Source organism: Myodes glareolus, chromosome 10, assembly GCF_982192425.1.
Source record: "Myodes glareolus chromosome 10, mMyoGla1.1, whole genome shotgun sequence".
Taxonomy (NCBI): Eukaryota; Metazoa; Chordata; class Mammalia; order Rodentia; family Cricetidae; genus Myodes; species Myodes glareolus.
Window position 1 is genome coordinate 28336580 of NC_142035.1, and position 71114 is coordinate 28407693.

The 71114-nt window shown below is 46.3% G+C and overlaps 2 protein-coding genes, 1 long non-coding RNA gene, 1 other non-coding gene and 1 pseudogene across 5 annotated transcripts in view; 2 read left to right on the plus strand and 3 right to left on the minus strand.

Moving 5' to 3' along the window:
* The window catches only part of LOC148120596 (uncharacterized), a 15641-nt gene extending 434 nt beyond the window's left edge, over positions 1-15207 (plus strand). The window contains exons 1-2 of the long non-coding RNA XR_015739049.1: positions 1-11694; positions 13817-15207. The exon at positions 1-11694 is cut by the window's left edge and continues 434 nt beyond it. This is a non-coding gene — a long non-coding RNA (uncharacterized LOC148120596). The remainder of the gene's footprint in view (positions 11695-13816) is intronic.
* Positions 6972-7077, minus strand: LOC148120597 (U6 spliceosomal RNA). The gene has a single exon (XR_015739161.1). It is a non-coding gene; the product is annotated as a U6 spliceosomal RNA (small nuclear RNA).
* A 14576-nt stretch (positions 15208-29783) lies between the features above and the next one.
* On the minus strand, positions 29784-36767 carry LOC148120598 (sperm motility kinase X-like). 2 transcript variants are annotated; one of them, XM_087911133.1, is made up of 7 exons: positions 36559-36767; positions 32714-34629; positions 32110-32200; positions 31065-31734; positions 30552-30751; positions 30236-30460; positions 29784-29948 (listed from the first exon to the last, which is right to left on the minus strand). In XM_087911133.1, exons 2-3 carry the CDS (start codon positions 34600-34602, stop codon positions 32167-32169), a joined length of 1923 nt encoding a protein of 640 aa, XP_087767259.1. In that variant the 5' UTR covers positions 34603-34629; positions 36559-36767; the 3' UTR covers positions 29784-29948; positions 30236-30460; positions 30552-30751; positions 31065-31734; positions 32110-32166. The 2 variants fall into 2 exon arrangements, with proteins under 2 accessions (XP_087767259.1, XP_087767260.1); XM_087911134.1 differs by lacking the exon at positions 30236-30460.
* Positions 36768-39947: 3180 nt separating this feature from the next.
* On the plus strand, positions 39948-40138 carry LOC148120599 (Nuclear RNase P; annotated as a pseudogene).
* An 11100-nt stretch (positions 40139-51238) lies between these two features.
* On the minus strand, positions 51239-56540 carry LOC125401916 (sperm motility kinase-like). The gene is made up of 2 exons (XM_087911425.1): positions 52494-56540; positions 51239-52172 (listed from the first exon to the last, which is right to left on the minus strand). The coding sequence occupies exon 1, from the start codon at positions 55599-55601 to the stop codon at positions 53964-53966; it is 1638 nt and encodes a 545-aa protein (XP_087767551.1). The 5' UTR covers positions 55602-56540; the 3' UTR covers positions 51239-52172; positions 52494-53963.
* Between the last annotated feature and the right edge of the window lie 14574 nt (positions 56541-71114).

Consider the following 71114-nt stretch of genomic DNA (forward strand, 5'->3'; position numbering starts at 1 on the left):
CAATTATTATTTTTCTACTATCTGGGCCATTTCCATTTGGGTTGTAAAGATATCTACCCAGCCCAAGACAGCGTTGACAAAGACAAGCACGTACTTATGTCATGTGGTCTTTGTTTGACTTCGGTAAAGTCCAGTTCCCGGAGTTCACCAGGTCCTATACTTTCGCTCTGCTGTCCATATAGGAGTAAGTTCTTTGTGTCATTTACCCGAGTGCGGGTCAGACAGGAATCTGAAATGTCTCTGTGTAGCTCCCAATGTCCAGGCAACCAAACATGATGGGAGATAATTTCTGAGACTTTCTGGATGGGAAGGGGGTGTGGAGAGCAATCGGCTAATTTCTTCTAATAGCATAGGAATGCAGATTTTTCCATCTGGTAGAATCCACCATCCATGGCAATATTGACAGCCCCTATGTTGGGGACAAAGGTCCCCAAGAACTGCCTCTCTTGCTGCTTTACTGTAAAATTGTTTCCCTGGGTCTGAAGGCTACTGTCCATCTGATGTCCTGGCCAGTGTATAAGCAGCCAGCTCAGGGGGCAATGAAATGGCCTCCAACAGTTAGATGATTTCCTGTTTGTTTTTAATGTTTTTTCTTTCTGAGTTTAGCAGTCCTCTTTGTTTATTTGTCCATGAACATGAGCCATGGAAAATGGTATTGGCTATCTGTGTGTTTAAATTCTATCTCTTGGCCCATTTCAGTGCCTAAGTTAGGGCTATTATTTCTGTGTTTTGGGACGATGTGTCTCTGGGTAGGGTTTGTGCCCAAATTGTTTCCTTTTAACTTGTAAATATCACTGCTCCTGTGTACCTTATTTCTTCACAGATGAAGCTGCTATCTGTGAAGAGGTCAGGGTCTCTGATGGAGAAGGGAGTTTCCGTCAGGTCTGGTCAGGTCTCTTGGACGACATCCAGCATCTTCAGGCATCTCCAGTTATGGATGTGTTCCTTGGGGTAGTTGTCCAGGAACAGGGTGGTGGGATTGATGGTCATGCATTTGTCAAAAGTCAATCTGTCTTTATCCAAGTGAAGGGCCTGGTATTGGGTTAGGCGGGCATTAGACATCCGACAGTTAGTGGCATCTCTTAATAGGGTCTTTGTAGGATGTGGGTCCATTGTGGTTAGAGTCTATTCCAGGATAAGTTTGTCTGCCTCTTTCACAAGGATCACAGTAGCTGCTATGGTTTGTAAACAAGGAGGCCATCCTGAGGCCACAGGATCTGTCTTTTTGAGATAGATGCTATGGGTCCTTTTCAGGGACCCAAGGTTTGGGTCAGGACTCTCTTAGCAATGCTTTTTCTTCCATGTACGTAAAGATGGAAGGGCTTTGTGATGTCAGGAGGTTAAGGCAGAGGTTCTGTACAAGAGCCTCTTTCAAGTTCTTAAAAGGCCTGTTTGTGTCCCTCAGTCCATTTCAAGTGTGTGTTGCCTTTGTACTCAGGTGTAGGCCTGGCGATTTCAGCAAACTTGGGAATCTGGAAGTGGCAATATCCAGCAGCCCCCAGGAGTTTCTTCCTTAGTGGTTGGAATTGAAATTTTCATTATGGCTTCTAGGCATGTTTTAGACCAAAACCTTTTTCCTTCTCTAAAATTATAACCCAAAGAGGTAATCTGGAGTGAACAAATCTGAGCTTTCTTTGTGGACACTCTGTAACTGAGCCAGAGTTTCTAAGAGACCCTGAGTAGCTCTTAAATAGTCCTCCTTGCCCTTGGCTACTAACAGGAAATCATCCCCACATTGAAGTAGGGTAACTTCTGGGAACCTAGGTACTTACTGTGAAAATGGCTGAATTCCTTGTTGAGAGCTTCATCAAAGATGGTAGGGGAATTCTTGAACCTCTGAGATAATCAGATCCAGGTTAGTTGCCTCGATCTCCCCATTTCAGGATCAACCCATTCACATACAAAGATGGGCCGACTTAATTCTGATAAAAAGGATGGGGGAAAACGTGCCCTTCAGGTCCAGTACTATGTAAACCTTACATCCTGGTGGCAACAGACTGAGTATGATAGAGGGAGTTGGGAAATTGGGGGGATGTTTTCTACCCATTTCTTCACCTCCCTTAAAGCGTGTACCACTCTATGATCTCGAGTCCCAGGTTTCTGGACTGGTAATAAGGGAGTTCTCCAGGCAGAGAGACTTTCCACAGGGATTGTTTGACATGAGAAGGTGGGGCTAGGACTCTCTAGAACATCAGGAGATCAAGATCACTTAACCTCAGACCCCACTGTGTCCTTGAAGGAAGGTGTGATGGTTGTTCTTAGTTGTCAACTCGACAGCATCTGGAATTAACTAAAAACTCAAATCACTGGGCATATCTGTGAGGAATCACCTCTTGATCTAAATTTAAGGTGAGTCTTCATACCTCAAATGATCAAATTAACTAAAAATGAAGAAGAAAGTTTGTGCTCCCTGCCTACTTGCCCTCACTCTCATTTCACTGATGTTTAGAACCTACTTCTTTGGGATTTGGATGTACAGAAGACCAGCTGAGCCATCCAGCCTCATGGACTGAACAACTGCTTGGATTCTTGAACGTTCAGTTGGTAGACAGCCTTTGTTGGACCAGTTGACCTACAGTCAGTAACTCACTCTAATAGATTCAGTCTATGTATTCAGTCTATTCATTCTGCTCCCCGACAGATAGAGCCCCAACTAATACAGAAGGGCTGCTTTAACAGGATTTGCATGACCACCCAGGCCTCCTCTGCTAGAGGGAGACCTGCAAACCAGGTGAAAGCAAGATTATATTTCAGGGACAGTGCCTTGGGGACATAACCTAGGCCCTTGTGAGAATCTTCAAAAGATCAGCACAGAAGCAGTTGAAGACAATGAGTCTGGAGAACAATAGAGGACTGCCAGCCACAGAAATGCTCTCACCAAATCAAAGCCTACTCAAGCAGGATTCGAATCTTTAGAATTCTCGCCTATGGCATCCACATGTCTAGCAAATAGGGTCATTATTGGGACATAAATGGAGGGGAAGTCCCCCTGTAAGCTCAGCCCGCTGGAGGCAGAGGCAGAAGAGCTCTCATTCTCGGCCAGCCTGGGCCACACTGCAACAACTTGTGTTAGAAAACCCAAGGGAGGGTTCTGTCATTTATCACAAAATCGGTAAACCTTGAACACATTTGCTAAGGAAAATAAGCGCATAAGAAAAATATTGCAAACCTGCTTAATATTAGATACACATGTAAAAATGAACATAAGATGGGGAGATATAGATAAGCAAGAAGGAGAAAGAAGTCTGAGATTAAATATTCATAATGAAGACTAGTAAATTATAGTGAGTTACCAATGCTTTTGTCCCCTAGGGCAAATGGCACATTGAGATTATGGGCATATTCTGGTATCAAACATTTTGCCATGTATTTTATTACACATATCAGCACATCATCATGTGAGTGTGTAGTTAAATACATAAAAGAAAATTAAAGAAGAAAATAATATTTTTAAAATTTATTTTTAAAACAATCTTTTTCATTTTACATACCAATCCCAGTTCCCTTCCCCTCCCCTCCTCCTGCTCCCCACCTTCCACCCACCCCACCTCCTGCTCCCCACCTTCCACCCACTCCACCTCCCCAACCATTCCTCAGAGAAGATAAGGCTTCCTGTGGGGGGTCAACAAAATCTGGCACATCACTTTGAGGCAGGACCAGGGCCCTCCCTGCTATATCTAGGCTGAGCAAGGGATCCCTCCAAAGAGAATGGCTCCACAAAGTCAGTTCAAGCACTAGGATAAATCCTGGCCCCACAGACTGCCCCAGCCATACAACTGTCACCCACATTCAGCGGGCCTAGTTTGGGCCTTTGCAGGTTCCCTCGCTGTCAGTTCGGAATCAGTGAGCTCCCATGAGCTCAGGTCAGCTTTCTGTAGGTGTCCCCATCGTGGTCTTGACCACTTTGCTCATATTATTGCTCCTCCCTCTCTTCTACTGGATGCTGGAATCTCAGTCCAGTGCTAGCTGTGGATCTTTGCATCTTCTTCCTTCAGTTGTTGAATGACGTTTCTATGATGACAATTAAGGTAGTCATCAATCTGATTAGAGACAGGGGGGAAGGACAGTTCAGGCACCCTCTCTGTTATTGCTTAGGGTCTTAGCTGGGGTCATTCCTGTGGATTCCTGGGAATTTCCCTTGCAGAAAAAATGGTTTCTGTGTCACAGAGGCATGTATAGCTTGGAATGTTCTCTTCGGACCACTGTGTGTGATTCCATGATGGTAACATGGACCGTGTTGTTGTACATGAAGTGCCAATGCAAGGTGATGAGGGTTCTCGGGATCGATGGCCATTTTTCTTCCATCTCCCTGCCTGTCCACCTTCTCTCTCCCTAGTCCTGATCCTCTTCCTCCCTTAGTAAAGTGACGCTTTACTGCTCATGGGAATCTGAAGATGGAGATTTGCACAAAGAGATGAAATCTGTGCAATTGTCTATCACTCTGTGACCAACAATTACAAGCTCCGTGGCCTGAGCCAGCCTGCATTGCCTGTAGCCTCTCTTGTCCATGGTGGGATAGTCTGACTGGGAAGGATAATTTCATGCAGAAACTATCTCCCTTTACCCAGAAACATACAGAATGGACAGAGGAGCATCGGTGGACATGTCTCAGCACCTCTGTTCAGGGATTCACAGGGGCCCTTTGGACCTGATGTCTGTGGACATCCTTTTGACTTAACCTCTACTCTCAAGAGGACACATTTGAGGTCCAGTACTGAGGCAATGATTTTGTGAGTGGGATTCTGTGCGGACAAGCATATGGTAATTTGTATTCCTTTCATGCTAGACAGGATCTTCTCGACCAGGGTTCAGCTGCCTGGACATAGGCTGGGTTCTCTGCTGTGGCTATCGGTATCCATATCAGATGTCAGCCACCAGGGGGCCCAGCCAATCCATCAACACTTAAAAGCAGAGAGATACCGGAAAAGGACTTTGGGTGACATTGAAATACATGGCCTTTCTCTTTGACTGTACAGGCCCTGCAGTAGGACGGTTTCCTTGGCTGACTCTTCCTGGGTGACCTTTTCTTTTCTCTCACCAGCCCTTCTCTACCGTTCTTGTTTAGCCTCCAGTCACCATTTTCTGTTGTCTAGTCTACTTCACGGTCCTCAGAAGGGAGATGCTGTGGGAACTGCCTTCTTGGGTGACAGGTATGTTAAGTGAACCATTCCCTAAATATGCATATTTGAAAAGGATATTAAAAGTGTCCAGAGAAAATGCAGACATACATGTGGCCACTCTACCTATCTGTTCCCACCCCTGCCTCCACTGTTTTTCTGATTCACTGACAGGTGTCTCTTCCTGGTCAGTGCTGCCTCTTTGGCGTCAGAGGGCAGGGACATAATCTGTGCAAGCAATTTGCAGTTTGATTCTTTAGACCTTCTGCCTTTTTAGAGAGACTCTCTCACCCCTTGGGGCTGGCCATGGAGCTGTGCCTGAGGTGATATCTGCAGAGGGTTGTGAGGAGAACTGCTGTCTGTGTCTTGTGTGCTCATGTTCTATTCTGGGCTTCCTTCCTGGAGATGGGAGGTGTTGTATCCTAGGAATTTGTGTTACTCTTTGGGTGTTAAGCCCCAGCTCTGGTCACATTCTGGGGTGACTTGGTGAAGGAGGTTTCTGATAACGAACTCTCTGAAGATGGACAGGTCCTTAAGCATGGTGGTGCTGTCCATCTTCCTCCAGCTGCTGCTCACACCGCGAGGCCTCCTGACTAGCCTCAGGAATGCTCTGTTAGAGTATGATGCCGGATGGCTCCTCTCTGGCAGCACAGAGTTGCAGATATGCTGTGCACTATTTCATCCTTCCCGTCATGATGGAAGCTTGCCTTTAGTGGGCAAGGTGCGAGTGGGGTGGGCAGGGAAACTGGGTCCCCTCAGGCAGAGAAGGAAGGTGGGAGAATTTGCAGAGGCGATGGTGCTACCCTGCTTCCAAGTCTTAAAATGCTTGTCAATTTGTCCTCTCCACAGAGACAACTGCTGCACAGTTAAGTGCTATCTCCTCCTGCTTTTCTGTCTTAAAGAGGTTGGGTTTTTGAAGGCTGCACCACAAAACTATTTGTAAATTCATGTAGGGTTGTAGTTGGTTGGGAATTTGTTTGTTAAAGAACCCAGGTAAAGTTGATCATGTGGTTCATACACAGGTGTCTTATTATGTGGCCTAGTTGGGACTGTGTCCAGGGTCAATGGCCAGCCACTGACTGATCATGTCATAAAGTTCTAGAGAAAGTTAAGAAGGGATAATACAATATTTTATAATATTTTCTACCTACACATGCATTTCCTTTTTTTTAAGTTAGGGAGACAAGACATAGGAACCATAAAGTAAACCACTACTCCCAGACCCCAGATGTCCACAACAAGCCTACTGAAAGACCCTAATTCAGGAAGGATTCCCCCAAACTCAATAAGCCACGCCAATGGATGCAAACAGCAAGAGGATTCTTTATTGTCGAGGGCGCCAACAGGTGACTCAGTACTCCAGTGAGATTGAGCCCCCCGTGTATTTTTCCAGCAAGCATTTATAGGGTCTCAGGGTTACATAACGGGGAAGCATAGCAACAGCAATATCATTGGTCAACTCAAATTAACATATGGGGTGGGTCAACATCAGGCCAAAACCAAGTCTATATTAAGTCAGTTTCAGCCAGTTTCTGCCCCCTTGGATTTTGATACACAAAGGACTGGGTGTTTTTCTCAAGGCTGCTTCTGCTGCCCACAGATATCCTGTTTTTACCCCCTTGGCAGTTGTAGCTGGTCTCAAGACTGCTTCTGCTGCCCACAGATATCCTGTTTTTACCTGGCCTAGTTGATCACAAAAACATCTTAAGATGGAGACTAGGGTTGGGGTCTTTCACCTATCATACACTGTTCCGAAAGAATTCAGGTGCACAGCATGCAATGGTACCACAGAAGGCCATCAGCTTCTCCCCAGTGCTGAGTTTGTTACTCAGGTCAAAATCACTTATTTTTTTTAAAAATATGGAACCCTTTGCTAATTTGAGTGTCATCCTTCCAAGAGGCCATGCTAAGCTTCTCTGTATCGTTCCAGTTTCAGTGTGTGTGCTGCTGGAGCGAGCACCAAAATTACTTATTTCATGCCCCCTGGTTGTCCACCATGATGTTTTGTGTTGTTAATTACCTGTGTCTATTTCCTTTTCTGTGACAGTACTGGAGAACGCACACTACCTGCTTAAATAGTTTATGAGTCTATAGGCCTCATCCTTCTGCAGAATCCAAACGATGGCATAGTTCATCCGCTGTGGCACTCTGCACTGACACCATGACTCTCTGTAACCTGGATCACCTACGAGGCACGCGCCAGGACGATCCAGGTGTTGTGTAGGATCAGTGGTGTGGTAGAGTGTGACAACATTGGGATGGTCTAAAGCTCTCACTATCTCAACCTCACACACGGCAAAGCAGGCTTTCTTCTTTCCCATGTCAGGATTTTACTGCTGTCAGCTTATGCTGGCCTGTGCAGATCTTGTCTGCTGAACCTGGGGCCTGAGAACCTGAAAGAACGGGACAGACCTTACTTTATTTCCAGTGTACTTTTATACACAAATATAGCAAAGAATGCAACGATTCAGGGAAGGTTGTTTGATTTAAAAGACATGCAAAGATGTCAGGAAGAACATGCTAACTATTAATAGAGCAGCCCTTTCCCAGAACTTTCCCAGGACAGACCGATTTAAACACAGTTGCCTGGCGTGTACTATAGATTATATCTGGGACAGAATAAAAGAAAGACTGAAGGCCATATCCGGATTGAGGGTATACTGAGGACGACACTCAACATATCCTTTCGCCAGATTTGGTTCCATAGCTGTGTTCCGACATCCAACAAGAATAAACTTGTCTTGTAAATTGGATGTAAATGTTTAACACAGGAGAAACAAAATCACGTCTAAGGACAAAATGTATCTGAGGTGATAATGCCCTCTGCCTTTTTCCTGAAGCCTCTCTAACAGTTCCCAAAGTCATTGTTCACCATGGCTCATTCCTTTGACCATGTTTCAACAAACTGCTACCTACGTCTCTATGAGGAGGACCAGGCCAACTTCACCCCCGCAAAGGCATGTGGGCCAAGCAAGTTTTGTGACAACAGTGTTGGGTTTTTTTGTTTTGTTTTGTTTTGTTTTTTCAAGACAGGTTTTTTTCTGTGTAATTTTGGAGCCTGTTCTGGAACTCTCTTTGTAGACAAGTTGGCCTCAAACTCATAGAGGTCTGTCTGCCTCTTCTTCCCGAGTGCTGGGATTAAAGGTGTGCACCTCTACTGCCCAGCAAGTAATCTGCACACATCAAATCAGCCAGGACTCAAACCTGGAATCTTCTGATCCATAGTCATATGAGTTATCCTTTGCTCCCTGGCCCAGTGCTGATAATAGTTTTCAAGGGTGTGGTCATTTGAGATGCTGGCCTTAAGGTCCTCCTCCATCACCACCCCTCCCCTTGAGAGAAATATTTAGTAGCAGCAACAGCTAAAGAAGGCAGATGAAGAAAATTAAACTCAGATCTAGGAGAGTCTTTATCTGTAAATCCTTACATTAAAAATCAGAGATATCTCAAATAAACAACATAATGATGTACTTGATGCTCATCTAAAAACAAGGACAAATCAAACCCAGAGACTGTAGAGAGAAGTAATAAGGATCAGAATTGAAAGTAATGAAATGCCATCCACAAGAACACAATGATCAATAGAAAAAGGAGTTTGCTAACAGAAGGATAAGAAGTACTGACATATTTGTGGCAAAAAATAATTTTAAAAACAAGAGAAGACATAAGTTTACTAGCCTTAGACACAGGTGATGGCGATAGGACAGGGTGTCAGTGAAGTCCAGAGATCAGTAGGGAATATTTTGAAAATTTATACCCCACTATCTGGAAGGTTTTAAACAGATGGGTAACTTTCTAGACACAAGTGACAGTCCAGAATTAACCCTTAGGACATGGAATACCGAAGCAGATAAGTGACAACAAACAAGATTGAAATAATAGAATAAAGAACAGAAACCACACAAAAAAGAAAAGCCTCATTCAGACAGGGTCACTGATGGCTTTGCCACTGCCTGAAAGAGTTCACATGAGTGCATCTGCAACATAGAAAGGGCAGGGACTTCCAGACTCATCATGTGAGGCCGGGGTTGCCCCAGAGTAGATATTAATAAAGACACAAAAATGGTAACAACAACAAAAGCTGGTCTTCTCGAGGAACATACGTGGGAAAGTCTTAACAAGAGTACTTAGTATTGGACTGGGGAGATGGCCCAGTCAATGAAGAGCCAACTCAGCAAGCCTAAAGACCTGAGTTCAAATCCCCAGTATTCAGGTCAACAGCTAGGTGTAGCTGCTTGTGTCTGTAAGACTAGTACCTGAGGGTCAATTTTTGTCTACTGTTCTTATTACCCATGCTCCCAGTGATACCAATAACCTCGCTGATTCACCATTTTGCTGGAATCCTTAGTTTGATCTGTTGCCTGTCTGTGGTGGACAGACATTTCTTTATACCTGGCCAGGCTTCCCAGAAAAAAGTCATGCAACATACTTGACACTCAGGCAGAGACCTGACAGAGTATAGATGAAATTGAGATGTTATTTAATCGTCCTGGGTAGTCAGGCATGAAGCTAAGGCTGAACGGTCTGAGGGCAGAGCACTCTCAGAAGGGATGCTGGTGTGTTTTCGCTTCTCTGTGTAGCGTGCGATAGTGCCTTCCTGTCAGAAGTTGTGCACGCCTTGAGCTGAGTAGTGAGACATGTGACTGAGAGTCTCCAGAAGATGGGCGGTCCCTAGGGGGGACCCAAGGATGGAAGATTGCTTTGTGGTGCTGAGTGCATGGCCGCTTGATGGGTGGAGCACACCGTGTGAGCACAGACACGGTGAAGGTTTAGAGGAAATGTCGTCGTTCCTGAAAGAACCACACACTGGACAAGACTATTGGCCGTCTGGGACTTGTGATTGGGCTGAGTAGGCCAAAGTTGATCATGAAACCTGGAAATCCTTAGTTCCTTCCCGAGAATACACATAAAGGTGAAAGAAGAGAGCCAACGCCATAAAGTTGTTCTGATTTTTACATATGCTATATGACCCTGCCACACCTCACATACCCATCACGTGCACCACATGACACTGGCACCGCACATACCCATCACGTGTGCTACATGACGCTGGCACCTCACATACCCATCACATACACAGATGACCTAAGTTCATCCTGGGACTGTTTTACAGCTTTAAAAGAGTAGCTAAACGGCTGTGCCTAGAGAAACAACAGAGAGATCACCCCACACAAGACATAATATAATTATATAATTACATATACAATTTTATATAGCTGTAAAATTCTTGGGAGCATCATGCCCCATCAGTGCATACATTATCCAACAAAGTTATTAGAAACATTGTATGCAAACCTGTGTCAGTAAATGCAAGAGAACTGGAGGGATAGTGGAGGATTTTCACATGCTGCCTTACCCAAGCTGCCCATCCTCTGAATAATTTCATAAATAGGATTCCATGTGATAGTGTTTTTAACTAAATCTCAGATGTTCACTTTTACCAATAAAGACTCGGGAGCCAGATGCTGGGGTGAAACCCTGCTGCTCAGAGAGGCAGAGCAAGCACCTGACTGACCTTCCTCCTCTGCTGTCATCTCAGATAAAATGCTTTCCTCCTGCGCCATCTCAAACAAAATTCTTCCAACTTAATGTTTCTTCTACTTCCTGTGAGTCTATCTGTCTTTCTGAATTCCTCTTACCCTCCATGGTTTTTTCCTGTCAAATGGTTGATTGTTCCACCTCTTGACCTATGGTTGACTTTGTTTAATCCTGTTTACAATAAGCAGAAAGCTCTTGGATTGAAGGTGTGCGCTAGGAATGAGCTGCACCACAACTAGAAGCAGGTTTTTCCAGTAAATAATGCAATCTCCAGGTTCATAGTGTGATCAAATGTCCTGCAACGATGTGGGACTGGGATTAAAGAGACTTAAACGAGCTAATATCTTTGTAAAATAGGCTAACCAGCTGTGGGATCCATCGCTGCAGGATCTCTTCCTATAGAAGTCACTAGGACTCCAGGAGGCTGTGACTGGGTGCTATGGAACAAATGAGCTGAACAAATGATTTCAATGGGGTTTTGTTCTCGCCATGGGAAGGGGCAGAGGCTCAGTTTTGTGCTGTATGGCAATTGCCAGCAGCATATAAGGCATTACAACAGATGGAATCCATCAGTGGCTCCATCTCAGCAACTGTATAAGCTTGTCCAATTAAAAATTGTAGTGAAGGCCTTATGACAAAGCCTCTCTCCATGGTGGCACAGAATCAAACCCTACAATGGTAGTTTGCTTGTTTACAATAATGTGGTGTCTGGAAGCCCTGTCACCCTGTAGGTTGCCCTCTCAGACTTTTCTCAGAAGGTGAGAATGTGACCGGAGACTGTGGACAACCCAAATGAACAACCTCGCTTTCAGAAAGTGGGGTCTCCATTGTTTTCCCACCAACAGATTCTCATCCATGACCATTCCTGGAACCAACTCCTTCTGAGTTCAACCGTCACACATTCCAGTCTTCACCTTGCTTCCACTCAACACACAGCTGCTGGGCCTCACCTTGCACACGACCGGATGCCCTGGGGCAACGTGCACACCATGGCATATGCTGGCTGCACATGGCTCCTGTGAAGCAGCAGAACAGGGTGGTAAGTCTTTGGGGTTGGGATGGAGACAGGCACATGGTGAGTTAGAGGAATTTTGAGGCGCTTCCAGGAGGGGAAATCATATGAAGTATGAAAACTACCTTGTTTGGAATGGAAGTCATCTCTAGTTCAAGCAAACTTCACTAGTGTCAACTGTGCACGAGTTACATTGGGAGGTGTGTGTGTGTGTGTGTGTGTGTGTGTGTGTGTGTGTGTGTTCCTATCTGTCCAGATACATAGTACAGAAGAATGCATCCAAGGACATGACTCAGGTTGCAAAGCAACAAGCACCAATAATAGTGTCAGGGTGAGTTATGAATGTTTCTGGATCTTGGTGGGTGTAGGAAGCAAGCTGTCTAATGAGCCAGGGTGGTGCTGAGAGCTGCACCCTAACCAATGGACTCACCTGTTCCCGTACACTCTACCTTCCCTATGGGCACAAGATGGACACTTCCTGTAATCTCATTCTTCTGTTTCTGGCTCCAAGCTGGTCAGCAATATTCATCTTGATGTTGCAAAAGGAACAGCAGGCTGCGTTCCCACCTACCACCGGCTAGCTTTACCCGAAATACTTACACAGAAACTGTATTCTTTTAAACATTGCCTGGCCCATTACCTCCAGCCTCTAATTGGCTAACTCTCACATCTTGACTAACCCATATCTAATAATATGTATACCACCCCGAGGTTGTGGTTACCGGGAGGATTCTAACCCACGTCCATCTTGACCAGGAGAAGCATGGCGTCTCCTTCATTACCTTCTTCCCAACATCCTGTTCTGTCTACTCCACCTATCTAAGCTGCTGTTCTATCAAAAGTCAAGGCAGTTTCTTTATTAATCAATGAAAGTAACAAATAGACAGATGACCCTCCTACATCATCTTGAACACATACAAACTGGTCATGCTCCCTGGGGGTCCTCTGCTTCTGTGGCGCTCCCTCTTCTAATGACTGACAGGTACCCCTGGGGACAGGAAACTGGGCTGACCATCTCTGCATGGAAGGTCTTCTGAGGCTTGTTTTCCTGATGGTCACCAGCACTCCGTGGATCCCTGTTTACAGGATATCTGAGTTCCACGGAGCACTTCACTTTGTTGGCACAACTGTGGCACCACCTGTCGTTACGAATCTACCTAGAGGGGACAGTCAGGATGGTCATGAGCTCAGACCTGCCTCCCAGAACCCTTTCTCTGTCCTCAGCGTCCCAGGTGATCTGAGAAGGGCATGGCATGCCCTGTCCTCTCCAGTCTTCATCTGCAGACACAGGAATGCTTTGCCTTTAGTTTCAGCTGCTATGGACCCAACTTCCCACTGGCACACAGCCATTTGAACTTCTTACCTGGCTCTCTCTTGTGCCTGCAAGCATCCTCAGCACGCTGCTCTCCACTCCCCGGCATCAGCTTCCAGGAAGCACAGTGCCTCCAACAGCACTTGAAACAGACACAAGAAAGTGGCCTCTTAGGAGAAACATGCAGGACTTCCCTTTGACTGTGCTGGCTCTGGGCTGTGCTGGGCCCTCAGTCTGATTCCTCCTGAGAGCCTGTCTGCATCATTCCCTCCACCAACCCTTCTCCCACATCCTTGCCCAGCCCTGAGCCACTGTCCTCTGCTGTCTGCCTACATCTAGGGCAAGTCTTTTAGGAAGGATACTGTGGGATTTATGCGATAATATATTATTGAGAAACCCCTCAAATGGGTGTGTTTATAATCTGTTTATTTAAAAGCATATTTAGTCCAGGAAACAGCTTAGTGAGTAAAGGCACTTGACATCAAGCCTGGGTACCTTAATTCATTCCCTAGGACCCACATGGTATAAAGCCAGAACTGACTCCTGCAAGTTAACTTCCATGTATATACAGTAAATATTTTTCTTTAAAGAAAAAGACATCATTAAAAATGGGGGCCTAGATGCAGAAATGCATTGTATCCTGTCCACCTACTGTTACCATGGCTGCCTCCACAGCATGTATAGCTCACAGGCAGGATTTTATTGTTGCCTAGGTGCTCCCTCTTTTCTTCGGTCGGCAGACAACAATAAAAACTTCTCAGTCCTTTAATAATCCTACTCTGTATGTTCTTCCAAACCTGCCTTTTAAAGGGGTTTATTTCATGCATTTTTATGCAGCAAGCAACAGGTGAAGCCACCATCAGTGTCTCCCCCGATTCAGCATGGCGTGCACACCCACAGAGAATTGACAGTGACAGATACATGGAACCGGGATGAGGACGACCAGGTTACAATGATGCCCCCACCAACTTTATGATTCTACTGGGGTTGGGGTAACTGAAGGAAAGAATGGGTTATTAAAACAGCAGCTAAATGGTTTAAGTACCTTTCATGGGTCAAAAATGGCACTCCCAGATGTTATAGAATTTTGAATGAATTTTAGTGCTAGGAGCAGACTACATCTTTATGGGTTGTTGACCAGGGAAGTTCCTGTGGCACAGATTACAAAGGGTTCTGGCACTGTTACTGAGTACATGCCAGGACTAGTTGATAAGTCCCTGTTCTTGAAGACGCCATATGCTTTGATTACAGGTCATAGAGAAAGAAAGCTGAGGAACCTGGAAGTTCCCACCTCACTGGCTGGCCTTCATAGTGTTGAAAGGTGCTTGGGGAAGAAGTGTCTGTTCATTTATGGACGCTGTATGCTACAACACCAGTATCTGCCTTCTGGCACAATTTGGCACAACTATTATGGATACAACCACAGCTTTCTGATTAAATTTAAGACTTGCTTGACCAGAAGGAATGCGTGTCTGGTACTGTAAGCCAAAGCAGAATCCCGTGGCTGCACAGTCACAGCCCCAATAGGGAAGCAACTGTTATTGTTAGGTTAAGTGGACGATCATGATAAGTCTGTCTCCTAAACTGCTTTCTAAATACTTGTGCTTCCTTACCCCATAGACCACTGTTGCTGCCAGCTGTAATCGATCACAGAAGGAAACTTCCTTTTTGGAAATGATGGTGTGTGACGGAGCCTCATAACCACTGGTGAAGAACCTGAGAATGAGTGTTCTCATTCTATACTGTGTCATAGGGACTGAATAGTTAATCAAAGTCACACATGTGCATCACCCTCTCCAAGGCTCAGGGAACATTGCGGAAGAGGGGATGGGAAGATTGTAAGAGCCAGAGGAGGGGGTAGAATATTGTGTACCATTTGTTTGTTTTTCCCAGAATGGAAGTGTTACCTCTATGAGGGAGCCAGGAGGCTCAACATCTAAAGAAATAAACAATCACAAATCTGAGGAAGTCCCTAAAGCTAAAAGGATCCACAAGACCCCTCCCCAAGGTTACAAATATAAGACACAACTGCTGGGGGAGAGATCCTCCTACCTGTAGAACTGTTTGCAAACCCCGTAGAAAGCTCGAGTTTGTGGCTCTTGTGAGTTATCACTTATGAAGTGTGGGCATTTCAGTGTTGTAGTTGCTTATGAGTCACTAATGCGCTTGCAATTAGCCCCAGATTCTTGTAAATAACCCTAATAAACACGTTGCTTTATTATGATGGACTTTGGTAGAATTGTTACTTTGGTCTGTCATTGGTTCCCTATCTAAGGTGAGTAGACATTTGCTTGTGATTCCCCAGGAAAAGTCATGTAACACCACTTATGCCCTCATTGACCCTGTTTGTATATCTGGACCACACCTCCTGAGGGTCCCACAACTCCTGAAAAGAGCAACTCCTGGTGGGAACCTAGTAGCCAAACTCATGAGCTTGTCCTTGACGTTCCACATCCAAGCCATAGCAAGGACTTAAGACAATAATGATAATAATGAGCATAATGATTATACTTCATGGTGTTATTACTAGTTAGGTAGTAGACATGCGTGATGCTGTAGTGGACTTTTCAAACTGTTTCTACTATTCTCTAGTAATTATTTTGGGTTTTACAATTCTTATCATATCACTAAGTTGTGCAGTTACCTTTTCTAAACTTTTATTTATTGATAGTTAAGAAAAAGTATGGTATCTGAGTGTTTTATTAACATTAATGGGACTGAGATGGACAAAGCTTCACCATAGATTCCAAAGAAGAGGCTCTGTAACTTTCTTTTAATTTATTTATGTGTGTGTGTGTGTGTGTGTCTATGAATGAGAATGTGTAAATATATGTAGGTGCCCAGGAAGGACAGATGAGAACGTTAGATCCCTTGGAGCTAGAGTTAGAGGCTATTGGGACCACTAGACATAGGTGCTGTGGAATCAAACTCTGGTTCTCTCCTAGACCAGACAAGTGCTCTTCACTGCTGAGCCACCTCTCTAGCTTTCTCCATTATGTTTCCCACCAGAACTCCAGGGTCCCAGTGGGCTGCCACATTTTAAATGATGAAGAAAGAACTGAGTCCAGAATCCCACAGGGAGAAAAGTATCCTTCTCGTGGATGTGGGTGATGGGCCCATGTTTTAGTTATGGTTTCTAGTGCTGCAATAAAACACCATGACTAGAAAGCAAGTGAGGTAGAAAAGGATTTGTTTGGCTCACACTTCTTTCTATATCACTATTACTGTTCTTCATCGAAGGAAGTCAGGAAAGAAACTCAACCAAGGGCAAGAATCTGGAGGCAAGATCTGATGAAGAGGCCATTTAGGGAGGCTGTTTACTTACTTGCTCTCCATGGTTTGCTCAGCCTGCTTTCTTATAGAACCTAGAACCAATAGGCCAGAGATAGCAGCACCCATAGCACCAACCACAATGGCCTGGACCCTCCCCCTAATTCGCTAATTTAGGAAATGCCATGTGGCCAGACTTTTTTCTCTTTTTGTCACTCCAAAGTAATTTGGTTTTGAGGCCCAGGGAGTCTTCAGATACTTTGTTTACAGCTCAAGACCATCTGCCTAGGGGAGACATTGCCCAGAGTAAGCTGGTCCTTCCCACTGCACACACCAATCAAGACTGTGTCCCACAGATGTTCCCACGGGACCACACTGATGGATGCAACTCTCTATTACTAGGTAATGCAGTCTGTGTCAACTGACAAAAACTAACCCACACACTCAGTATATGAGGAGGCCACCACTCCCTGACTTCTGGGCAGGCCCATAGGCCAGGCAGTCACTACTAGCGTACAATCAGGCTGAGACTAAGACTCAGAAGGTTGTGTAGATACTGACCTCATCAAAGGTCATTACTCAGGCTGTTGACCCCAAGGCGTCTCTAGTATTAGGGGGAATTCCAAAAGGTCTCTAATTCTGGAGTTTGGGGATTCAAGATCAAGGTGTCTGGAAATACACAGCAGAACATGGGCCACTTTCCTGTTTTCACATGTAGTTTTGCTGTGAGTTGCCACACAGGAATGATTGAATTCAAGTGAAAGCCTCTTCTAGTGCAATGCACTCCATCCTGATGGTGATACCTAGTATCTAGCAAGTTACAAGGAGGCCTCACCTCTTAATGATGTCTCAACAGGGATTTTGAGGAACACAAAAACCCCACAAACCGTAGCTGGTTACCACTGCATCTGCCTCTACTTCAGAGGGCCCAGCAGGTTAGCTGAAGGGCACTGAGCTGTAGCTCAAGGATGAGGTAGAAAGGGCTTTGGTAAGTTGAGTACAGGGCTGTAGGAAGGAAGACTGCTTGGTAGTTCGTGGCTGCTTATCCCCAGAATAATCACATAGAAACTGTATTATTTAAATCACTGCTTGGCCCGTTAGATCTAGCTTCTTATTGTCTAACTCTTACATCTTAATTTAACCCATCTCCATTAATCTGTGTATCGCCACGTGGCTGTGGCTTACCAAGTAAAGTTCCCAGTGTCTGTCTTCAGTTGGCTACATGATTCTATCTCCTTTCTCCCGGCATTCAGTCCTGTCTTTCCTACATTCGTAAGTTCTGCCCTGCTATAGGTCCAAAGCAGTTTCTCTATTCATTAATGGTAATCACAGCATACAGAGGAAAATCCCACATTACAGGACAGCTGTAAAAGCTGCCTTGTTGAGATCAAGGAGCCCAAGACACAGAAAGTGAAATATTTACTAGATGAGAATAGATATGGACGCCTTACTAAATAATAGGCCCAGTGGGGAGAAACATGGAGGAAGATTTATCAGAGAGGGTATGTGGGTTTGAGACAGGAGCGCTAAAGAATCCATATGCCTTCCCAGGGAGAGTCATGCAGGTCTTAGAGATTAATAAAAGAAAACACTCTTGTTGCAGCAGGTGACTGATTCTGTCTGGTGCACCCAAGGGAGCCAGCCACAAACAAAAATCACCCTTAAGTATGCAGGCTCACAGCCCCCAGTAACACTTAGATCAATTAAACATGTTTTACAAAGGAAGGAATTCCATGGTTTGCTTTTGAGGACAAATTGGGAGATTTAGGATGTAAAATATTTTTATAGCCATCTAAGGTATATAAAAATTTAGGCTTCTTACAAATGTAGAGAAAATTACCATGCATTACAAAAAGATTGTGTAGAATAGAAGCCTATCTTATATATACAATAATCAAATGCTGATTTAGCTGGGGTAAAGACAAGGGTTTTAAAATGTAAAATTATTCAGGACAGGCAGTATGTGGCTTTATCTCCAGCACTAGGAAGGCAGAAATAGGTAGATCTTATGTGAGTTCAGGGCCAACCTAGTCTAAATATTAAGTTTCAAGCTAGCCAGGGCTACATAATGGGTCATGTCTCAAAGGAAGGAAGGAAGGAAGGAAGGAAGGAAGGAAGGAAGGAAGGAAGGAGTGTGTGTGGAAATGTCCAAGTTTTACATCTGAATATTAGTGAAAACAGCATTTATGAGTCACTTTGCAAGTATTTACTTTTATGGTTCTAACTGTGCAAACTTTTATTTAACCTATAAGTTGTAGATCCAGGTAACTAGAATTACTGGTGGTTGGACAAAGCTTACCATCAGTATTCCTTGGAAACCTGTGAAATGGGTTTCTGTCAGCCAGAAAAAGCTCTCGTTTCCCTTGTCTCTCCTGCTTCTGGCAAATAGGGCATCAAACTCTGTATTATCTTTTAAAATTACTATTAGTATCTTCTTTTTTCAACATGCAGCAAAGCCCCCATAGTAGTTCCTGGGTTAGTCTGCAATCTGCCTCCCTTTAGATTGCTAGGCTTTTCTGGCTTGCCTACCTCCTTCCTGCAGCTATTCCCCCACCCCTCCAGCAAGGCTTCCCCCTTTTCTATCCTCTCTTCTCCCGAGAGGTAGCCATTGCTGCTATGGCTTCCCCAAACAAATCTTTCCACCCACGAAGTTGCCTAGCTCAGTGGTTTTGCTACACCCTCTCTTACACCTGGTAAGGGAATACTGCCCACCCTGCTCTTCTTAACCCAATCAACTGCCAGTTTGGTTTTTATGGGTGCAGATCATTTGCCTCCTGCCACCCACCATGTTTGACTCCAAAATTTGGAGTCCACCTCTTGAGCCCCCGCTCTCCTTCATCTACTCTACCTACTAGTCTCTCCTTTCCTACACACTCTAGAGCAGCCTGTTCCTTCTCTGTGTGTCTTTCTTGTTGACTCCCTGGATCCTGCTCGATAAAAGTTGCCCCTGTGCATCAGGCAAGCTCCCTAAAACCTTCTGGGTGCCCATCACATGGAAAGGGACACGTTTTCACTGTGATCTAAGGCATCTCTCTGACTAGCGTCTTTCCCTTCGGGGATGCCCTTGGGTTGAGACTCTGTCACCAAGACACTTAGCTTTCTCCCTCCCTGTGTCTCCAATTCTGTACATTTGGAATTCCCCTTCTGGTGGGACTCTTACAGCCTCTTCCCAAAGTCTTTCCTACCTCCTCCTTGCTCTGTTCCTGGACATCTCCCTTCCTGCTCTCTCTCTCTGAACCTGAACTAACCATGAACTGTTCAACTCCCTTTACCTGTCTCCTTAAGTCTCCTTCCTCCTTGGACTCAGAGATTTCATTAAAGCCTTGATGTATTGCTATAAAGGTCTTCAGCTCAGTACAAACTAGATAATTGGTGTCAATGGCCAGAAAATGGCATACTTGATTTCCAAATATTGTAACACCTTCTGCCACCACACAAACAAATGATCCAAAACCTCCCTTATTTCCAAGCCTTCTTTGCCTTCTGCTCTTGCCCCTCCCTCTGATCACTGAGTTCAGTTTTATAGAGATTTAGCTATCCTTTGGGTGGAGCCAACATTGGAAAACTGACACATGCAGGTCTACTCGACTAAAAGTCTGGCTCTGGAGATGGGATTTGGCCTGCTCACTCTAGACCCAAGCGTGTTTGTTTAAAGGCTTCCTCCAAAGCCCCTGTCCTGGATCAGACTGCCCCTGACTCTGTGACAGAGAAGAACAAAACAGAACCACGGAATAAAGACCTCGTGCTTGAGATGGCTAAGAGGTAAACTATTCCCAACAGAGGCTACAAATGACCAAGCAAAATCACAGTTATTTAACTTGCTGAATACCCCCATCTTTTTCTTGGTTTTTTTTTTCTATTTTTGACACTTTTGCTGAAATTTTGACTTTATTCCAGGATTTTAAAGTTTATTTGATTTTTAAAAAATCTGTAAGATCCTAAGCAAAAAGTTAGCTTAAAATCTATAACAAAACAGCTGATCACACTGCTGGGTAATGGTGATATACACCTCTAGTCCCAGTCCTTGGCCAGAGGTGACTGGATCACTGTGAATTTGAGGTCAACCTGGTCTATAGAATGAGTTACAAGTCATCCAGAGCTAGACAGAGAAACCCTGTCTCAAAAAACCAAAAGAGGAGCTGATATATGTATAGGTAATCTTAATTTGCTGTACAGCACACCATACATACATGTATGTATGTGTGTGTATGTATATATAGACTTGAATTCAACTCTTGTTTAGAAAAATAGATTTTTTGAACTAAAGAGGCATCAAGAGGCCTCTAAGATTTTTTGGATAAGGAACAATATATGTTTGATGAATTTCTAAGATCTATTCAAGTTGGCAGAAGCTGAATTAAAGATATATTTTTTAACCACTTATGACTTTGCTAACTGTGTTCAGCTTTAGTTGTTTGGATAAACTGAGTCATAGAAAGTTGTGATATTTTATAAAATTACACTATGAAAGAACTAAGAAAATAAAGTTCCCAGTTTCTCCATGGACTGCATTTATAGTTTAAAGTTTATTTTGATAATAAAGGATCTTCAATGAAAAAAATCCTAATTGTATTAAAGGTACCAACTCATAAACTGTTAGAGATAATTAAGACACATAAGCTACTGGTCTGTTACCTTAAAATGATCAACTATTTTAATATGCTTAGAACTATGTTTGTAGTCATCATAAATACAAATGTAATTTTTACAAGGACAAGCATTGGCATTCTGTTCATGTTGTCAAAGTTAAGCCTAAAGGAAGTAACTGAAAACAGTTAAAGTTTATTTAATGTAAAATTATATTCGAAATCAGAGACTAGATAATGGCCCTCAAACCCCTCAGAGAAAGCAGCTGAATATGGTGTTTACTGGAAGGGAGGAGCTGGGAAGAGTTCCCCAAAAGACAGAAATGCCAGCTTCTGGCAGCAGCCCTGAGGCCACCTCCAAAGATGATGTGGCACAAACGGACTCCACCTGAGACCAGCTACTAATGTGGCAACATTGGCACCTGGGCAGAGAATTGCCCCACACTTGACCTGCTGCTGGGAAATGTGCAAACTGTGGGCAAAGAGAACATCGGTGATTGACTAACCATCTGTGCCTTGCCAAGGGTGCTCAGGCTCCTACCTCCAAATTTCCACAGGAAAATTTCTCAGATCTTCTGAGCCTGGTAGCCCAAAACTGCTGCTGCCCTGGGATCTCTGCCCCCAACAATACCACTGAGATCACCATGGAAGAGCTTAGGCTGACTGAATAACAGATAGGTCTCTGTCATTTTTAACTGATATGGAGGCATTTAGTCTATCCTTCGGGCTCATTCCACTAAAGTGTATCCTCAGGTTTCTATAACGAGATGCTGAACCCCAACTTGTCCTAGGGTTTTTCTGACAATTTAACAGCCCGGTCACCTGCTGCTACAGCCGCAAAGTAACCTCAGCTCCTCCCTAGAGGCTGCAGCTGCCTGGTCAGTCCGTTCATAGAAAGTGCTTTCTCCTCAAAAACTTTCTGGCTTTATAATAACTTTGGGTGCAAAAGATGGACATGCTTGGGGTTGGGAGGGAGTGGGAGGGAAATGGGAGGAGGGGAGGAGGTGGAAATTTTTAATAAAATCTCACAAAAAGATGGACATACTGCTTGCTGATGATAAAAATTTGAGAGTTTTTAAAAAAGTTTAAGTTACATGAGCCTCTTAAAAAAATGTTGCTGGGCAGTGGAAGTGCATGCCTTTAATCCCAGCACTCAGGAGGCAGAGGCAGGCAGATTTCTGTGAGTTCTAGGCCACCCTGGTCTACAGAGCAAGTTCCAGGACAGTCTCCAAAGCTACATAATGAAACCCTATCTCAAAAAAATTTAAATAAACAAAAGTTTTGAAACTGAGGTTAAAATCTGCTAGCCAAAAACTGGTGTCAAATGCTAAATCAAGCCTTGCTTCCTAAAGCCAACAGGCTTCAAACAAACAAACAGCAGCAGCAACAACAACAACAACAACAAAAACCCAGTTCTCTGCCTGCCCAGGTGTCTGTGTTGCCATGCTTGAAGCTGTCCCGGGTGGAATCTGTTTGTTCCTCATAATAATGGTTGCTCCTTATCCAGGTTCTTTGAGGGGAAAACTAGGAAAGTTAGACCATGGAACATAAACCAGACACTTGTGAAAAAATTTCCCCGAGTCCCCTACTATCACCCACCTGCCTGCCTCCTTACCCCCAGCCTTGATGGGGCCACTTCCCAGCCTTCCTGGAACCCCTACAACATCCCAGTTCAGCTTGAAGAAGTCAGAAAATGGCTACAGTCAGGCCTTGTCTCCAGCAAAAGGTTAGAATATTGAGTTCCAACCCCCCAGAGTGGCAGTGCCACTGACATTGTCCTAACTGACAGTCTGGACTCAGCTCAGCCTAGACTCTTGACAGGTTAAACAGAAGGATTATTGATGTATACACACAGCATTCCTCAAAAACCTGTGGAGTGGGTTTCTGTCTGCTAGGAAGTCCTAGCAATTCCCTTATCTCCCACTACCTCAGCAAATAGGGCATCTAGGACCCCAATAATAGCACATATCTGTGGCATCCCAAAGCACCATGCTGGATCTTGGTCTCTTCTGGCCCACAAACCTCCCTCACCGCTACAACCCTCCAAGAATCTTCTGGCCTGCACACCTCCCTCACTGAAGCTTCCCGTACCTCTTTAAGATACGCAAGGCTTTCCCCATCATTCCATTATCCTCTCTGCCTCCCAAGGATTAGCCATGGCAACTTTGACCTTCCCAAATAAACCTCCTTCCACCCATGGAGTGACCTGGTCCAGCGATTTTACTGCGCCCTCCCTTACACTTATACGTGTGTCTCAGTGGGTGTGTGTATGTGCGTGAAGGAAACCATGACCAAAGGGGTTGATACATGGAGCTGAAATTGCACCAGTTGTGAGTCCCCTTGTGGGGGTGCGGGAATTGAACGTCCTTACTCTGTAACAGCAGCAAGTGCTCTTAACCAATCTTTCCAACCCCATATGCTTTAGATTTTTATAACTGAGGATAGGATTCTCATTTCTGTCTTACAGTCTTCTCAGCCTTCACTTAAATCTGTGGTTAAGATGGATCAAATTCTAACAAATACACCAAGATCCAACAGTATCAACTAAATGACTTTTTTAAGTTTTCTGATGTCAGAGGCTATAGCTATTTCTGGATAAATACACTCTTGCATTTTTTCCATGTCTTTAGTAGACAAATGCTATACAATGCACCAATTACCTCTTAAACAGAGCTCATATCTACTCACTGGACATTTTAGGAAATAAGATTGACCAGCCTCCTGATTCAGCATCTTCATGATTTTTTTTACTGTTGATTAAATAGTTAATATATTTAGTTACATTAATTATATTAATTAAATATATTAATAATATATTGGGAAGGGAATAAACAAATTTGAAGTGAATTCTAGGTATCCATCTTTTACATTTTCTTTTTTATAGTTTATAATTTTTATTGATGATGATTGTTAGATTTATATAGTAAATATACTTTATACCCAAGTTTATGATTTTCCATATCTGAATATGGAATCTATGCTGGATGTATGGAAGATGAAGAGATAGAAACTTTATGTAGTTCCAAAGTAGAAGATTCAAGAGTTTTCTTTTGGCATGAAATCTCTTATAAATAGAGAAGTAGAGAGAGAAAAACCCATAGAGAATGAAGTCCTTGGTTCTGAAAGGCAGTGCAAGTAGCACACGCCCACCAGTGATCAAAGTCCTGCCACTGCTTCCCATGTGTCGTACTGGACTTCTGGGGACACCCCAGATAGAAACTGTAACATTTCTATCTTATATTAGATGAGGCCGTGGTTAAGTTGAAGCTGGGTAGGGTTAGGATAGTTGGGCAGAGATTTATAAAATTATGAAAATATTTGTACTAAAATCTTTCTTACTAATATCTTACTAAACTCTGTTCTTCTTTGCATTCTATCTTTAAGTATCAATCTGAGGTTTGTTTTTACCGTGGGTTGTATTGGATTTTTATTTTTTTAAATTTATTTGTTTGTTTGTTTATAAAAATTTCCACTTCCTCCCCTCCTCCCCATACCCTCCCTTTCCCTCCACTCCCTCTCCTCCCCCACCACTCCCTCTCCTCCTCCCTCTCCAGTCCAAAGAGCAGTCAGGGTTTCCTGCCCTATGGGAAGTTCAAGTTCCTCCCCTCTCCCTCCAGGTCTAGGAAGGTGAGCATCCAACCAGACTAGGATCCCAAAAAGCCAGTACATGCAGACAAAACAAGACCCAGTGCCATTGTCAATGGCTTCTCAGTCAGCCCCCATGTCAGCTATATTCAGAGACTCCGGTTTGATCACATGCTCGTTCAGTCCCAGTCCAGCTGGCCTTGGTGAGCTCTCATTCGATCAGTCCCCTTGTATCAGAGGGTGAACGCACCCCTTGCGGTCCTGATTTCCTTTTTCATATTCTCCCTCCTTCTGCTCCTCATTTGGACCTTGGGGGCTCAGTCCAGTGCTCCAATGTGGGTCTCCGTCTCTATCTCCATCTATCGTTAGATGAAGGTTCCCTCTGGTCCTGCCTTTCTTGCTCATGTTCTTCCTCCATCTGCTTCTCATTTGGACCTAGGGAGTTAAGTCCAGTGTTCCAATGTGGGTCTCTGTCTCTATCTCCATCCATCGCCAGATGAAGGTTCTATGGTGATATGCAAAATTACACAACAAATTGCCTGGGAAACAATTCAAAGAGGAAAATTCTAATTTTGGTTCACAGCCTCAGAGATGTGTATCCATAGTTATCCGGCTTCATTTCCTTTGGCCTGAGGTGCAGCACAACGTTATGACAGAGGCGTCCCGGTGAACTGATTCTACGAATCCCATGGTAGCTGAGAAGTGTAGAGAATATGGAGGCTGACACAAGATCTTCCCTTCCGAGGGGTCTGTGGTCAGTTTCCTCCTAGCAGGCTCAACCACATAACTCTACAACCCACTAACAATAATATAAATTCATAAATATATTATGGGTTAGTCCACTGGCTAGGCCATTTCCAAACTTTCCAGACTAAGTCTTTGATACAGAACATTTGATAGAAGTCTTTCATATCAAAGGTGAATACTAAATGGCTAAAAGCTGATTCTTCTCTCTAAAAGCTGAGGAGTTTTCCAATGAACAGTGTTTAGGTCTGTTCTGGGAAAACTGCTTTCAATTTCTGATGCATTGTTGAGTCAAAATTGTATCATAGGAAATATGTAGTCAGCATGATAAAATAAACTGCTTTATTCTCTGTAATTTATGTTTTTTCAAGGCAGTCCTAGATTCCATTTTTTTAGGAGAAACCATCGACTTTAAGGAAATTTTTATCCTTAGATAAGGGGAGAGAAAACAGAGAAGGGAGGGGACAAGAGTTCCTGTTCATTTGTCATGACTATTGACATGCACTCCAGAAGCAGTAGCTCCATAAACCCCACACACTAGAGTCCTGTCAGTCTCATGGATGTGAATGGCAGCATGTAGACAAGCTAAGGACAAAAGGCTGTTCTCTGCTTTAGTACAAGAATTATCTCACCCTGGGCAAGAGGCACTGAAATATGGGTAGATATATTGTCTCAGTTACCTCAGATAAGACTTTGCTTCATAATGTTCATTTTTTTCTGCAAAGGTTGTTAGAGAGAAATAAAAAGGACTAGAAGCAGAAGAGACAGGGACAGTGAGCAAAGGCAAACCTGCCCTCAGTCAGAAAAGATTCCTATTCGACATTCTGATTAAAGATGTAATAAGCAGGTAGTGAAATCCACATATGGGGGAATTCTCAGCTTTCTGACCAACAGTTCATAGGACTGCAAGGCACGTACGTATGAAGTCATATACCAAAGCATGGCTAGGTGTCCCCCGTGCTGACTGGAGGGCGCAGTATTCTCATTGCTGCACTGCAGAACTTTAAAGAGTATGGACGCGGTGCCAGTAAGATGGCTCGGAGCAAAGGTAGAGGCTGGGTTGCAGGAGCTTGATCCTCCCGTCCCCAAAGTGGCGGGAGAGAAACCAGTTGGGCGCTATCATTCACATGCTGGCTTTCAAGGGGATAGCTGGCTTTTGACTTCCTTCTGTGCGCAGGAGCACCTGCACATGTGCAATGCACACCCTCACACTGAATTTTATGGATGCGAATGTAACTAAGCAGCTACTGTTTCTAAGGCTCAGGGAACAATGTAATTACAAGAGGGGACTGAATATAAAAACCAGATATTAAGCTAGTTTGCTATGAGATTATATCTTCTAGTACTATCAAAATCTACATCCATAGACTATCACAGTATATGGGGTAGATGTTGGGGAGACTCAACCCATAACCCTGGTTCTCCACCTGGGTAGTGGCAGGTCATCCTCCAGCTCTCCCCGTCCTTACCACCAGGGTGCGCTCTCCAGCATTGCCCTGGCCAGTTCACCCCTTGCAGCAACGAACAAGGGTGGGGCCAGTTCTGCTTTCATGTCCTCAGGGTTGGCTCTCCCATGCCAGCATCTTCAGTGACAGCTCTACTGTCTTGCCCAGGCGAGGCTCGGGGGCCGCTCTCTGGAGCCTAGCAGCTGGTGAAAGACAGAAGCCGCTCGCCTACATCCATGACTTCAGGGCCAGCTCTCCCGCTCAGGCGTAGAGAGGCTGGGTGGGAGGGCATCTCTCCCCCACCCATGCCGTCATATGACAGTTTAGGAGTGGGGCCAGATCTCTCACAGGTAGCATTCTCAGGCCTGCTCAGCCCTGCCTCCCGTCAACAGGATCAGTTCTACTGTGTGGTCTAGAGCAGGATGGCTACCCTGAGCATTGCAGCTGGTAAAGGGGAGGGTCAGCTCCCTCACCAGCTGTAGTTAGTGGGCATCTTTTCCTCACCCCCATTACTACACAGCAGACGAGAGAGGTGCCACCGCCTATGCCACTCTCATGCCCTTTGTTATGGCTCACACGAACCCGTTTATAGGATCGGCTCTACCGTGCTTCCCCGGCGAGGCACAGGGCTTGTTCTCCTGAGTGCTGCAGTTGATGCGGGAGGAGTGGGACCAGGTATCCCACCTATTGCAGGTGATGAGGTTTGAGGGAGGCATCTTTCCTATACCACATGGCAGGCACGGCCTGCTTCCCTCGTGCCCTCGGGGCCAGCTCTTCCTTGCCCCTGCCACAGGGTCAACTCCAATGTTACTCAGGTGAGGTGGGGTAGGATCCTCTCTCCTGACTGCTTCGGCCAGTGAGGGGCAGGACCCGTTCTCCTTAGCATTGCAGTCAGAGGGGGTAGGGACAACTCTGTACAGCCCTATCCTATTGCTCTTCGGTGGTATCAGGAGCAAAGGCAGCAACACAGACCACTGCTTTATCAGGGCGATGAACCTAGACATGGGCCCCAGCAACAGACCAGCGCCAGACATCACCACAACCCCGAGTGACAATCAAGCCCCCCACTTCAACTGGTTGCTTACTGCTTTCATCTCTTCACGTATGCCGCACTCCACAGGACATGAACCATTCTCTCTCTCTCTCTCTCTCTCTCTCTCTCTTTCTCTCTCTCTCTCTCTCTTTCTCTCTCTCTCCCTCTCTCTCCCTTACCATACCATACCATACCATATATTAGTGCCCATCTGCCTGGCTCCATAGGCAACCCATGTTTTCTCCTCAGAGTCCAGGGCAGACTATGTCAGGCTTGTGTGTGGGTCTCCTTGTCCTGCTCGGTCTATGGTGGCACTGGACTGAACAATTCTTCCTCCTCTGATCCCAGGGCAGTGCCCAACAGTGTTATTTTTAATTGTTATTTAATTGTGATAATTTCTATGGGCTAATATTTAGATTAACTTTTTTTCTGCAAGCATTGTATCTAAGGGAAAGGGGCTGTTTGGGGGGGAGGGATGATCTGTAAAGATTATAGAGGTGGCAACATTTTGGTTCTAATAAAATTTCCCCCGTAAGTTCTTTAAAGCTAAGTTGGGTGGTAGCAACTAGTGAAAGCTTAGCTAATAAAATTAATAAGTCAGTTATTTCACATGTGCCGAAAAACAAATGAGATATTACAACTGTTTTAAAATTGGCATTCTTATCAGAATACACAAATAAATCAGAGAAATTAATTGCTGCTCCTCATTAATATAGATTCTCTGGCTGAAGTAAGGATTTGCAGTGAAATATGGGTTGCTTGAGGAAGTCATATTCTGTCGTATCTTTTTTTTGGTTGTCTTTTATTTTATTTTTATTTTTTCAGCAGATTTTTTTTATTACTTTATAAATAATACCAATCAAAATTTCCATTTCCTCCCCTCCTCCCACTTCTCTCCTGCTCTCCCACACAGCCTCTCCCCCAGTCCTGAGAGAGGGGAAGGTATCCTGCCCTGTGGGAAGTCCAAAGTCTTCCACCTTACATCCAAGCTTAGGAAGGTATGCATCCAAGTAGAATAGGATCCCAAAAAGCCAGTACATGCAGTAGAGACAAATCCCAGTGCCATTATCATTGGCTTCTCAGTCTGCCCCAATTGTCAGCCATATTCAGAGGGTCCAGTTTGATCTCATGCTCTTTCAGCCCCAGTCCAGCTGGATTTGGTGGGCTCCCAATAGCTCAGGCACACTATCTCAGTGGGTGGGCCAACCCCTCGTGGTCCTGACTTGCTTGCTCATATTCTCCCTCCTTCTGCTCTTCAACTGGACCTTGGGAGCTCAGTCCAATGCTCCGATGTGTGTCTCTGTCTCTATCTCCATCTGTCGCCGGACGAAGGTTCTATGGTGATATTCAAGATAGTCATCAGTCTGACTACGGGACAAGGCCAGTTCAGGCACCCTCTCCTCCACTGCCCTGGGTCCTAGCTGGGGACATCCCTGTGGACACTTGGGAACCCCTCTAGAGCCAAGTCTCTTGCCAACCCCAAAATGACTCCCTTAATTAAGATATCTTCTTCCCTGCTCCCATATCAGTCCTTCCTCCATCTCAACCATACCACACTCCAAGCTCTCCCCAATCCTCTCTTCTCCCCTCTCTCCCCTTCCCCTCCCCACCCTCACCTTTATGCTCCCAACTTTTGCCTGGAGATCCTGTTTGCTTTCATCCTAACATTGGGTACACCACAGAGGGAAGAAGGACAGGATGTCAGAGACTTCTGTACTGCCCCATGTACCAGAGACCTATTCTTGACAGCCAAGCTAAGCAGTCAACCAGTGTGCAGGAAGGGATGAACTGATACAGCATAGTACAGGATCCCTCATGAAACCAAGACCAGACCTGCCAGATGACCTGTGCTGGCTGTGCTGAGACTTGTGGTCAACTTGAAGGACGTTATGCTAAGAAAATAACCCTTAAAGGGGAAATACTGCATATGTGGAGCCTAAAGCAAAAATCTCCATTAGTGCTAACAGCAGGATGGAGAGATGTTCTAGGATGTGGATGACAGTATGGAGGAGGAAGAGTGCTTCATGGAGAATTAGTGCTGCTCTCAGCACAGGGAGAAATGGTGCATTCAGAAGAAAGACATGCTCATTCCAGTATCAGAATCTTTATATAGACAAAAATCAGGACAATAGTTTATTGTTTAGATATATAAAGAAGTTTATTAGAGAAGAGAAAATGATTTCTTTATTCAGAATTATTTGTGTCAAATGTCTTCTTGTCTGGTGCCTGTGACTTTCTTGGCAACACTTCTGCAGAGCAATCTTATGCCCAGCTCTCTGGGGACATCCTCGGCGGCTGCTCTTCACCTAGACACACAATGCATAAAAATCAGCAGTCACTCAGCTTTTGCTACCTAGAACCTTTTATTAGAGGCTGCCTTCATGGTTCAGTTCTCCAGGAATCAGGGATGCCACTCTCTAGAAGAGGACCCAGTATAAAAAGCCCCCAAAGCGGCCATGAGTGTTTTGTATGTCTGTCCCTTGTAGCTGACCATCTGTCTGATGGGGAAGCAGTGTCCCTCCTAGGTGATCAAGGGAACAGTAACAACAGCGGACTCCATACAGTAGATGCAGGGGACTGAGCAGCACCTCACCCTCACACGACTCCTGCCAGGACAGAGAGGCATCGCCCTCAGTGAGGAAAGTCTCTGAGCTGCCTCAGACACTGTTTCCACACAACAAGGGGTTAGTACAAGGGCCTGGGTGCTGTCTGGGTCAGCAGATTTTTTCTCTTTTTCATCTCAGACCATCTTTTTTAAGTCTCTGGCTCGGGCCCAACTTCTCTTTCAATCAGAAAGACCCTCTTCCATCGAGGAGACCTGAAAACAAGGTATTTTGGTAAGATTACCAAGTGTTCAGTTGTCCGTCACCTGGAACCAATCACGCCTTCCCCACGGAAGGAAACATCACCTGTGTGTCCCTCTTCCATCCAATGTGTTAGGGTTTGACAGGCATCTCCTGCCCCAAGGACCATGCAGGCAAAGCTGGACTCAGGCTTCTGAGTGTATTCCCAAGAGTCTCTTTGGTAGCCCAGCATAGGGTCACACAGGCTGCGAAGGCACCAGTCTTTGCTGACCTGGGACCATAAATCTTCAGCAATGTCAATGTCCCTACAGAGTGTCAGAAGGAAAACACCTTAGATCTTTGTGTGAGATACTGTTGAAAATAATATCTTGGGGCGTACTAGAGTGTGGGTCTAAGGAGGGGTATGAATCTGACCGCTTCCCAGAAGTTGGGAATGTGGCAGGAGACTGTGAGTTGCCCAAATGAACACCCTCACTGTCAGACAGGGGGTCTCCATTGTTTTCCCACCAACAGATTCTCATCCATGACCATTCCTGGAACCAACTCCTTCTGAGTTCAACCGTCACACATTCCAGTCTTCACCTTGCTTCCACTCAACACACAGCTGTTGGGCCTCACCTTGCACACGACCGGATGCCCTGGGGCAACGTGCACACCATGGCATATGCTGGCTGCACATGGCTCCTGTGAAGCAGTAGAACAGGGTGGTAAGTCTTTGGGGTTGGGATGGAGACAGGCACATGGTGAGTTAGAGGAATTTTGAGGCGCTTCCAGGAGGGGAAATCATATGAAGTATGAAAACTACCTTGTTTGGAATGGAAGTCATCTCTAGTTCAAGCAAACTTCACTAGTGTCAACTGTGCACGAGTTACATTGGGAGGTGTGTGTGTGTGTGTGTGTGTGTGTGTGTGTGTGTGTGCCTATCTGTTCAGATACATAGTACAGAAGAATGCATCCAAGGACATGACTCAGGTTGCAAAGCAACAAGCACCAATAATAGTGTCAGGGTGAGTTGTGAAGATTTCTGGATCTTGGTGGGTGTAGGAAGCAAGCTGTCTAATGAGCTAGGGTGGTGCTGAGAGCTGCACCATAACCAATGGACTCACCTGTTCCTGTACACTCTACCTTCCCTATGAGCACAAGATGGACACTTCCTGTAATCTCATTCTTCTGTTTCTGGCTCCAAGCTGGTCAGCAATATTCATCTTGAACACATACAAACTGGTCATGCTCTCTGGGGGTCCTCTGCTTCTGTGGCGCTCCCTCTTCTAATGACTGACAGGTACCCCTGGGGACAGGAAACTGGGCTGACCATCTCTGCATGGAAGGTCTTCTGAGGCTTGTTTTCCTGATGGTCACCAGCACTCCGTGGATCCCTGTTTACAGGATATCTGAGTTCCACGGAGCACTTCACTTTGTTGGCACAACTGTGGCACCACCTGTCGTTACGAATCTACCTAGAGGGGACAGTCAGGATGGTCATGAGCTCAGACCTGCCTCCCAGAACCCTTTCTCTGTCCTCAGCGTCCCAGGTGATCTGAGAAGGGCATGGCATGCCCTGTCCTCTCCAGTCTTCATCTGCAGACACAGGAATGCTTTGCCTTTAGTTTCAGCTGCTGTGGACCCAGTTTCCCACGGGCACACAGCCATCTGAACTTCTTACCTGGCTCTCTCTTGTGCCTGCAAGCATCCTCAGCACGGTGCTCTCCACTCCCCGGCATCAGCTTCCAGGAAGCACAGTGCCTCCAACAGCACTTGAAACAGACACAAGAAAGTGGCCTCTTAGGAGAAACATGCAGGACTTCCCTTTGACTGTGCTGGCTCTGGGCTGTGCTGGGCCCTTAGTCTGATTCCTCCTGAGAGCCTGTCCGCATCATTCCCTCCACCAACCCTTCTCCCACATCCTTGCCCAGCCTTGGGCCACTGTCCTCTGCTATCTGCCTACATCTAGGGCAAGTCTTTTAGGAAGGATACTGTGGGATTTGTGTGATAATATATTGTCGACAAACCCCTCAAATGGGTGTGTTTATAATCTGTTTATTTAAAAGCATATTTAGTCCAGGAAACAGCTTAGTGAGTAAAGGCACTTGACACCAAGCCAGGGGACTTTAATCCATTCCCCAGGACCCACATGGTATAAAGCCAGAACTGACTCCTGCAAGTTAACTTCCACACAAATACAGTAAATATTTTTTCTTCAAAGAAAAAGACATCATTTTAAAAGGTGGGGCCTAGATGCAGAAGTGCATTGTAACCTCTTCACCTACCTGTTACCGTGGCTGCCTCCACAGCACATATAGCTCACAGGCAAGATTTTATTGTTGCCTAGGTGCTCCCTCTTTTCGGTCGGCAGACAACAACATAAACTTCTCAGTCCTTTAATAATCCTACTCTGTATGTTCTTCCAAACCTGCCTTTTAAAAGGGACTCTGGGTGCAATTTGTCGCTGACTCTTGATGCGTCCCTGGGGTGTTTCTGGGGAGGATGGGCTGAGGTTTTTTTCTTGTTCAGTGGAACCCTCACCCTGGGCCTCCTTGCTGGAGAATGGAGGTGGTCTATCCCGTGAGGTCATGTTGTTCTTTGGACCAGCTGCAGTCATACTGTGGGGCTGCTCCCTGAGCTCCTCCTGAGGTGAGATTTGGGGGAGAGATGGGATCATCTTTTCACCTGGCGTGTTGATTTTCTCACACTGGACTTTCTCCGTAAAGGCGTGATGAGATAAAACATTCCGTGAGGACACCTTGATCACTGAATTGTTGGTGTCAGCTTTGGACACATCCAGAGATGACTGGTTACAGTGAGTTTCTGGTGGTGCGTACACTGAAGACATTAGGGTACATATCCCATCTGAGGTGTTGCTGCTTTCTGTATCCCCCCAGGAGCTACTCATGAAGGGAGCCTCAAGGACATGGAGGCAGATTCTGCAAATGGGGGCTGGCTTCTCGCCTGGGCATTTCAGGGTGGGAGGCATACTGTACCTCCTTCTATACTTTCTGCCAGTCTCAGGGTTTTCACATAGAGGGGGCAAATTGAAGGTGGCAAGTGTAGGGACACTAGACCCCCTCTTCATGGGCACTTTTGGCATCATGGGAGGCCCTGTAAGATCCAAGGATTGATCAGAACACCTGGGCTTAAGTTGTTTTATAAAGCTGTCCTCCCAGGGTGACTGTTGCCTAAGTATCAAATAGGTAGCCATCACCTGATCAAACTTCTTCTCCTGTAAAGCTTCCTTTATCTCTCGTCGTTTATATCCCATTACACCCATGATGACCATTACAGTGGGGTCTGGGTGGCTGTCGGCGCTCTCTCTGAAGGAACTGGAAGAACCTTCACTGCCATGCTTTAGCCATGGAAAGCTTTGAACGTCATTTATTCTTGGTCTTTGTCCAGGGTTTACAGTTAATAACTTGGCGATCATGTCCCAGAGCTCTGGTGACAGGTTGAATTGGAGAGAGTACTTCCCTGCCATGATCTTCTGCTTCAGTACAGTATAAGTATTTCCCTGGAAAGGCAGGCACCCTGTGGACATATGGTAGAGCACAACACCTAAACTCCAGATGTCAATTGCAAAGCCATTGTAGCCTTTCCCTTCAAACAGTTCTGGGGCACAATAAGGGAGGGTCCCACAGAAAGCTGCCAGCCTCTGTCCCATGATAAGTTTGGTGCCTAAACTGAAATCACTAAGTTTTATATTTCCTTTGTGGTCCACCAGAATATTTTGTGGTTTTAAATCTCTGTGGGCGATCCCTTTTTGGTGACAGTATTTGAGGGCAGATACCAACTGTTTAAATAGCCTCAGGGACTCCTCTTCTGGTAGGTAGCCGAATTGCACAATCCTGTGCATTAGCTCTCCACCCGTGGCGTGTTCCATAACCATGTAAATGTTATTCGTGGTGTCGATTATGTGCAAAAGTTTAATAATGTTCGGGTGGTCAAGGTTTTTCATAATTTCAATTTCTGATTTGATGAAGGCGTTCCTGCTGCCTTTTGGAAGAATTTTTATTGCTACCCTTGTCTGGGTGAGTAGATGGCTAGCCAGTTTTACTTCCCCGAATCCTCCACGGCCAAGTGTTGTCAAGATTTCATAATGCTCTGTTAAGGCCTTTTCACCAAACGGGTGGGACTTTAGCTCTTGTATTCTTTGCCACCTCCTCATCTCTGTTGATGGTAGTATCAACACCAACTAGTGATGCAAGATAAAACTTAATTAAAAGTGGGTCTAGGAGAAACCTTTGTAGCTGCAGTAAAAAAAGATGGCTGTCCCAAATAGCCTAATGATACATGTTAAGGTAATAGGAAAACAGGAGCAAGCCAAACTCAGAAGAAATAGAAGAAACGCTCAAATTCAGAGCAGAAATGGGTGAAATGGGAACAAAATAATACAAAGACCAATGCAACAAAGACTTGATTTTTTTAGGGGCAAATATAACAGATACAATCTTAGCCAAAATAACTACTAGAAATATTTAAGTTTCAAGTTATTAATATTAGAGATAAAATAAGGTAGTATTACCAGAAATACAACTGAAATCCAGACAATCACTAGGGAATGTCTTTAAAATGTTCCAGTGAGCCAGGCGGTAGTGGTGAACGCCTTTAATCCCAGCACTTGGGAGACAGGGGGGGGGGGGCGGATCTCTGTGAGTTCGAGGCCAGCCTAGTCTACAGAGTGAGTTTCAGGGCAGGCTCCAAAGCTACAGAGAAACTCTTGTCTCAAAAAACAACAACAAAAAGTTCCAGTGAACTGGGAAAATCTAGATTAGACAAACTTCTAGACACACATTAGCTACCAAAACTCAACAAAGAGGCTACAAAACACCTACATTGAAAGATGGTCAGAGCCAGACACAGTGAATGACAACACAGAAGCATTTTCTGGACCAAGCAGGGCACGTTCCCATCTGCCCTACAGCACTGTGACCTGCGTGAGCTCACTCCAGACAAAACTCTCAGCATGAGGAGGGAGGGTGGAAGTCACACTCCTGACGAGCTATTGATAAGTGATAGTTTCCTGGGGAGGTAGAACATCTCTTAATGTTGTGGCTGCTTAACATCTGTTAAGGTGGACAGATCACTCTCCAGCAGAAGGCCATATATCCAAGAGTATACGGACAACAGAAACTATACTTATGGCCAAAACCAAAAAGACACAAGTATGGGCGGTAGGAAGGGGAGAGTGGAGGATCTGGGAAGTGTTGGAGGAAGGGATAAATATGATCAAAATATATTGTATGAAATTTTCAAAAAACTTATTTAAAGAACAAAAAAAGTAACAAAATTGAAATAGTAATTTAAAATAATCTCTTGATGAACATGAAAGAGGCCCAGGACCAGAGAAACTCGGTGATTTCTATCAGATCTTTAAAGAAGAATTGACGCTGATACTTCTCAGACTATTCCATGAAATAAAAAGGGGGAGGCTACTTTCAGAATTGTCCTATGAGCCTGTACTACAGAGTACCAAAATCAGGGGATACAGGAACAAGAGAAAGGTGTAACCAACATCCTTAGTGAACACAGATGTGACAGTCCTTAGTAAGAGCACTTACTGCTTCGCACAAAATCCATCACGTGAGGGCTGCAACCTACGCCAACTGAATAACAGCGCCATGCAGAAACAGAGGGGCCACAGTCACACACTCAGCTGGAAAGAGTGAAACTGTCATTTTTCAGGGAAAAATGCATGGAAATGGAAATCATTCTTTTGTGTATACAAGCCGGTCACACAGAGACATTTGCTTTCAAATCTGGAATCACAGGTCAGGGAGGGGGCCTGATAGTAAAATGATTAGGGATGTGAGGGGGAAAGAGGAGGGGGACAAGCATATTAGTAGGGAAAGATTATCAAAGTACATCGTGTGCATATATAGAAATGTCACCACGAATTTATTTAGTTTTTATACTTAATATTTACTAACAGAAACTTTGCAAAGTAAAAAAAAAAGAGACAAAGGAAATGAGTCTTTAGAAAAATTGAGGGTAGTTAACAAAGAAAATTTAAAGTATGTAAAAATTGAAATCTAAAACCAGAAACATAAATTACAAAAAGTAAAATGAAGAAACTAAAACCAATACCCACAAAGCACAAGGAGCAAAGTGAGAGGAGACTCACAGGTCAAGCACAACAGGTCACCAGCATCCACGTCCCAAACTTCACCAACATCCGAGTCCAAATCGTTCACCAATATCCAAGTCCAAATCGTTCACCAATATCCGAGTCCAAATCTTTCACCAACGTCCAGGTCCCACAGATCACCACCAAACAGCTCTCTGCGTAAGAAGGACAAAAACCAGCCCTAGGCAGTGCATTATATGCATGTGTGTCAGTCATTCCTCACACTGGCTTCTTGTGACATCAGAGCAAGACATGGACCAAGGAGGCATGGGCGCACTCCTGTCCTAAAGGACTGTTAGCTACTCTGCAGTCACTGCTACCGAGTGCCCAACAGGGAGCAGCATAAGGAAGGCTTTATTTTGGCTCACACATTGAGGGAACAAGGAAAGCATGGAACAGGAGGGGAGGGTGTTAGCATGTGGCTGCTTACACTGTGCTGGTGGTCACCCCACCTCTAACATCAGGCCAACAAACTGCTTCCTGGAGCTAGACCCCACCTCCTAAAGCTAGACCCCAACTTCCCAAGACAGTGTCACCTACCGGGGACCACAAGTTCAAACACGAGAGTCTACAGGGGACATTTCACAAACAAACCAAAGCAAGGACCAGCTTCACTTTAAGAGTAATGACAACAGAAATGGTAACGACAATAACACAGGCCCCCAAAGCTCTATGCTTTCCTGGGTATAGACTCTGACATCCACCATAAGAAAGCGAGCTCAGAGGATGTTTCAATGGTGTGTGAAAGTAGGAACAAAAACACTGTGGTAACATCCGGCTGCTACAGACCTCAATCACAGCCTGCTCTAACAAAGTCAGTCAGGCTGTCTGGAAGGAGGGCTGAGGCTAAAAAAATGTGAGATTGAGAGAAATTGAGACAGAAAACTCAGGATAGATTCAGGGGACTGCCAGCTTACTCTGGATGGCAGCAAGTTTATTTCAGAGCCGGCTGACACACAAAAGCAGAACAAAGCACAGCACAGCAGAGCCGACATCTAACCACCAAACCACTCCTGTCCTTGAGCAAGCAGTTTCTTCTGTCTGGATGTGCCCTAAGGTTTGGCATCAGCAGTATTCTTCCTAGTAGACAGTGTGTTCTTTCCTCATGGCAAAATGCTCTTTCCCATGGGCTTAATGAGAACTTTCTCACAGCCCTCAGAGATACTGGAGCAAGCAAGGCAGAAAGCTTGAACTCAAATGACCTTTGAGCCAGAGTGGACTCCAGATGAAAACTGAGTCACTGTGAGCTGCCAACCTCAACACATCTACACTCAACATTTTCATTCCTCTGTTCAAAGCTGGATTGGTATTGAAAGTATGGTAGCCTGTCGCTGGCACTGTGCTCCTATAACAAAATGTTCTGTTTCCCAAGACACCCCGGGAAAAGTTACCAATGTCTGTGGGACTGAGAGGAAGAGTTGGAGCACAGCTTCCCCCAAACAGAGAATAGAGCAGCACTAAGCCTGGACCAGAGCTTTACTTTGATGGTTAAATAGTGTCAATCAAGCAGAGATTTAGGCTGGGAGGCAGAATTGTTGTCATGCCTCTAAGTTGGCTCTGGTGGCTCAAGCCTTTCAGTAGCTGCTGCCTGAGAAGCTGACAAAGAAGATGGAATGTCCAAGACTTTCCTAGTATTGCGTGGGTTCAAGACCAGCATGGTTGTTGAGTGACTTTTCCTGGGGAACCATGAGCAGCAACAACAAAAGCCTTTTCACCCAATGTAGAACCCCAACTGCTAATGCTCTCGAATTGGTGGGACCTGGAAGAACAGAGCCAGTAAGAGGATGAGCGTCTTGTACAACAGCCAACTCTACTCAGAGCATCAGACAGTTCATACTCTGAGGGCTAAGAAGAGTCACCCAAGTAAGGATACATTGCAAGGACAAGCTGCATGTGGAAGAAGCATGCTTTTCATAGAGGCATATAAATAACCCTCGCCAGCCACAGAGAGTAATCTAAAATGAACCCACTCCTGCCAACTACACCTAGGAGGAACACAAAAACACATTCAAAGAGCAAGTCTGTGTTTTTAAAGAAACTGAGGTCACAAGAATCTTGTCTTGTTTCTTGGAGTTTTCTCACAAGCACTCAGAATTCTCACATGACATCCAACCTGCAAAGAAACATCTCCACCCTCTGTACTGGCACAGGAGCCCATGCACATACAATAACAACAAATAATTTTTGTTGGGAGCCACCTGGAGGCACAGGTGGTCCTGCAGTTTGGAGGTAGCCACGTGGGGCTGAGCAACCCTGCCTGCACCCTTGCCTGCACATGCTCAGACCAGCAGAGTGGCATTGACCAATCGGGACAGCGTTCAGGCTGCTCCACCGTTTAAAAGCAGATGCCTCGGGACCCTACTTCCTCTCTCTAAGCTTTCTCTCGTCCCTGCTCTATCGTCCCTTCCCCCAATTTTCCTCAAGGGAATGCTCCAAATAAAGATGTGACCAGAGAAGGAATTCTCGTTTTGGTGGGGTTCATTCCTGCTGGACGGGATGGCGCCCCGCAACTGGTGCTCGAAACTCCGGGACGCTGAGGGACCCTGACAACTACGCCGGGGGACCCTGAGAAAGCCCGGGAGAAAAAGCCAAGATCAGACACCAGCACAGAGAGCCTTGAATTTCAGAACTCTGAGAACATGGAGCGGTGAGTGACGTCGGTTGAAATCCCCAGAAAGGGGAGGAAAAGAAATGTAAAAAGGAATTTCAAAGGATAGGCCTAAATAGAAAAGAAAATACAAAAAAAAAATCAAAGTTAAGGTATCTGAAAGAAGGTACAGAAAGCAACGGGGAAGAAAAATCCCTTAAGTTCAGTGCAGGTGGAGCTGAGAAAAAGCGAGGTTTACGGTTGGGAGATCCGCGGCTTCCTCCGTGCATACTCGCTGATAGAGACTGGAGGCAACAGTCTCTAGGGAGGCAAACTTGATCACTGCCTTCCCTGTTCTTAAAGAGCCACAGAGCTTTTGGAGGTGATTTTCGCCTAATTTTGTTAAGAGAGCTCAGTCTCTGGCTCTCACGTACAAAAAACTTTAATTTTTGACTGAGAAAGACAAGCTGCTTGATCGTGCTGAGAGTGCTGGCGGCAGCCGGCCCGCCTTTGAGCGGTAATGCCTGATTAAAAACACGGAAGTGGGCCAGGCACGGTGGTGCACACCTGTAATCCCAGCTACTCAGGAGGGAGACGCAACCAGTTGCTGGCGGGGAGTTTGCTGGAGGCCTGCGAATAGCCAGGTCGCGGGCGGGCTAAAGTCCGTGTGACATCAGAGGCCTTCTGGCGGGGCTATGGTTTTTGGAGGACTTTTTCAGCACCTGAGCGGACTCGCCTGACTGAGGCGGAAGCTGCGTGGTGAGCAGCGGCGCCATAGAAGGCAGAGAGGAGCTGAATCGGCTCTGCGGAAAAACTGTGTTTCCATAGCAACATGGGCGAGCGGGGAGGTGAGTTCCCAGAGAACGGGGCTCTGCGCGCGGGCGGACCGGGCAGGAGAAGCCCCTCCACGGGTGGGCGGATGCCCCCCCCTCGCCGGAGCTTGAAAAAGACTCACAGCCGGCGGTGCGAGTTCATTGCCTGAGGTGAAACGGCGAGCCCGCGCAAGGCCCGGGGCGGAGCCATGCCTTTGGGCCATGCGGAGCGCGCCATTATGGGCTTCAGAGGCGGAGCTGTGGCAGCCGCCGCTGGCCGCCCTCAGCCAAGGTCGCTAAAAATTCAGTCAGATAAAAACATTTGTCGCCAAAAATTCAGTCAGATAAAAACATTTATCCCCTAAACAACGTCCCTTCGTCAGCAGGAAGTAGCCAGATCGATGCTACGCCCATTCTCCCTTAAAGAACTGGTCGTGATTATCATAATAAAGGCATGTTTACCTGGTTACCGTATCCTAGGTAACAAAGAAAGGCGGACCTTTTGCCTGAGGCACCTGGTGAGATAAACAATGCTACCTAGAGGTTTTTCCATCTGAATGGGGGAGCTGGAGAGATGGCTCAGAGGTTAAGAGCACTGACTGTTCTTCCAAAGGTTATGAGTTCAATTCCCAATGACAACTGCTTTGGTTTTTAAACAATAGAGGGGGACTACACTACCAGTGACAGCTTCCCCCAGAGAAAGGATTTCTCTTGCATTCTATACACTTAATTTTTAATTCAAAATTTTGCTGGTACAGGCAAACAAGATTTGCTTTTTGAAACAGAGACCTGCAAATCTCTAAGTTCAAAACCAGCCTACTTCCAGTACTGATTGTGCTGAATTTTTACACTGAGAGTTTTTAGTACTCTTAAATGTTAATTTGGGAGGAGAGTTTTGTTTATGTTTTTCTAGGAATGCTGACATACATCTGGATGCCAGCGAGACCGACCAGAGAGATAAAGAAGATGACCCAGTGGATGCTGAGTGTCCTGCTGTGGAAGATTCATGCGGAGACAGCAGAGATGACCTTCTGGGCGGTGCCAAGAGCAGCTGTTTCACACCATCGACTTGAGCAACACCCTGTGCAACCTCTTATCTCTTACTCTACTTTGCCTTTTCCTTCCTTAGGAATGGGTGGGAGCAGAGATATCCTTGGCATGCTGCGTCTAGGTGGGGACCAGATTGGAAAATAGTTTTGCCTTATTGCTCTTAAAGACAATAATTAGGGGGAGATGTTGGGAGCCACCTGGAGGCACAGGTGGTCCTGCAGTTTGGAGGTAGCCACGTGGGGCTGAGCAACCCTGCCTGCACCCTTGCCTGCACATGCTCAGACCAGCAGAGTGGCATTGACCAATCGGGACAGCGTTCAGGCTGCTCCACCGTTTAAAAGCAGATGCCTCGGGACCCTACTTCCTCTCTCTAAGCTTTCTCTCGTCCCTGCTCTATCGTCCCTTCCCCCAATTTTCCTCAAGGGAATGCTCCAAATAAAGATGTGACCAGAGAAGGAATTCTCGTTTTGGTGGGGTTCATTCCTGCTGGACGGGATGGCGCCCCGCAAATTTTAAATATGTAGCCCAGGCTGGCCTTGAACTTGTGACCCTCCTGCCTCTGCCTCCTTCAGCAAATCCTACTGGCATGCACCACCACAACTGGCATCAAACTTTTTTAAATTTAAAAACACAGCTCTTATTCCAAATGGCACAGGAGACAATATATTCAGAGCTAAATATGAGCAACCATGTCCCAGGAACAAGGTTTCAGATTGCCCATAATGACATGTTCCCTATGGAAGAGGTCCATGTGAACTTCTGTGGTCATTTGACAGAAGAAAGCCAGAAGTAAATGCATTTGGCAAATATATTAGTGGGGATCCAGAAAAGTGGGTTACAGCAAAGTAGGGAGGCATCTGCCTATAGCGTTCAGGTGCTATCTGTGAACACTCTTAGCTTTAAGTTCGTGCAGGCTAGTGGTTTGCTAAGCTAATACATCCCACAGTTTTGACATCTCAGTCTTCATAGCGAGATGAGAGTTAGCTTCCCTTAGGCAGCAAGGCAGAGATCATAATGTGTCATGAGCTGTTTAAACTACATAAGCCTGTCACCCCGCATCAGCTCACCCTGTGAGGCTGTTATGCCCATGTCACAGAACCCCCAAATAAGACCTCCACACAGCCAGCATCCGATGAAAACAAGCTAGCTTGAACCGTAATCCTACGGCCCCTGCAGTGGGTTGAGGCTTCAGGGAAAGAGGGGTTTAAAGGGAAAACCCGCAAAGTGGGGATGGGGGAGTTGGGGGGTGGAGGGTCGATGGGGTGGCACAAGTCTTGGAGTTTTGGAACTGGGTAAAAGTACACAACTTTTGAGTCCGTTGGTTGGGTATAGAGCAATCTCAAAACAGCAGCTAATCAGGTACCTACAAGGACGTTTGAATCAAGCAGATGCAAACAGATGTTTGGACACCTGGTGGGGTCACTTTGACCAGGCCTGGTACAGTTTCTTGGGAATGTTTATGGCTTTGCTGAGCTGCATTCGCCCCCTTAGTTAGGTCCTGTCTAAAATGGAGTTCTTTCTCAAAATGGAGTTTGTTCTGCTCCTTCCAGGCATCCAAAACTGGCCAATCCCAATAAAGATCCCAATAAAGTCTCCATCCAGTTCCCACCCTAGATCCACAAAATATCACCTGGCAGGCAGCCCTGCAGGATTCCTCCCCTGAGATCCCGCCCCATTTTGGGAGTTCTCTCTCTAGTTATCTGTGTTTTCTTGTTCATCTGGAGTGTGAAACAATGAACTGGAAAGCTGCTGGAATGGGGTGGCTTTGGTGACCATTGTCATGACCCCCAGACTGCACCCACGTGACCAGAGTGCAGAGAGTGGCCCCCGCATAAAAAAATGCTCTCCTTTGCTTAGATCACTCTGGAAGATGTGTAAGACAGGGCCCCTTGTAGAGAGCTGCGTGGAGCTGTGCCTTTAAGATGGCGCCGGCTGCCGCCCTCCACGAGCCCAAAAGTGAGCACTCTCTGTGATAAACAACTCCTTTTATGGTGATGGCCCATGACCTGCTATGATCGTGTGTCACTTGCGTATGCTTGAGCCTATGGGCAATGTCCACGTGGCAGTCCGGGATAGGCGACCATAGCCTATATAAGGGCTGGGAGAGGTCTGCCCCGGACAGAGAGAAACAGGAGAGAAGCGAGAGAGAAACAACTGTTCATGGTCCTGAATAAACTGCGGGCGAGAAGAGCTCCATTGTCGCATTGTCCTTGCTGGTTGAGGTGGCAGCGACAAGTGGTGACCTGTACAGGGATTTTGTCCACTTTCTCTCCGCGGAGTCCAGAACTTGCAGCAGTCAGGGGGTGCACCAATAAAGTCCTCGGATAAGTTTGGGGATCTGTGATAAAAGCAGGATTAGTGACCGCGTCCAGAGCGGGGATTAGTGACCGCATCCAGAGCAGGGATCAGTGACCTCATCAAGAGCAGGGTTAGAGTTTCGTGAAGCAGATAGTCTAGGTAGGGAATCAAAGGTGAAAGCAGCGCTGCCGAGAGCTGTCAAGTCAACAAGCGGTTTTGTGAACCGGCTTAGTAAGCTGTCAAACCGAAGCGGTTTCACAAGCTGTCAAACCGAAGCTGTCAAACCGAGACTGCATGCGGCTTCAAAAGCTGTCAAACTGAGAGTAGTGAGTCCGCAGGTAGACAAATCGAAAGAGAAGAAAAGAAGGGAGATAGTTTAATTATGGGCACTTCTTCTTCGCACCCAATTTTTATAGCTCTTAAGGAGCTACTTCGATCTAAAAATCTGAAAATAAGAAAAGCACGTTGGACAGATTTTTAAATGAATGTAATACAGTGGCTCCCTGGTTTGCAGTCTCAGGCAATCTTAATGTAGCGTCTTGGGAAAAACTGGGATGTGATCATGATTTTGATGCGGAACAGGGTACACTAAGAAAGGGGGTTAGGTCGATTTGGAGACTAGTACGAGGGTGCCTGGAAGATCAAAGGTGTAGTAAAGCTATGGAGCACGGTCAGGCTGCTTTAGAAATATTACAGGAAGAGAGATCTGAGCAAGTGGCGTCAGAAAAAGCCAAGTCAGATACGGGGTCAGACAAGAAGGAAAAGGGAAAGGCACCCAAGAAAGGACAGGCAAGACTATACCCTAGTCTGTCAGAATTAGAGGATTCAGATACCAACATCTTGATGGAGTCAGAGGAAGATGAGGAGGAAGAAGAAGAGGATATGACTCCCCTAAAATCTCTTTGACAGTCTATGTATCAGATGAAGATCAGGAAAAAGGCCAGGGAGAAACAAAATTCAGGACAAAATAAAGAAGGAAGGCGAAGCTTAACCCCTTCGGCTCCACCTCCATATCCGGAAGTGGTTGGCGCTGAAGGTGGAATGACTTTCAACCCAGAAGTGTGGATGGAAGTAAGGACAGGGATGTTGACAGCTTTTCCAGTTTTTCAAGACCAGCAAGGTAATAGATATCATGAGCCATTAGATTTCAAAACTGTTAAGGCCTTAGCAGAGTCCGTTCGGACTTATGGCATTTCCGCTGCCTTTACAGTGACTCAAGTGGAAGTCTTACACAGATATGCGATGACTCCAGCAGATTGGACGAACCTTGCAAGGGCTTGTCTTCCCCCTGATCAATATTTAGATTGGAAAGCATTTTTCATTGAATTTGTCAATGTTCAGGCAGCAAGGAATTTAGCTGCTAGGGACGCTCAAGCAGCTTGGGATGCAGATATGCTATTGGGGCAGGGCATATTTGCTGCTCAACAAAATGGACATCCCCCCCAGGTGTATGATCAAATTAATACTCTTGCCACTCGCGCATGGAAATCTCTACCCAATAAAGGGGAAGTTATTGGCAATTTAACTAATATCACACAAGGACCTGTAGAGCCTTTCTCTGTAGAGGCAGCAGGTAAAATATTTGGGGATCCTGATACTGCTATGCCCTTTGTTAAGCAATTAGTGTATGAGCAGTGTAATAAGGAAGTAGGGCTGCAATTAACCCGCATAGGAGCAGAGGGCTAGAGTATTGGATGAAAACATGCAGAGAGGTTGGGGGTCCTTTGACGAATTGGGGGTCTTAGCAGCTGCTGTCTTGAGATTAGAAAAAGGCAGAGAGAATTCAGGAGCTTGTTTTGCTTGTGGCCAAACAGGCCATCTAAAGCATAACTGCCCCCAAAGATTTAACCCTCGACAGGGCACCCAAGGGCCACAAACAGGCCAGCAGCTACAACCAGCAACATGTCCTCGATGTAAAAAGGGAAAACACTGGGCAAATGAGTATAGATCAGTGAAGGACCTTAATGGACAGCCCCTCGGTCCCATGTCAAAAAATGGGCAATGGGGCCCTCGCCTTCAGGGCCCACAAATATATGGGGCAATGGAGGAGCAGGAACAGGAAGTGAGCCACGAGCAATGGCCAACACTCAGGCACCCCAAGAACCGAGGAGAGCCACTGCAGGTTCAGCGGGGTTGGACCTCCGTGCCACCACCAGACTCGTATTAACACCCGAAATGGGAGTCCAGGTAGTGGATTCTGATTTGGCAGGTCCTCTACAGCCAGGTACAGTGGGACTGTTAATTGGAAGATCATCAACAGCTCTGAGAGGCCTAAAAGTTCATCCTGGCATAATTGACCCTGATTACACAGGCATTGTAAAGATCATGGTGGAATCGCCGAAAAGCATTACAGCAATTTCCCCAGGTGATAGAATAGCTCAGCTAGTGATACTACCCAGTCTACATGAACAACATCCCGCTAAGAAGAAGGACAAAGGAGAGAAAGGATTTGGTTCTTCAGGAACTGACTTGACATTTCTATCCTTAGATTTGGACAAAAGACCTACCTTACAGTTGACAGTTAATGGCACAAAATTTACAGGCCTATTGGACACAGGAGCAGATAAGAGCATTATAACCAGCAAAGATTGGCCAAAAGGTTGGCCTATTCAGAATTCGTCTCACACCTTGCAGGTATTAGGATATGCTAATGCCCCTAACATCAGTACTAACCTGTTAAACTGGCAAGATTTGGAAGGGCATTCAGGAATCATCCAACCTTATGTTCTTGAGCTTCCCGTATCTCTATGGGGAAGGAACTTAATGAGGGAAATGGGCTATAAATTGAGCAATGAATATTCAGAGAAGGTGCAATCCTTTATGAAAGATATGGGATGTCATCCAAATTTTGGACTGGGGAAATTTCTACAAGGTCGCAAGGATCCTATCACACCACAACCTAGAAGGCCCAGACAGGGGCTGGGTTTTTCCTAGGGGCCACTGAGGAAAGTATCCCCATTTCCTGGAAATTGGATGTGCCAGTGTGGGTTCCTCGGTGGCCATTTTCTTCCGAAAAACTGCATGCGGCCCATCAGTTAGTTCAAGAACAACTAGACAATGGACATATAATACCTTCCCTTTCCCCATGGAATACACCCATTTTTGTTATCAAGAAAAAAATCTGGAAAATGGAGATTGCTACATGATCTCAGAGCCATTAATGAGTGGATGAATATGATGGGACCAGTTCAACGTGGTCTCCCTTTATTATCTGCTCTTCCTACTAATTGGCCAATAATTGTAGTGGATATTAAGGATTGTTTTTTCTCTATACCCTTATGTGGAAAAGACAGTGAACACTTTGTGTTTACTTTACCATCTGCGAACCATGAAGAGCCTGACAAAAGATATCAGTGGGTTGTCTTGCCTCAAGGAATGGCCAATAGTCCCACAATGTGCCAGCTATTTTAGCTGCTGCATTAAGACCTCTGAGAACTCGTTTCCCAAGTTTGAAATGCCTCCATTACATGGACGATATTCTTTTATGTACCAAGGAAGAGTCCATGTTACAAGAAGCCTACAGTGTCTTAGAAGACCTGTTGCAGGCAAAAGGGCTACATATAGCCCCAGGAAAGGTACAACAAGATAAGATGATTAATTATTTGGGATCTAAAGTGACACATGATCAAATTGTTCTGCAAAAGGTGGAAATTAGAAAGGACCATTTATGTACTTTGAATGATTTTCAAAAGTTATTAGGAGATATAAACTGGATAAGAGGCAGCTTAGGTATGACTAATGATGAATTAAGACCTCTATATGAGATTCTGTCGGGGGATGCAGCCCTGGACTCCCCCAGATACTTGACTGACAGGGCCAGACAAGCACTTGCTTTGGTAGAAGAAAGGCTATCCAAAGCGTTCTTAAAAAGAGTAAAATCTGTGGAGAATATCACACTGTGTATTTTACCTACAAATTTACAACCTACAGGTATATTATGGCAAGAGGGACCACTGCTGTGGATCCATCCTAAAATTTCCCCTGTTAAATCTATAGAACATTATCCCACTGCTGTGGCTATACTTGCTCAGCAGTGTGTCCTAACCTGTTTACAACATTTTGGATGCCCGCCTAAGATGTTGCTAGTCCCATATGATAATGCTCAAATGAAAGTGTTATGTGCCACCATTGATGATTGGGCCATCTTGAGTTGCTCTTATTCCGGATACATTGATTGTAATTTTTCCTAAGCATCCTCTCCTGTCATTCTTTAAAGAACACTCTGTAATCTTCCCTAAAATAACTGCTTCACAGCCTATACCAGGGGCCAGTGTTATATTTACAGATGGATCCAAAAACGGTTGTGGAGTCTACATGGTGGATTCTGCAGAGCCTGTTACACACCAATTTTCCCCAGGAATCCCCCAACATGTGGAATTAGCTATAGTAGTAGAGGTCTTTAAGGCCTGTTCCTTTGCATTTAATTTGATTTCTGATTCAGCTTATGTAGTTAATGTTTTAAAACATCTTGAATGAGCTGGACCTTTAAAATCATCAAGTTCAGTACATGCATTATTTGTCCAACTACAGTGCCTTTTATGGCAGAGAAAACATCCCTTTTTTGTGCAACATATTCGAGCACATACAGGTTTGCCAGGCCCTCTGGCTGCTGGCAATGACAAGGTTGATCAATGTACCAGACAAGAATGGATGTTTCTTGCCTCTGCCCTGCAGAGGGCTCATGACTTTCATAAAGAGTTTCATGTTAACGCCAAAACACTACAACAAAAATTTGCCATTTCCCGTGCTGATGCACGCAAGGTGGTCGTGAATTGTCCACAATGTGTCATATATCATCATCCTCAAACTTTGGGGATCAACCCGCGTGGATTGTTCCCCCTTAAACTGTGGCAAATGGATGTTATTCATATTTCAGAATTTGGCAAACTGAAGTATGTACTTGTTTCTGTGGATACTTATTCTGGTATCATGCATGCCACTCCTATGACAGGGGAAAAGGCGAACAATGTGATTGCCCACTGTTTAGAAGCATGGGCAGCATGGGGCAAGCCCCAACATTATCTAAAAATAGATAATGGCCCTGACTATACTGGTAAACAGTTTACATCGTTTTGCCAACGTATGGGTGTTCATCTTGTACATGGACTGCCTTATAATCCACAAGGCCAAGGCATTGTGGAGCGTGCCCATCACTCCATAAAAGAAATACTTCAAAAACAGAAAGGGGGAATTGACTTAGAACAATCCCCTAAGAATAGACTTTCTTTGGCCTTATTTACCTTGGATTTTTTAAATTCGGATAATTCCAACCAATCTTCAGCGGACAGACATGCTTGTCCAAACAGCCAACCTAAAGGTCTAGTGAAGTGGAAGGACATTTTGACAGGGGTCTGGTATGGCCCTGATCCCATGCTGGCATGGGCACAAGGTTATGTTTGTGTTTTCCCACAGGATCATTTGGACCCTATTTGGGTACCGAAACGCTTGGTGAGAAAAGTACAGGTGCAGAGGAATGACCAGCAAGATGAAGCCTCAGACTGTGATCCTACTGATGGTGACGGTCCTGATGTCCCCGTTGTTGATCCAGGCCAATGAACAAATCTTGTGGGCCATAGCAAAAGCATGGCCAGTTTCTATACCTGTTCATTCTGTGTCAAAAGTTTTAAAACTAATAAAAAATACTTGGCCCTGGTTTCAATGGATTTTTTCTAATGAAAGAGGGGCCTTTTCATCCCTAGAGCCTTTCACTGCCCGTCATAATTTGACTGTTCAGCTAATTAACACCTCTGCCAGCAGAGATACGAAGGGCGTTCTTTCAAATGTTACTGTATGACTAATATTACCAATGCCACAGAAGATGTGATCTATTGTAATTCCTCTAAGGCATCTTGCCTCCCAAGTCAATGCTGGAATGGTACTTATGACACAGCTGTGGTGATGAAAGTTCCCACATATGTTTCCATCTCGGTCAGAGTTGATACCGGTACCTTCCCGATCACTCTGTTGCTCAGAACAAAACGAGACTTTGGGATAAGAGCAGCCCTAGTCTCCACAATTGCTGTATCTGCTGCAGCTGCCGTGACAGCTGCTGTTGCCATGGCTGCAACAACTCAGATTTGCAGAGACAGTTAATGAAATCGCGGAGAGAACAGCCTCCACAATGACCACTCTGAAATCCATTGATGGTCATTTAAAAGCTGGCATTTTGACAGTAAATCAAAGAGTAGATCTCTTACAAGAGCAAGTGAATAATTTAGTAACCTTAACCAGTGTAGGATGTATTCATTCCCTCTCATCTTTATGTATTATTTCCAGATTGGCTGAGAATTTTACAAGGAACGGTACCCTGAACTGGCAGTTGAGCGCATACCTCCAGGGAAAATGGAGCAAGGAGTTCGAGAACCTGATGGACACCTTGAACAACCAGATCATTTCCCTGAACACCACACGGCTGGAGTTACCTACTGCTGATGCTTTTCTTAACATGCTGAGATGAAATTTTAGTTACTTTAAGGAGTGGGCGGGAATAGGAGCCCTGACAGGTCTAATGGTGCTTGCCTCCTTGGTGTGTCTGTGGTACATATGTTGCATATGGACCTCACAGCGTTGCAACGCAGCTATGATCATCCAGGCTTTTACAGCCATTGAAGCAGGACAGTCTCCCCAAATATAGCTAGCTATGTTAAAAGATTGTCGACACAGGTTGCGAGGCTTGTGCACTGCACTTGAGAGCTCGTAATGTTGGTCTCAAGAAGAGTAAGTCTGATTGCATGTGGGTTGGTGCCTGATCTCCCACCTCTGCGCAAAAGGCACCAGGCGGATCTGGCATTTCTCTGGGTGGACAGCACCTGGCTAGACATCAGTATATTGTTCCTAATATTTTGACAGAGATCAGACCTCTACTCTTACCTGTTGCTTGTGTGAAAACAAATAAGGGGGAACTGTAGAGAGCTGCGTGGAGCTGTGCCTTTAAGACGGCGCCGGCTGCCGCCCTCCACAAGCCCGAAAGCGAGCACTCTCTGTGATAAATGACTCCTTTTATGGTGATGGCCCGTGGCCTGCTAAGATCGTGTGTCGCTTGCATATGCTTGAGCCTATGGGCGATGTCCACGTGGCACTCTGGGATAGGCAACCATAGCCTATATAAGGGCTGGGAGAGGTCTGCCCCGGGACAGAAACAGGAGAGAAGTGAGAGAGAAACAACTGTTCATGGTCCTGAATAAACTGCGTGCAAGAAGAGCTCCGTTGTCGCGTCATCCTTGCTGGTTGAGGTGGCAGCGACAGTCCCTCTCTTCTGTTCCAGAGGGAGACACAGAAACTGGGTGTGAGCCAGACACTGGAAGAAAGGGCCTTGGCATCCAAGTCTGGGCTCTTGTGAACATCTTCAAACCATCAACTCTTTAAGGTGGTGAAGGCAACAGGTATGTAAAGCAAACAAGAAGCACAGAGAACATTCTAGTCACGGTGAATGTTTGTCAAGGAGTCAACACCTGTGTGGGAAGGTTGGAATCCATGATGTGCCTGCCCAAGACACCTCCATGTCTAGGAAGAGGAATGGGGTTAGGCCTAAAAATGCAGGATGAGAAAGCCTGTCACCACAACACCCAGGATCCTGAGAGGGATGGTGAGTTACTGGCCAGCCTGCCCTTCCCAGCAGCTGCCTGCTTCAGAGACAGAAAGGGGAAAGATTCTGCATTTATGTCAACATGAGTGAAACGGGAGGGTAACATGCTGAGCAGAGGAAGCCACAAGAGGAGGAAAATAGTGCATAGAGGAACCTAAAGCGAGATGCTAAAATGATAGGAAGACATTGGTCTAGGACGGAAATGAGCCAGTTTGTAGCGGGAACAAGCCATAGATCTACTGTACATAGTGGCTGTGGTGGATTATTATGGATCACAGTGGTTCTTGTCACTGGGGGAAATTGCATGATGAGATGATGTATCATGAAATGGTGGCACTTGGTGGCTTAAATATACAATAAGATTTATTTTGAAAAGAAAATAATCTTTGTATTGCAATCCAGATATTTTGTCCAGGTTCCTGTGTGTGTCACTCTTGGGCACACTTCTGTAGGCACCGTGTGGTGCCCAGCTCTCTGCGCCCATCCTGCCTGGCTGATCTTCACCCAGACACGCAATGCACAAAGTCAGCAGTCACACGACTTTCCCTCTCTGGGTGTTTCGGCAATGGTTCAGTTCTGCAGGTATTGGTTGATGTCACTGTTGTAGTTGTGCAAACAGAGAGAGCCTCCAAAGTGACTCTCAGTGTTCTGTATGTCTGGCCCTCACAGCTGGCGGTCTTTCTGAGTCTTCTTACTGGGGAAGTGGTGTCTGTGCCTAGGTGACCACAGGGACAGTAAGACCAGCTGACTCTCCATGATCCACGCACACAGCAATAGAGGTGGCAGGTGGAGGGGACTCAAGAAGCACCTTCCCCTCCCTTGGCTCCTGCCAAGACAGAGAGGAATTGCTCTCAGTGAGGAAGTTATCCAAACTGCCTCAGACACAAGGGGTCTGGGTAAGGTGCTGGGTGCTCCCGAGATCAGAACACGTTCTTCTTGTTCTCCTCAGCCCATCCACTTGTGAGTCTGGCTCTGGCCTTCCTTCTCTGTCCATCAGAAGGAACTTTGTCCATCAAGGAGACAGGAGTAAGGAAGAGTTTGGTAAAACTCACAGAGTTCAGTTGTGACCGTCACTTCCTGATGGCCTGAGCCAGGGAACATCACCTGTGAGCCTCTCTTCCACTCAGGGTGTCTGTGCTCAGAAAGGAGGTCCTTTCCCAGATCCCTGCAGATGAGGCTTGTTCCACGTTGAGTGATGTTCCTGGTGGTTGTCTGCAGTTTCCCCAGAAAACTTTGGATGTTCACATATTGGCACCAGAAGCACCTGGCCGTTCCCAGCCTGCAATGGAGATAACAAGGTAGCAGCAGCAGCAGCGGAGGCAGAGGTGGCAAGGACCTGTGCATGCCAGGTGCCCACTGTGTGGTAAAATGGATGAGAATGACTTTGCCCTAGAGAGTGGGGTCAGGAGGTAGAGGAATCCAGTTCCTACTTAACCACATTTGAGGGTCTCCGGGTCTTTCTACTTGGTGGGAATATGGCAAGCCCACACTGTCTGAGCAGGGGGTCTCATGGGTTTTCCCATCAATGTTCCCCTGCCCCCTGCAATACTTGTTACCAGTTCCTTCTCTGAACTCAAATGGCAAATACTTCAGATCTCACCTTGGGTCTTCTCAAAGGACAGTCAGTAGGTCAGCCTCTCCTTGCACGCAGCTGGATGTCCTGGGGCAAAGTGGGGAACAAGGAGCATACTGGCTTCACGTGGCTCCCATGAAGCCCTCAAGCAGGATGCTTAATGCTTCAGGTGGGGGTGGAGACAAGAGCAAGATGATTTGAAGGGGCATCTAGGTGTTTACAGCAGGGGAAGTCACAGGGAATATGACGTTACCTTGTTTGAAATGCAAATTCTGTCCATTTCAAGCAAACTTCTCTAGCATCAGCTGTGCACAAGGCAGGTTAGGAGGAGTGTGTGTGTGTGTGTGTGTGTGTGTGTGTGTGTGTGTTTCTGACCAGTTATAAAGAGTAGAGATCAGATGACTCGTTTCAGAGCATCACACACAATCAGACATTAGAGCTGGGGTGATGTGGGAAGAATCCTGTGCAGTAACCAGGATGCTGTTAAAGCCTGCACCCGAGCCATGGGGCTGAGCTGTCCCTGCCACTCTGTCCACTCTTCTGAACTCCAGATGGACCCTCGCTGTTGCTTCTCTGTCTCCTGTTGTTCGTTCTGACCTGATCAACAGCTTATCTCCTAGACACACCCACCAGGTCAGGACTTCTGGGTCCTCTGCTTCCAGAGCCACTGTCACCTCAGCTCACAGGTACACCTACACCTGGAGATAGGTGGCTTGGGTGACATTCCCACTGTGCATGGAAGGTTCTCTGAAGTCTGGTGTTTCTTCCCCGTTTCCACAAGAATCGCCAGCACTCCATGGATCTCATTTCTCAGGGTTTCTGAGTCCTGCTCAGAGCAACACACTGAGCCATGACTGTTCTGGGATCGTTGCCCAGCATGGAGCTCCCTACAGAGGAGAGGTAGAAGGACCATTAGTATAGATAATCTTCCTAGAATCTTCCCACAGTCCTGATAGAAAAACAATGCTTTGCCCCTAGTTTCAGCCTGTGCTATGGACCCAGCTTCCCACTGGCACACAGCCATCTGAACTTCCTACCTGGCTCTCTCCTGTACCTGCAAGCATCCTCAGCACGCTGCTCTCCACTCCCTGGTATCAGCCTCCAGGGAGCACAGTGTCTCCCACAGCACTTGAAACAGACACAAGAAAGGGGTCTCTTTGGGCAAACATGCAGGACTTCATTTAGCTCTGCTGGCTCTGGGCTGGGCCCTCAGTTTGATTCCTCCTGACAGCCTGCCCCATTGCTCTCTTCACCAACCCTTCTCCCACATCCTTGACAGCCCCCAGTCACTGTCCTCTGCTGTCTGTCTACATCCAGGTCAGGTTTTGGAGGACTCCTAGATAGACACAGCGTCACCAACCCGCTAAACATGTATGCGAAGACTATGTTAAGGGGAGAGGAATGAACTGGAGAATGTACCATCTCTATCTCACCTACGTTTAGCCTGTATCTCTGTCTCCGTGACCCTCCTCATTGGCTGCCATGATTTCCATCTTGTCAGGGTGTTTTCTCTTTCTCACTTTGGGGGCAGCAACACAGGCTGCATAAGGCTTGGGAAATCCTCTTCTTCAGGCCCCTCCCGCCCTGCTGTCTCTGTGGGACTTTCGGTACACCCTGGCACTGGTCTCCGAGGTGCTCCTGAGATTCTGTTCCCCTGGAGCAGGGGCTGCTATCTTGTAAGGATTTGTTGTCTGTGCTGCCTCCCTGGACTTGCTCACAGGATGTGTACTCCTGGAAGGAGATGCTTGTATCCGTGTCTATCATCTTAGAGGTATCATAGCTCATATCTTGGATGTTTTCATAGCTTGAGACTTCTGAGGATACAAACACTGAGGATGTTGTTGCCAATGAAGATGTGGACTCCGTGGTCCACTGAGTGTCTCTGAATGTTGCCATTTTAAGGTGAGGCATAGGTTCGTGCTGTGGGGAGTTTTTCTCTGGGAGAGCCCTCTTTAGGGAGGAAAGGGTAGGAGGATCACTATGTGCCCGGCATCCTTTCCTCTTGTCTCCAGACAGCCCAGGGAGAATAGGCAAAGTGAAAGTGGGAAGGGCAGGGACACTGAACATCCTCCTTAGAGGCACAGGGAAGTTGGGAGATTTTTCTGGTGCCATTGTACTATCCTGTTCTCCATTTTGGTCATTTTTGTGCTGCCTCTGCTTCTTTTGAAGAATTAAATAGGTTGCCATGGCACGAGTATATTGTTTTCGGTTCAAGGCATTTTTGATCTCTTGAATTTTGTACCCCATTGAAAACATTTGGAGAGCAACATCCGGGTCTGGTTCTCTTGGGATTTCTGCCAAGGAAATCAATGAGTCTTTCTCATGGCGCAGCCACGGGTGTGCCATGACTTCCACGATGAGTGGCCTCTGTGTGGGGTCCACTGTCATTAATTGGTTTAGTAGGTCTTGAAGCTCTGGGGAGAGGTGATGTGGGATCCAACAGTTTCGGGATAGAATCTGTGCCTTTATCGTGGATAGCTCCGTGTCTTGGAATGGGAGGTATCCGGTCACTAGAAGGTAGAGGACCACTCCAAGGCTCCAGATGTCAGCGGGAAACCCTTCATATTCTGTGAGACCGAACACCTCGGGGGCACAATATTCAGTCGTGCCCCAGAAGCCCTTGACCTTTTCCCCAAAGGCGAATCTTTTTCCCAGACCAAAGTCACTGAGTTTGATGTGCCCCTCCCAATCCAGTAGGATGTTCTCAGGCTTGATGTCTCTGTGGGCAATATTGTGACTGTGGATATATTTGATGGCCAGAGTCAGCTCCCTAAATAGAGTCCGTGCCTCCTCCTCCTCCAGATGTCCGCATTTAGTGACATGTTTCAGCAGGGGTCCCCGGGCAGCATATTCCATCACCAGGTAGGTTTTCTGCGTGGTCTCGATGACCTGCAGCAGCTGTATGATGTGAGGATGCTGTAAGGCTTTCAGGAGCTCAATCTCACAGCTGATCAGGGGTTCGGTACTTGTGCCCTTTTTCAATATTTTGATGGCGACCAGGGTCTGGGTCACAAGGTGGAGAGCCACTTTGACTTTTCCCAAGGATCCTTCACCGATGGTGCCTATGACATAGTAATCCTTGGCCAGGGTGTGCCCTTCGAAGGAACTGGTGGTAAACTTTCTTGTCTTCGTCATTTTTCCTCGCTTCTCTTGGGGGAAGTGACCAGTAGCAACAGCAAGCAAAGGTGACCGAGAAGAAAAATTAAATCCTTTATAGTGACTTTTACCATCACTATAAATTCTAAGATTAGCTATCAAGGACACCTCAAGAAACAGTCAGGATATGTTTCCTGGGCACAGGAAAACAAGAACACAAGAACAAACACAGTGGATGGAAAGACTGGAGGATCAGGGCAGATAGAAAAAGCAATGGAAAGACAAGAGAGTCAGGATCCCCATTTCAAAGGGCAAAACACGGAAACTCTTGGCTAAGGAACCCGTCAGGAGGGAAAGGCACTGAGTTAAAGGCCACAGTTGAGTGTCAAGATAGGCTTACCCAGGAATGCATGGGAAGCGACACGCCCCAGCTGAAAGACTGACAGTATATAAACAATATTAGGGGCCACAATCACACGGTGCCCATGAAGAATGAAAGTTTGCTATTTTCTGAAAATGGAGGTAATTTGAGGCTACTGTATTGCATGTAATAACCTAGCCCAACAAAGACAAACATCCCAAGTTATTCTCGTTATATAATGCAGGATCTGGGCAGTTTGGGGCTGGACTGAAAGGAAAGGGAGCTGGGAGGGAGCTGGATGACAGAAGTCGGAATGGAGCAGCAGAAAGGAGCAGGCTCACACAGTCAAAGTGCATGTGTGCAAAATGTCAGTGGAGTACAATTAATTCACGCTATGGTCAAGTTGGAAAGAAAAAGAAAGTTACAGTTTTAGCGTGACAAAGGAAAATAGGAAGTTAGATAAAGAGAAATGGATATTTGCCAAGCGGTGGTGGCACAGGTCACTCAGCACTCAGGACAGAGGCAGGCCAGTCTGCAAGTTGGAGGCTAGCCTGGTCTACAGAAAGAGTTCCAGGATGGCCAGGGCTACAGAGAGAAACCCAGTCTCTAAAAACCAAAAAAAAAAAAAAAAATCAAGAAAACAAAACAAACAGCAAACAAAAATGAATGCATATGAAGGTTAAGTCATGAAATTAAGTAAAATAAACAAGTCAAAGACTGAAATCAAAGCACCCAAATGAAAAACGCCACATGCACAAAAGCCCCAAACTTCTGAGCTTGTGCGAGCAAAACAGCAGGAAAGAATGCACTCTTTAAGTGTAGTAGATGGTCAGTCCAACCAACCACCAACCTCCAAGTCCTACGGATCACCACCACACAGCTCTCTGCACAGGAGGACACAAACCAGTCCTTAGGCGCTACAGGGACAGCTGTCTGTCACTGCTCATAATGGCTCCTTGTGAGGTCAGAGCATTAGTGAACCAGTCCCAGCTGGCACAGCCCTCAGTGGCTCGTCTCACATTTTGGTCCCATGGGGCTAGCTCTACCTGCCATTTTCATTTCTCCAAGACTCATTCTCTGACGAGAAACATCTTTAGGGAGGAAGGGCTTTATTTAGGCTCATGCTATGAGGGGCTTCGGGGAGTGCTGGGATTCCTTTTCTCGCACTTTTAGTCTCATAAAGAAAAGAATTCAGTAAGACTTGGGAGAAGCCCCTACACAACTCTGAGGACGGGGGACAGTGGAAGGGGGTGGGAGAAAGCCCTCGCTGCTGCACTGGCCAGCAAGTCAGCCAGGTGGAGGAACTGGGTGGGGTGTAGAGAGGCTTCGGAGCGTGTGAGAGGGATTCCAGAGTGTACAGGAATACGGGAATACATCTCAGAGCTGTGACTGGTACGGCAAAGAAACAGAATCAGAAGGGAAAATTACTCTTCTCTGAGATAGGACCAAAAAGTTGAACATGCTGTGGTACTTCGTGGGGGAAGCTGCAAGCATCAGTCAGTTTTGAGGAGGCCCCTTTTGGAAGCATGACTACCACAGGGACACAAGTATTCCTCCCATCTTCCTAGCATGGCTTCAGTTGAGCCAGCTCTCATGGGTGAAGATCTCATGGCCAAGGCCAGATTTCCTACAGATCCAGGCTGCATCCCGGCCCCCCTCCTTTTTTTTTAAAGAATGGGAGAATAGGATGTAACATTTTGAGGACTTACCAATGACAGGGCTAAGCCGGGCCAGAGAGAGAACTGACTTGGTCCACACCAAAGCCCAGATACCTACACTTTCATACAGTGTGCAGCTGAGTCTTTTCACGTTTCCAGGAAAACAGGAGGTGGCATCCACAGCTGACTGTGGGGAGGCTTCGGGCCACAATGGCCTCTAAGGCTTTCATCTCTGTGCCAGGGCAACTGATAAGGTGGGGAAAGTGATGGTGGTAGCGGAGGTCCAGGAGGGGGCTGGCTAATCAGCTTTGGAGTCACCCCCTCCTGCGTGGGGGTCCTGTTCTTACAGCTCCACCACGTCTCCCAACCTCTCTACAGCTTCCCAAACAGCACCCACTGCAGACTGTTCAGACACGTGAGCTGGTAGGGATGTTCTGCAACATCCAAACCATGACAGAGAGGCTCTCCACTCCACAATGACAGTTACAACAAGGATAGTGACTGTGCTTCACTATGTGTGACGCTGGTATTTAATAGTTGCTGAATGTGCAAATGCTGTAATGACCTTGTCAAACTGTCCCTAATGCTATGTTGTCACCTTTCAGGTATTCAACCTGCATCGTATCTAAATTCATGTAAGTAGCTTCTTCAAGCAAACAAGCAAACAAACTCAGATTGGTTAGTGTAGTTCCTAGCTGACTTTCCACTTGCTCTGTAGAGCAGGCTGGGCTGGCCTCGATTCACCTGCCTTTGCCGACACTACTATACTGCTGCTTCTGCTCTCCCCCAAGAGAGGCCAAGGTGAGGCCCTGAAGCAGAGACCACAGCCTAATGCTTACTTGTTTGCTGAGCTTGGTTTCCTCAGCTGCTTTGTTATACAACCCAAGACCATCTCATCTACCTAGGGGCGACACTGCCCACAGTTGGCTGGGCCTTCCCGCATCATTCATTAGTTAGGAAAATGCCCCACAAATGTCTCCACAGGCCAATCTGATGAAGGCAATTCTTTGGTAGATGTTTCCCCTAGGTTACCAGGTTACCAGTTTGTGTCAGGTTGACAAAAACTAACCGGCACACTAAGTTTATGAGGAAATCACCACTCCCTGACTTCTGGGCAAGCACATAGCTCAGATAGCCACTACTAGGGTGCAGCCAGGGCAAGACCAAGACTCAGAAGGTTCCTTGGATGCTGACTTTCTGGAAGGTCAGGAGCCAGGGTTGACGCTGAGGCATGTTTAGTACTAAGGGAATGCCCACAGGGTTCTGTGAGAACAGACGTGTATCCGTGGGATACCCTTTTGTTCCTACCCAGTTCAGAGCCAGTACCCAGAGAAATGCCCACATTGCTTCAAAAGGTAGGGACAATGCCCAGGAAAACACCTTGAACATTGCTCCAAGGCAGGACTGCTGCCCGGGACAGTGAGCCATTATGGACCTTAGACCAGTGCAGACCAAGTGTTTCAGTCCAGTTCATGCCCAGCAACCAGGGACCTCTAGGTCAAATATCAAGTGGAGAGATTTTTTTAAAAAAATTATTATTTTATTTTATTACTTTAAAAAATACTAATCCAAATTCCCACTTCCTTCCCTCCTCCCACTATCCTCCCACTCCCTCGATATGTCCTCCCCCTTACCCTTTCAGATCTTAAGATGGCAAGGCACCCCACCAAGGCCCTCCCTACTACATCTAGGTTGAGCAAGGTTTACATCCAGAGAGAAAAGGATCTCAAAAAGCCAGTTCATGCGGTAGAAACAAATCCCAATGCTATTGTTGCTGGCCACTCAGTCTGCCCCAACCACATTCAGAGGGGCTAGTTTGATCCCATGCTCATTCACTCCCAGTCCAGTTGGAGTTGGTGAGTTCCCATTACCTCAGACAAATTGTCTCAGTGGGTAAACCCCTCATGGTCTTGACTTCCTTGTTCATACTCTCCCTCCTTCCACTCTTCAACTGGACTTTGGGAGCTCAGTCCAGTGCTCCAATGTAGGTCTCTGCCTCTGTTTCCATCTGTTATTGGATGTAGGTTCTATGGTGATATTTAAGATAATCATCAGTCTGACTACAGGGCAAGGCTGGTTCAGGCACCCTCTCCTCTATTTCTCAGGGCCTTGTGGATTCCTGGGGATTTTTCTAGAGCCCAGTTTGTTGCTAACCCCAAAGTGGCTCCCTCAATCAGGATATCTCTTTCCTTACTCTCATATCTCTCCTTCCTCCATCTTGACTATCCCATTACCTCAAGTTCTCCCCAAACCTCTCCTTCACCCCTCCTCTTCCCCTTCTCCCCTTCCTTCTACCGCCACCATGCTCCCAAATTTTGTCAGGCGATCTTGTCTGCTAAGTGGAGAGATTTATACTGTGGCCCCATATGAGGTCTTCAGCAGCCAAGAAGCCACCTTTCAAGAGGCCCAAGGGCAAAACCAGTGATCAGGGGCTGTTCATGGGTGGAGAGCATCAATAACATGCTGGCTTCAGGGCAGTCTCAGGAGTCAGGAGTTTTTCTAAACATTGATTGACTGACCGATCAAAAATCCAACTCAGCCAGGGATGGGAATCTCAGATCTTGGATCAGCATTTCAGACCTTGGGAGGAGATGAAGGAGGTTTGTGTGTTTGAAGCAAGCCTGGGCTACTTGCTGAGAACCCAATAAAACAACAACAACGAAGAGGCAAATGGAAAGCTCATCCTGAAGGGGTTTGCCTGCCTAAAACCTGACGGGAGGAGAGACCCCCCAGGCTTGTTTTAAGCACCCCAAATGCTTCTCTATCTTATCCTTTCTTGATGAGTCATAAAACTTATTTTTCCCTATTAATCTATATGTTTCCAATCTATTTTATAGAATACAATGGTCAAAACCTTACTATGAGGTAAAACTTTTGCAGTGTTTGAGGAAGACACGAGCTCCCGCCTATCCGAAAGCTCTGCTTGCTGTGAGATAGCAGTGACGCATACATCAGAGTCTATCCACATTTCCTGGCTCCAAATAAAGTTTCTCACTCTGTGGAGAAAGGGCTCCGTTTCACTTCAGCAACATTGGCCACTAGGTGTCAGGGCTGGCCTGAAAATGGCTTTTTAAATGAAGCTTACAGCAGGCTGAGAAGCAGAAGGCCAGGCATGTATGAGTGAACACGCTATGCTCTGTCTGTTCATCGAAGAGAAAAAGCCACTAGGTGTGTGTTGTGTGACACTGCTCAGGGGAGACCTGAGCAAAGGCTGACTCCCTGCAGAGAGGGAACAGACAGCGGATCATAGCAAGGAAACCACCAAAGTCCAACACGGTGAACCAGTGACTTCAACTGGGAGGACAGGGAGGACAGGGAGGACAGAACCCTCCCATGGAGCAGAGGGCAAAGGCTCACTTGATCTTGATTTTCTGTAGGAACAGAGACTGGGAATGTGGGGACCAACTCTCCTTTGGTGCAGTACTTGCGTCTTCAATGGAAGTAAACACAAATGAATGGGATTCACCAAGCACCCTCATCCATATGGGAGTGTTCATTTCCCAGCAATGAGGGATGGACATGTGACAGCTGACCAGAAAGAGGTAACACAGGTGACTTTCTGATGGCTGCCACCCTAGGGAGCTTATTTTTGTTCTTTAAAAATAATTCTGGGGTGACCGCAGCTGCTAGTCCAGGCAGAGATGACTAGAGCGGTATAGGTTCCCTGTGGGAAGCGGCAGAGGGCTCATCCCGGACAGGCTGGTACCAGCCATGCGGCCAGAAGAGTCAGGCGGGCGGGTGACCAGGTGCGGCAGATAAAAGGCTTACAGGACATAATAAATAAACATAAGGCTGAATATAAAGATGAACATTTATTACTTAAAGAAGAGGCAGAGAGACATAGAGACATAGAGGAGACACACGTGCACATGCCAAAAGAAGGAACAGAAGGAAGGGGTTGGAGAGGTCAGAAGTGACTGGGAGTGGGCGTGGCTTGCCCCTTAAAGTGACCAGAGACCAAAAAGAATAACACTTATCTGAACAGTGAGATCTTCACCTCTCGCCAGCAGCATCAGACATCTTTCTGTATGTTTATAACAACACATTTCTCTTTTGAGTTTCGTGTCATAAGCATGTGGCTCTGAGTGTCTGCCTATCAGCCTCGTCAAAAACATTGGAGCTGTAATTAGGGTTTTAACCAGGGAGACACAGATCTAGGCAGCTTTGAATCAGGTTCTGAGGCTCATAGAACATTTGAGATATTCCTTGTAATTCTTTTCTTCTTTTGAGAGCTCTCTATTCCCAGTCCATTTTTGAGTGGTTCCTTTATCTTTGTCACTTTGTGTTTTGAGTTCTGTGTATATCCTGTTTATTGAACCTCTGCCATATGTAGAGCTAGCCAAGATTCTCTTACATTCTGCGGGCTTCCTGTTCATCTGGTCGATTGTTTCTTTATCTGTGCAGAAGCTTCTTAGTTTCATGAATTCCCGCCTATTAATTTTGGCCTTTATTCTTGGGCAAATAGAGTCTGGGGTCTAGCTTTCATGGTACCAGAAGGTGTCATGCAAAGTTCCAAAGTAGGGAAGCAATCAACAGTCCTACCCAGCTCTGGTTTCTATGAACCACATTAGGAACCATGGCATAATAACTGTGCAATAGGGGCACACATACCTTTGCTGTGCCTAACAGCTCTCTAACTGGACTTTAGACCCACCAAACAAGAGGAAGACTGGGCCCAGTATTGGAAGCCTAGCAAACTACTCAATGTTAGTGAAGTGATTATTGAGCGAGAACCTAACCCCCTTATTTACTAAATCAGTATAACCTCTAATAACAATCTGTAAATATTTGTCCTTTTATCCACAAATCAGTATAGTCATCATCCCTCATCAGGGGAAATTCTCTTCGAAGCAGATAGAAATCATTACAGAAATTGACATCTCATCAAAATACAGAATTGTGGAGCCCAATTCCAAGGGTTACAGCTACAAAATACTCCCACCCCTAAAGCTTGGGGAAGGGGTGGGGTCTGAAGGATTGTAAGCGCTACTGGATCAGGGATTTTGCTATGAGATTGTACCTCTTAGTAACACAGAACTTCTACCTGTCAGGTCTCACCTACATGACTGCCCAAGTGTGAACTGAGCAAGGATTCCCCCCAAACTGGATGGGGGAAAGCCTAGGAAGTCTCAGCCTTACACAAAGAACTATAGCCACTGCAGAAAGACGAGATTGGGAGAGGTGACATTCCCCAGGGAAGAGGCACACAGACAGTTGTCTACTGCCAATGGTGAGACCTAAAAACATACAGACAAGTAACATTATATAGACTGAACAACTTGTAGTTAGGAATATATATTCAATAACAGTTTAAAAAAAAGACACCATGAATTTGAAGGAGAGTGGGAATGGGTATACGGGAAATTTAGGGGAAGGGAAAGGAGCTGTGTTGTAATTAAATTATAATCTCAAAACTAAAAAATTTTTTAAAATATTAAGAAAGGAAGTGAGGGGGCATGTGAGAGGTTGGAGGGAGGGGACATAAAAGAAGTTAAAGAGAAGAAAGGGAAGGGGGAAATGATGTAATTTTATTTAAATTAATATTTAAAATCTTTAAAAAGCTGTAGTAGTTAGGGTTGCATTTGCTGTAGAGAAACACCATGACCACACGCAAGTTGGGACAGAAAGGGTTTGTGTTGCTGATACTTCCTTAGCACTCACTGTGCATCATTGAAGGAAGTCAGCACAGGACTCAAGGCAGGGTCCTGGAGGCAGAAGCTGGTGTATAGTCCATGGAGGAGTGCTGCTTACTGCCTTGCTTCTTCTGGCTTGTTCAGCCCGCTTTCTTACAGAACCCACTGTGATCTGTGGCTGGGCCAGGGAATGGTTTAGGACGGAATACATTCTTCAGAGACAAACGGAGCTTTACTATTTAAAGGACGTCAGGTCAGTGGACCTGGTAGTTAAGACCATTCAGAAAGCACAAGTGGGTGCTGCTGTGTCTGACTCTGGCTGGTTAGTTGGGGCTGAGAACCCTGGTCTCCAGGATGTGCACGGTAAGGGAGTCAATATTCTTATGCGATTTCCTTCTCTTTCTCCCCGTCTTGGCAAGGTGGTATAACTGTTCCTGGCTGGTTCAGGACTAGAAGCTGGCACCTTGCCGTATTCCAGAACAAGAGAGATGCTTGGTGCAGACTTCGCTGCTGGTGTACTGTGGACCCAGGGGACCACTGTGAGGGTTGGTGGGGTGCTGCTGCTGCTGCTGCAGAAATCCTGAGACCCACTCAGGGCTTCCTTACAATCCTTCCAGAAGCCTTTGTAAACAGCGACCCCAGACCTGTTCTGCACCCACTGGCCATGAGAGGGCATATACATGGGCAGGTTGCCTATGGCGGGAAATGGGCTAAATGACAAACTGGCTTTTTCTGCTGTCTTTTTCAGCTTGGTGAGCCCATCTGCTGCTGGCCCCTTCACCTCAGGTGAAACACCCCAGGATGAGTTTCTCTCCACCTTGCCAGGTCTGCACCTTTCACCTGGCACCCATGAAGAATGGGGCCGCAGAAGTACAATTCTCCCAGGGGTGACTGTTGGGTGAGCACTCTGTTGTTCATATCTGAAGCTCCTGTTCCACCCCCTGACCCTCATGTAAGGATGCAAACCTGGAGTCAGCTAAGGCTTCATCACCATTCTAGAGTGCTCCATCCAGTCACTCTGCCAATCATGACAGGGTGCTGGTGCCTCCTGTGCCCCCTGCTCACACTTTCATACCCTCAGCACTTTTTTTGTGGTCTTGCTGTCCTAACTATGAGAGGCTCTAAGCTGTCAGGTGTCTCCGTCTCTCTCCAAAATCCGTATGGGGTTGCCAACTATCAACATACCTGTCTTATTGCTGTTGGATAGAGCCCTTGTCCACAACAGGATATTTGTCCCTGAGGAGAGCACAGCTATGCCGAGAGGGCTTCACCACCAACTCTGCATCCAAATTCAGGCTCTTGTAGAAGGAAAATATTTTCTTTTAATTTCACACATTTGGTAAAAATATTTCAGAAGCATCAGCATCGTGCCCACACCATGCTCCTTCCCATCTAACTTCTAGACGTTTCCTTGTGCTAGTTCCTGAGGAATGGTGGCAGCTAGAACCCGGGCTCTGGCTCATGCTCAAAGTTGGCTTTCTCGCACATTCTGGGCTCATGGGCCTTTGGTTCAAATCTGAGGGAAACACTGAGTATCTGGAACACTGCCGGGCTAAGCCATGAGGGGTCCCACATAGAGCCCAGGGTTGAGCAACTCTCTTTGGGGCAAAGATCCAACTTTCGTCAGAGTCCACCACAGTCTCCCCACTGGCTACAAAGGTGGAACTAGGTGGACATAACAAATTGACAGCTGCCTCCTGCCTACCCCTGTCATCGTCTCCCCCTGCCAGGCCCGGCCTTGCTCTGCTCTTTAAGGATGGTGCCCCCTCATGGCCTATGCAAAGTGAGAGGCTGGAGCTGCCAACACCTCACAGGACAGCTGCTAGTGAGTAAGACTGTGGAACAGGCTTGTGGATGCGAGGGACAGGTTGGCTTGCTTTTGTTCTCATCGGGGAGGAAGAACATGCCACCACTCCCTCTAGCAGTCATTGGTGCTGCAGGAGGACGGCACAGGGGACCCTGGAAGGCTTGTTGGCCACCGACTGATCCCAGGAAGGCCTCTTTTCTATCATGATTTGGTGGCTGCCTCTCAGGCTTTCTTTCGGTCTCTTTGGTTTTCTGTGGCTCTTGGAACTGGAAGTTCTCATTCCCAACAACAAAGCTGGGGTAACTTTGCTCACCATAATTCTTCCTCCCTGCTGTGTCTAGCTAGACAAGTGCTCTACATGGCGCCCAGCCCTGGCCCCAGCTGTGGCATTTCTAAGGCCCTCTTTCAACTTTCTGTTTGATACAGAAGCACATGTATAAGTACGAAAGAATGTGTTTAAACATTTTGATAGCTATTTCAGTACAGTTGACTCCCTTTGCAATTCGATGTATTTATTTTATGCATCAAACATTCTTCTGAGAAGGGATCTAGGCAGGATCCCAGAAAATATGGCTGACACCATCAGGCAGGGAAGGGAGTAACTTCTGGGCATCCCTTCCCTAGGAATTGGGCTCTCACAGCCTCTCAGTAGCATGTTGCTGACATTGCTGACATGTCTGACATGCATTGTCTGGGGATGTTTTTGGGTCACGGGCAGCAGCCAACCTTGGAGTTATAGAAACATTCCAGGCTTCAGTTTTATCCCGTGCAAAGTAGGCTAAGATGACCGCTCACTTCCCAGTCGCAGAGAGTGACCTGACCGAGCCTTAGTGGGTTCACACTGGAGCCATAGCAACAGCATGGGTTTCCCTCATGAGCACGACGGGAATGAGTGCTGGGAATCTCCTTAGTAATGCATGTAAAGTGTGCGTGTGTGCGCGTGCACGTGCATGTGCGCGCACATGCACGTGTACGCGGTGGAAGGACTCAGAGATGGAGAAGGATTGTGCAGAACTTGAGGAGCTTGTGTATGGTTCATATGTGCAAAGAAGGACGGTAGACACTGTGGGGAAGAGGTAGGGATCAGATAGCTCCCTGCTGCCATACACTTCAGCATCACCTCACGATGCATAGGGTATACCCTGATGACTTCAGCACCTCAAGACAGACAAGTGTACCCCACTGCTCATAGATTGTCAGGATAGACAGGTGTGCCCTGGTGACCACAGCACTCTAGAACAGGCAAGTAAACCTTGCTGATTGTATATCTCACTCACTGCCATGGCACCTCAGGATGAACATATGTACTCTGCTGACTGTATAACCTACTGACCATGGCACCCCGAGATGGGCAAGTGTGACCCACTGATTCCAACACCTCCATTCTCTGCTTACCCCAGGACCTTAGAATGGATAGGTGTACTTTACTGACTGTAGCATCTCAGGATGGACAGGTGCACTGCACAGCACCACAGATTAGACAGGTGTAGTCACTTAACATAACACCTCAAGATGGGTGAATGTCACAGCCTGCAGCTCCACAGGCCAGTGTACCCGCTACTGACAGAGTATGCTGCCAGCACCATTGCTCTGAGGTTGCTTAAGGGTGGATATCTAGGTTGAACTGTAGAGACTGCATCAAATACCAAGATTATCTTCCTCCGCCTGACACAGTGCAGCTGTCATTTCTGGTAGCGGACCCTGACGCTGCTGTGTGGTGAGAAGTTTACAAGGGGTGATCTGGGAGATCCAGAGGACAGGGATCAGACACAAGGCAGGGAAAGGGACCTCTCCCTTCAAGGGAAGAAGGGAAAGCAGTTAGAGAGTGCTATCACTAGTGTGAGCTACGCCCTCTGTACCCACACACTTCCGGATTACTCCAGAGAGAGCTGTGACTGAATCTTAGCAGGGTCTCTCTGGAAATGGAATCACCACAGTTTGCCCCATGGGCGCATGAGGTAGAGTGACGCGGCTGCCTTGTGTACTGAGGTGTGCGGAGTGGTACAGGAAGATTTGAATATTGGGGGTGGGTGGAATGGCCTGGGAACTTTGGGTTCTGAGACTGGGTGGAGTACTCTGGATGTGTGTGGGTACAGAGGGCGTAGCTCGCGCTGGTGTGGCATGAAAGTTGAATCTGAAATGAGATTGGAGTTCTGCCACAGATGAAGCTGCGGCATGAGTGAGAAGGGAGGCTGAGCGTCAGGCCCAGCTCTCAAGAAACAATGCTGCTGGAGCTATTTCTAGCCTTGAGTTGGCTGGAGAGAACTGCATCCACTCCCAGGACGCCCTTCCTCCACATCCACAGGTCCAAGGCCTACCCCTGTTTCAGGCCTTCCATGTCCAGACCTTCCATGTATCCACCCCCATCCTCTGTATAATCCTTTCCCTACTTCATCTTATCTCGAAATTTCCATATGTTTTCTTCTTTTGTAGATGTGGAAGGGTTTCTATGCCTACACAAATGTCTATCTTACCACATGCCTTCCTGACCCCTATAGAGGTCAGACTAGGACATCACATTCCCTGTAACTGGAGTTACAGGCAGTTGTGAGCTACTGTGCAGGGACTGTGAATCAGACCCAGGCTCTTTGGAAGAGCAGCCAGTGCTCATAACCAGTTAGCTATCTTTGCAGGCTCCCGCCATCTGTTATTCTATTTTTTAAACTATATCATCTGGCTTTGCTTTTGTTTAATTTTAGTTACTTCAATCATATAGGTATATGGAGCACAATGGGGCATTTCTGCCCCTGTGCACAACATGGGCTGACTAATGGAGACTGGTCACACTTCCATGTCCTCATCATTACTGCGTGTGCAGCCTTCAGGCTCCACCCTCTGGTTCGTATGCACTATAAGGCACATATGACACTGTTGAACACTGGTTTATCATTCCAATCTAACTGTGTCTGATGCCAGTTACCTCGGTCTCCAGCCTCTGTAGTCACTCACTAGTTTGGCCTTTAAAAGAATCCACATGTGAGATATTTGTCTTTCTGGATCTGAAATTTCACTCAGTTCAGAGTCCTGCAGTCTGGTTTATTCTGCTATAGTGGCAGGGAGTCATCTTAATATGTCTGAGAAATTCTCCATCATAATACACATACCACATTTTTGATCATTCATCTGTTAATGGACATCTAAATTGATTCTATATCTTTGTTATTGTGAACGGCAAATAATGAACAGGGGTGTGCATCTTCTCTGCTGTTACAGAAGACCGTTGTGTCGGTATTTGAGCAGCAACTGGCTAGGGGACTCTCTCAGTCTCCAGCCCAGTCGCACTAATGTTATGTTTCTTGGTGGAACATTTTACCCTTGGGAGCTAAGAACACCCAAACAGCTGAGTTCAGAGTCAGGGTTGTACCATGAGAAACACAAAGTTAGCTGTGGGCTGTAACCACTGTGCTGTTCTATGGGCTCATACCTGGGTGGGCAGACAAGCATCGTGTTTGTCAGGGTAGTCAGGACACAGAAGTCCACTTGAATCTTCAACACACTCTGAAGTGAGGCAATGGTTAGGCCCATGCTGGCAACTCAAAAATCTCAGGCTGTGTGGGGACCCAACACTCCTAGCCATTTGTGCTCATGTCTCTGTGAGGAACAACCCAAGGACCAGAGGTCATCTGGGTTGTAGATCTCATTGATTAGCTAGGAGTGACCTCCTAGTCTAATTTTAATCTTTTAAAAATTATTCTTTGATGGACACACACACACACACACACACACACACACGTATGTATGTATTTTTGTCAGTTTAGCCTTCCTTGCCTAGTCTAGTTTTAGTAGCTGCTATTATTAGACTTTAACTAGGGGGACAATTTTGTGTCCTTGCGATTTTGTCAACAACCTTGAAGAGTAGGCAAGACTGTTTCCATCTAAGGAGGAAGAGGGAAGGAGAGGTAGATGCCCACCAGGGGGTTTAGCAAAATCAGTGCCTGGTGGAGACACGTGATGGCAGCTCATGGTCCTGCCTGTGGTTGCTAACAACTGTGTGATCCCATTTCCTGAGCACGGATGTTGCCTTTGCCTCGCCTCTGAGAACTGCACCCTGTGGATTTGACAGAATGTTGGTCTGGTGACCATGTGGCGTTAGTAAGACTGTCTTGCTGGTATGCACTGTTTACTGTCTCCATCTTTCTCTCCGTCTCTGTGTGTCTGTCTTCCTCTCTCTGATCCCTCTGGGGAGAGAATGCTTCTGCTGAGAGCTGCATGGTGAAGAACAGCTGGGGAGTGAGCTCTGCCAGTCATTTGGGAGAGCTCCCAAGTGGACACTTCTTCAGCTGAACCTCTGATATGCCTGGGAATCTGGCAAGCACCTGGTGAGACCTTGAGCACGGGGCTGAGTAGAGCTCAGGTCAATACTCAATACCACCATTGTCTCTGTGGCTCATAAGTCTGCAGCAGACACAGATGTGAGAGCCACCAAAGGCAATGCACGGGGTTAGGCAGGAAATGCGGTGTGGCAAGGCTGAAAGGGCCAGAACAGAAGTGGCTTATTTTCCCTGGGGAGGGGAGAGAGCAGGGATTGTCTCAGGGACCATGGTGAACCACGTAAGACCCCATGACAGATGCGCAGAGGGGAATAAGAGTACCAAGCTGGGTGCTCAACTTTGCCCTGAGCTCCCCTGGCTGTGTGGCTCAGGAGACCCCACCTGCTGTGAGTCAGGCGTTGGAGGTGCATTACCCGTGGGGAGGGAGAAGGTGTTGGACATTAGTGCCTCAGGAGACCCTGCAGTCACTGAGGCATCCCTCCGCTGTGCCCTATTCTGTCTTCAGAGTGGAGAGGAGAGAGATGGACCATAACGTTCCAGCTCCTGACCAGAGGCCACGCTGGTTGTTTCTGAGGGAAAAAGAAAATACTAGTGCATGTAAACAGGAACCAATCCCGGTCTTTTTTGATGCTGTAATAGAATGGCACAGACTAGGTTTGTTTTCTTAAATTTAGTGAGAGGAATAGAGGAGTTTTATTAAGAGGAGGCTTCTGAGGGTGGCACCGAGATAAGACAGGGAGCGGGGAAAGCTTAGAAGCACAATGGCGCTGGGCCACAAGAGTCTTAGAGTCTGTCACCTGGTGCTTTCTAAGAAATAGTTTACTTGGCTCATGTTCTAGGCGTACAAACTCGTGATGAGGGCCTCTGATCTGCAGCATCTAATATAAAAAGATGCAAGTACACAAGAGAAGTGTGGGGCCCACTGTCACCCTTTCACCAGGAACCCGCGCCCGTGTTCATCCATCGGATTCAGCGGCAACAGTAGTAAGCCATTCCCCTTTGGCCTCTCACTTTCTAAATGTTCCCCCACTGATACTGTCATGGTGGCTATTCCACTGCAACTTGAGTTTTGGGGGATTATCCAGACCACAGATAGGTCCACCTAGCAGAGATTTATTTTTGAAGTGAAATGTAGCGTGAATTCTAATTGGTCTGAATAATAAAAACCCGGAGTCAGATATGGGAAAAATGCTGGAAGATCAGAGAAGCAAAACCACCAGTTCTTACCTCTACCTCAGACCGAAAGGGCATCCTGTCTCAATGAATCCAGACTGAATGCCCCAAGATCCTGTCTCCACTTGCTTTATATTTCTGCCTCCACCTCCCTAGTGCTGGGATTAAAGGTGTGTGCCATCACTGCCTGGCCTCTATAGTTAACTAGTGACTAGCTTCACCCTCTGATCTCCTGGCAAGCTTTATTTGTCAGAAACAAACAAAATATCACCACAGTGAAATAGATATAAGTATGGATATAATATCTTATACAGGCTGAGGGAACCATGAGACCACCCATTCAGTCATCCTTACTGTCTTCTTGGCTATCCGTTCAGGCAGGAAGGTTGACTCAGACTCCAGCAGCAGGAGAAGCTGGGGTTCCCATATTTCCTGCATATCTGAGATAGCAGGGTACTCTCTCCTGACTAGAAGTTCAAACCCTTGCTTTTTGGGCTCAGCCTGGTCATTCATTGTACCCAGTAGAGGGCATCTGCTTTCCTATAATGCGTCCCGTTCTGAACCACCTCTGTGGATCATTTCAGTTGATTACAGTGGAACCGATCTGCAGTTATAGCAAACGATGGTGTCTGCATCGGTCCAGCAGTGT

Bases quoted from the DNA above. Each gene is read 5' to 3' on its own strand.
- LOC148120598 (XM_087911134.1), bottom strand. From the start codon at position 34,602: ATGAGGAGGTGGCAAAGAATACAAGAGCTAAAGTCCCACCCGTTTGGT. The intron at 32,201-32,713 runs GTAGGTGAAGAG...GTCTGTTTCAAG, and splicing joins GGAGGCAGCCACGGTAACAG to TGCTGTTGGAGGCACTGTGC.
- LOC125401916 (XM_087911425.1), bottom strand. From the start codon at position 55,601: ATGACGAAGACAAGAAAGTTTACCACCAGTTCCTTCGAAGGGCACACC.